This window comes from Diadema setosum, chromosome 10, assembly GCF_964275005.1.
Source record: "Diadema setosum chromosome 10, eeDiaSeto1, whole genome shotgun sequence".
In the NCBI taxonomy this organism is placed as follows: Eukaryota; Metazoa; Echinodermata; class Echinoidea; order Diadematoida; family Diadematidae; genus Diadema; species Diadema setosum.
Genome location: NC_092694.1, coordinates 33,053,233 through 33,125,321, shown reverse-complemented (window position 1 = coordinate 33,125,321; position 72,089 = coordinate 33,053,233).

Below are 72,089 nucleotides of genomic sequence, written 5' to 3'. Positions count from 1 at the left end.
CAAATAAAGCATTTTCATTGAGACGCAAGGTGAATTTGGTATTTTTTGACGTCTTGAACGTGTACTGCACGCATTACTTTTTTCATCATTTTTCAAGCTCAAATTACGCTATGATATTTTTCATTTACAATAATTTGAGTAACATGTGACGATAATTTACATATTTTCCTTGAATTTGATACCAAATTTGTGAACATAAGGTGTATTTTTGTTGCCGAAAGCCCAAGGACAAAATCCCCTTACGCAGCTCATTACGTATGCAAGCCTAGAGCGGGCTTGCATACGAGTTGAATAAATACGAGCGAATTATCGGGTGCTGCGGACTGACTGAATATAACATTGTATTCAATCTGTGTTATGGTTTGTCTTTAAGAAATGAGTTGTGTCAGAGCTCTGAGCTTCAAATATTCTCTATCAGAAGCAACCTCAAAATATCTCAGACTTGTGAAATAAAACCCAAGAAACAACGCTATAGAACACAAGTTAAAACAAAAACGGCAAAGAGCTAGCCTGTTGGGTTTTCATAAATCCCATTTCAACCAATATAGTGATTTGCGACACATTAAGATACACTGCATCTAAAACTAAACACACTATTACGTTGTACTAACAAAGATTACACATCGTACTTTATCCATGCATATGTGAGCAAATAATATGTGTGTTGTCTCGGGTTGTGTGTTTCTAAGTATGCGTGTACGCTGCTTGTTCGTGTGTTTCTTGTGTGTGTCTCTGTATGTGTGTTTGTGTGTTTGTGTATGTGTGTGCGTGCGTATAAGGATATCCATCTTTGGGAATCGCATATAATAAGATGAAGCATGTCTTGTATGTTATAAGATGTTCAAAAGATATTACTCCACTGCAGATGACACGTTGAAAATTGGATCATCGAGTATGTCCTCCGTTGTGAGATCATCATTTTTCGGACCGTTGTCATGCTGCTGCTTCTTGGTCAACTTCCTGGTCACGTGACGCTTCTCCTCCACTTTCCAGTCGTCATTTTCGATGATGCGATGGGTCACTCTGACCTTAATTTGCCATAGCAACAATAAAACATATGAATATATATATATAGATACAGATGAAGAGTTTGTTTGCAAAAACCGATAAGTCAATATTTGTCAAATGGAGATATTTGCGATTAAAGGTCAAGAAAAATAAAGAGAATAATAAGAAAATTTTTGCTTCTTTTGACCATAACTTCAAAAATATACCTTTATATGTAGTGACCAATATATCATATAAAAGGTATTATTTTGTACTTTATGACAGAGATCGTACTTCAAAATCTTAAAAAATGGACTTATCGGTTTTTGCAAACAAACCCTTCAGATATAGATATATGAAAAGGCTCGGTCACAAATGCCTTTACGAACTGCTACACCGCCATACGAATGAGTTTTAGACAATTTCGTAAGATCTTCTTAGGAAGGCCGTACGAAACCAGCGTTCGTAGACCGTTCGTAAGTTTGTAGCCTGGTCGATGGTCTTGTCCAAGATTTTAACTTTGTACGAAACCCTCTCTTCGCAAGGCGGATGTACGAACGTCTTGCGAACATCGTAAGAACTACGCAAGATTTTGCAGGGTCGAGAGATAATTCTAGAAGCCTTAAATTCTTGCGATGATTGTAAGAACGCCTTAACGTTCATACAGAGCTCTTACTTCTTTCGTGAGAATGCCTTACGAACGGAGATTCGTACGGCGTTCTTACGATCAACTCTTCGAGTTTGTAAGGCGTTCGTAAGGGACTCGTAAGGCGTAAGTATACAATATTTGTGCAACCGTTGAGTTTTAGGGGTATAAAGACAAACGTGCGAAGTTCAAATCCTCACTTTGTACTAGGTGTTCGACCAGAAAGCATTTCTGTTAAATATGGGACTAAAAGGGAAGGCAATCAAATGGAAGAGAGGAAAGGGGATGAAAAGAAAAGAGGGAGATGAGTAGGAAGGAGCGAGAGGGGAGAGTTGGAGCAACAACCTCCTCCTCCTCTACTTGCAGATGCAGCTGCAGTTGTAGTCTCCTTGGTACTACTGCCATCTTGAAGTATACAACTTTCAACTGTTGCAGAATTTTCGACAGGACACGGCAGTGTCTTTTTAACAACCCGACAAAATATTTAAAAAAATCGTAAATGTTCTTACGAATAACTTGAGAGTGCCTTGAGTTGCACGTACGACCATCTTATAAGGACAAAAGAAATCTTAAGATCGCCGTAAGTCTGACGAAAGAATAACTCAAGGCATTCTTACGAAAAACGTAAGAATTCTAGGGCCATAATTTCGTTTCTCTCAAAGGTCTTAAGTTGTTCTTGCGAATTAAACAGCGTTCGTACGAAATTCGTAAGAAGGCCGTATAAGAATCTGTGCCCCATCTACGAATCTCTACGAACTTCAGAATTCGTACGAACAGTGACATTCCTACGAACGCATCGTTCATACGAACCTTTGTGACAGTAGCTTAATGAAAACTAAAACCAAGTTCATGCTGTATTCACCAACAATGGGTTGTTGGTGAATACAGCATGAACTTGGTTTCAGTTGTTTTTTTAATGATATTGTCATGCCAACACGTGGACAGCTCACTCAATATTACCTACATGTATATGTATTATATATAAATATATGTATAAGAGTTTGTTTGCAAAAACCGATAAGTCCATTTTCGAAGATTTTGAAGTACGGTCTCTGTCATAATGTACAAAATAATACCTTTTAAATGATACATTGGTCACTACATATAAAGGTATGGTCAAAAGAAGCAAAAATGTTCTTATCATTCTCTTTATTCTTCTTGACCTTTAATCGCAAATATCTCCATTTGACAAATATGGACTTACCGGTTTTTGCAAACAAACTCTTCATAAATATATACATGTGTATATACAATATATATAATATATATGTATGTATACATATATATATATATATATATATATGTGTGTGTATATACAATATATATAATATATATGTATGTATATGTGACCGGCTGGACACGTCCAGTCAGTGTTGACCTACAATAGCTCGGACTCAATTAGACAAAATCAGTCACCTGGTTCTATTTAATAAGGACTGGGAAAAGAAGGAATGCTCAAAGATGATTTTACTGTGTTTCCGTTGTAAAAGAAGGGTGTCTTTATTACTTCACTTTGTTGCAGTATTCCAAACTAAACCAAAATCCAAACAACTCCAAAATTGTAACATTAGACTGAACACAAAGCAAACGAATTTAAAACAACGGAGAGCAACTTATAACAAATTCAAACAACTAATAACAAAACAACACTTAAAGCAACTTTAACAACAAAAGTTAAAAGCAAACTTAAACAACAAAAGGGCAACGCTGAAAACAAGTACAAAAAGGCAACGCAAACACTTAAAGCAACTCTAACAACTTTACAGCAACTCTAACAACTTTACAGCAACTCTAACAACTTTACAGCAACGCAACACTGTCCGACGCAGAATACAGCAAGTCCGTGTCCCTTTCCCACAGAAGCTCTGACATTACAGCATGTGCAGTGCGCTGGGGTCCATCCACTTGACAGAAGTCTTGGTGTCTTCTTTGTACAAAGGATGAGGGACTGGACTATAGCTACAGCCACAGGAGCAGGTTGATTAAAGTGACGTTGCCTGCTTGGACGCCTTCTCAAGAATGATCAAAGGAGGTGCCCCTTCTGAATAACTTCAGGACCCGCTTTACCCCTCACAGGGATATTCCACTTATGGGGGGGGGGGGGGTGTTCCCCATGACTATGTAAATTACCTCCTGACCTTACACCACCGTGTATGTACCTCTACTATACAACTAGAGTACTGTGATATATCATACATCTCTGCCCGTATATATATATGTGGATAGAGAATCAAATAGATAAACATACATATAAATACTACATAAAATAATGAGCGAGTGTAATCATCACAGGAAAGGGGGGGGGGGGGGTGAGTGCTGATATTACTGTGACCCTCACATTTGTATTGTATATATATATATATATATATATATATATATATATATATTAACCTCTAAAAAAGTTTGGAAATCTGAGTTTGATCAATCATTTTTCATTTTTGATAAGAAATTATTTATTTGTGCTTAGTACCACACACAGATTTTTTAATTGTCTTTAAAATGACAAAATACTTGTTATGATTATTGTATACACGGAGGTGCAGTGCTTACAAATATGAGGTTAAGTCAGAATTTAAAAGCCGCAAAAAATGGCCCAATTTTTGACGTCCCTAATGGAGTTTGCTCGTTATGAGTGAGTTCCCCTTGTTTCTTTGGTGTTCAGTTACTCTAACATCAGCATTTTATGGAGTGAAACGCATGCATGTTGGGTTGAATATGTATACGTTCGACCAGACAGATACACAAACATACACGCACACAAACACAAACGATCATGACTCAAACCATTTTATCTCAAAAAACCTCGCCACATTGACCACAACAAAGACATACAGAAGTAAAACGGCATGGTCTTGATTTCTTTTTTATTGGAGTTTCATCTCTATTTTGTTTTCATTTTGTCGTTATTTTGTCTTTACTTTATTTTTGATTTGTCTTTATAATTGTCAATTAACATGATCGGCGCTCAGTATCTGATGGACGACCCAAGTGCTTGCACCACCACCTCATGCTGTTGATTAGCTTCAAGATTCGCTACTGGGGAATGGCGTTTCACTCGTCAACCAGTATACTGACGGAGTCCTGCCAATGTTTCATTTGTGACCCTCTTTCCCACAGCTCGGCCAAGTTGATCCCAAAGATGTTCTATGGGGTTGAGGTCGAGGCTGCATGTTGGTCAGTCCATTCTAGTGATGCCCTCTCTCTTGAGAAAGTTGCGAACAAGTTTTGCTCTCCAAATTCATGAAATACTTCGGTCGAGATGTTTTCAGTTACGCAATATCCGCTGCATGCTATAAGGATTTGAACCAACACTTGCTGTCGGGCGAAAGCTCGGTAGTCTAGTGGAGATGACGCGCGTCCGGTGATCAGGAGGTCGTGGGTTCGAATCCTGCTCGAGTATGTACGCCCATGATTTTTTTTTTTTTAAAACATAGTTACTACTAAAACACTGATCAATTCAGTACGTATATACGTCGATGTAGGGCAATTTGTCAATCAGTTGCAATGAAAACATCTCGTCATAAGAATTTCATGAATTTGAACATCAAATTTCTCCACCGGAGCCCTTCCCTTTCAATCAAGTAATATAGTTTCGCTCTATGTGGCCTTGCATTGTCATTTTTTTGAAGCATCATTCCCATTATCTGAAGTGCTTACAGTCATTGAGTGTGAATTCAAATGTGTGCTTTTATAGGCACAGTAATATAACCTCCCGGAAATGCTTATGACGGTTTGCAATAGTAGGACACGTGACTTTCATACACATGACTTCTGATGAATGTCACACATATCACACATGGATGCCTATGTATGTGAACGTGCACTACAAAACAAACAAAAAGTCGCACCCCTTGATTTTACTTGAGGACTCAAAACAGGTAAAATGGGTCAACCAAGTCGATCTTGAGTTCTTCATACTTTCTGAAAGAGGTACCTTTCTTCTACATTATTCTTTAGTTAGGGATCATAACACGAATGGGAAAGTGTGTTTCCCGCAGTTTTTGTACAACCACTTTTTGAGGGATAGTAGAATGATCAGGTATGTATAAGAGGTCCCTTTTCATTTCTTGAAAGCCTATGTACACTCTTCACTTTCAAGTCTAATAACTTTTGGAATGATAAGTCTACTGCTTTGACAGTTGGAATTAATCATGAACAGAATATGTTAATAGAACATGCTCAATTTCAACTTAATCTGACAATACCTTCATTGTTATTACTCCGGTGGTTGACATCCTGTGTTTTGTTCCTTTCATCGCACACATATAGCGCGGCTTGGAGAGAGAATAAGCACTTGAATAGACCCTGTACTTCAGAGCCTCTTTTCTCAGTTCATAATTTCCAGAGTGTGTGCTTTCTTTCCAGTAGGTCCTATTTAGGTAGGTTTGGAATTTGAATTGAGTTATACATCATTTTAAAGCTTAGAGTGTGCTCTTTCAAAATCTGCCAATAACGAAAAATCCATGTCTGGCGACTTTTTGTTGGTTTTGTGATGCAGGGTCACATATATAGCTTTAACTACTTGAATAATCCCTTAAGACTTTCTCATAAGCTTACTTTCACTATCTAATAAGATTAGTACTCTCCTAAACAAAAATGTGTCCGATATATTTCTCACGAGTTTGTCATACAGCAAATAGAGTGTTTTTGTTTATTTGTTTCTTTATTCATGTACATATTTTCTGCTTTCTTGGTTATTTTCATATTATTGGTTTATTGCATTATGCCGGTTGCCAGCTCAGATATGCGATATGAAAGAGTGTCCATTCTATCGTACACAAATAATTACATTATTTGAATCACCATATTTGCACGATTTTGCCTGTTTTTTCTTTATTTTAGGTCTGTCGTATTAAGCTATATGCTTATTTGATGACAATCTTCTGCATTCACACTCCCAATGCATGCGCCCTAATTCAGTTAGATAATTTGATTCACTATATTATCCTGAGTGGTTCCCACGTGTTCTTTTCCTTCTTTTCTTTAATCTGTACACGTACATCTCAGTCATGTACGGATGTACACACTGTAGATTCTATTGTTTTGAAAATAAAAAGAAATGACTGTATTTCATTTGTATTATTCAATGCAGAAATTTCCCAATAAATTCATTTGAATGAAAAATTTGCATTGGAAATGAATTTTCACGATTTTGCATTCAAAGGTGGACTTCAATATTCACCCATTTTTTTTTTTTAACCCTGTCCTCGTTCGTAGACTGATGGGGACAGTCTACAGACAATATTTTTTTTTTTCTGTAGTAGTTGTTTCGTTGAACTTTTATCTTAAAGTATGCATTATTGTATCAACGAAAACTATTGTCACTTTTGAAAATTTTTATCGTCACTTTTCTTATTGTTTCCTGTCAACCCTTGTCAACATTACATGCAAGGAAAGCATACTACATGTATCTGGATGCATAATGTCATAAAACTTTTCAGAATTTAAAAGAAACTGAATGGACAAAAATGTGATTGCACATCTAAAAATGAATCAAATCCAGTCCTTTCAGATTTCATTTTTATATCAACGTGTAAAATATTTATAGGGTAATCGGAATTGCACTGGGATAAATAAACAGACGATGATAATGATAATAGTAACTGAATATCATACATTACCTTATTCATTCTGAAATATTGCTACCGCTAAAAGAAATTGTTAATTATGCGCCAGTTCTACAAGCTTCTTATCGAAAGTGACTTTTAATTCTCATCTGTCCATGTATTTGCCTTTTTACATTGCAATCTTTCCTATACAAAAATATCATAGTACACGACTAGACATATCAATCGGATATGTCTGGAGAAGTTTTAGTCTACAAAAGATAATTTTTTGAACTTTGACTGTTAAGGATAATGGGCAAGATCCTATCTGTCTTATCACACTATCTATACTACATAAAATATTGACGAGCAGATATCAGCCTACTTATAAAAAAAAAAATAAAAAAATCCCTACATCCCAGTAACTTCCAAGTTGGGTAAATCAAAACAATACTAATATTCTTTGAGGTGCATTTGAAAGGAAAGTTATTTGTTAGGTTTTTTTTTTCAAGATAACAACCATATTTATTAGCTTGTGTGTTCAAATTCAATATGTACTAAAAACATATTTAATCATTTAGTATGAAAGAATATTCAGACAAAGATATTCAATCAACATGCCGATAGCAATCGGATAATGTAAAGAGAAGCAACACATATCAATGTATTAACATAGATCTGCGTCCTTCATGCCCACTATTAGTTTCATTTAATTTTTTTTTTCTCTGTTCATTTCGAAACAGTATGCTGTTTACTATAAACAACTCATAATAGTACATTCTATGTAACGTTCAATTTTATTCTATTCAAATCTATTTCCGTTTTCGACAATAGCATAATATACATCTCACTTTCTTTAGTGACAGGAATCATGTAAACAAAACGATGTGAATTGAACAGAATAAACAAAAAAGATGAAAACTTAAGTCACGATGCATTGTCATGAGACTGAAGTAATCAAGTGAAGCATGAATGTGAACTGATGGTGCGAGAAACGGAGGAACCCACTGAAAAGACAATGCTTGTAGATTGCGGACCCTTCTCGAGAAAAACAAACAAACAAACAAACATAAAATTGAATTCTTGACACAAACGGCATCGAAACAACAGCAAAAACCTTTGAACAAAAAAATTGGGAAAACAAAAAATTTGGAAGCCAACAACAACAGATGCACAAACAAACACACAGACATGAAACGAGATTGGGACAGCAACAAGACAAGAATGGGGAAACGACTGACTTGGCATCATAGCGTAATATAACATAGTCAATAGAGACACGTCATATTTTATATTGATATACAGACTAGCAATAAAAATCTTGAAACTGACATTAAGCAGCAAGATATATTTTTGTTTGATTTATTTTTCTTCCAACACAATTTCATACATAAATCAAGATTCTTTTCAGTAATATCACATAAACTATAGTTTATGTGATAGTCTGCTTACTGATATATCAGTAAGCAGATTACAATATAAATGATTCAAAGAGGGAAAATAAAGGTGTAATTTGATTCCATTAACAAAATATATATCGTATTACCAAATTTCCAAGTAATTACCTGAGGAATTATGCCACTAGAAGCAAAAGCTTGAACGCGTGGCAGCCCAGGGACCCATCTACACAATACACATAAAGTTTGCGGAATGGAAAAATACTACAAAATATAATACAACGTAAATGCATTATGTTTTATATTCTAGTGCATAGAGACTAATAGAAATAAAGTGAATGATGATGATGACGACAGGTTAATGATGAGAAAAAAAATTATAATAAAGATGAAAGTGATGGTGGTGATGGTGAAGAAAATGGAAATGAAATGATAGACACAGAAACATTGCGTGTATTTGTTGTAGTTTCAATTCAATTTCCAGGAAAAAGAGATGTGATCAGACGTAACAAATCTACATTTAGATGCTTTGTTCATAGACTGTAATCAGACAGTAATATAGTTTTCAATCTAGCCTTAAAAGAATGTAACGTTTTTCATAATTTAACGTAATCTGGGAGTGTGTTCCAAAGGTTTGGTCCATTATGTCTTATAAATTTTTGTGCAATAAATAATTTGGGATATACTAAATGAAAATTCTGCGAATTCCGAGTGGGATACGAATTGACAGTATCATTCAGTTTAAAGAAATTGTGAAAAGTGCTTGGAAGTAAGTTGTTCAAATTATTAAACATGAAAAGTAAAGAGTGAAATGTATTCATATCAAATATATTTAGTGTTTTCAACTTATGAAAAAGGGGATTGGTGTGGGCTAAGTATTGTGAACCAGTACAGATGCCAATAGCTTTTTTTGTAACAAATAAATAGAGTTGAGTTGTCTTTGCACTTGTAGCCCATACTTGATTACAATACATAATATATGGTGAGATTGAGGAATTGTAAAGCATAAAAAGAGTATGTTTTGGAAGATAACTTTTCATTTTTGAAAGAATACCTATATTTCCAGAAATACAGTATGTAACATAACGTATGATCATTCCAAGTTAAGTTTTCATTAAAAAAAAACCCAAACAAACCTAAGAACTTGATAGAACTTTTACGTTCAAAAAGTACATTATCAATCCTTATATTATTTACCAAATCATTTATGTGAGTTTGCACATGTTTAAAGTAGATATAATTTGTTCTATCAACATTAAGTGATAATTCATTATTCTTAAACCATTTCGATACATTTGGTAACCCTGCATTAGATGTAGATACTAACGTATCTATATTGTCATGGGGAAAAAAGTATTGGTATCATCGGCATAAAATATTAATGATAACATAGATGACGAATTAACAATGTCATTGATGTATAACAAAAAAGGAAGGGGACAATATTGAGCCCTGGGGCACACCACATTTTATCTGTAAAAACAAAACGACGATATGTCATTATGTACAACATATTGCTGTCTACATGATAAATAATCCCTCAACCACGAGAGTGCAACACCTCGAACAATATAAAACTGTAATTTTTAAAGTAAAATATGTTTTAACGTATCAAATGCCTTAGATTAATCCATAAAAATATTTTTTTATTTGCCATTGCCTTTGTGATTTGATCATTGAACTGACCAAAGCCAGATCTGTAGAATAATTATTTCGAAAACCATACTGATGTTGATTTACAACTGTGTGATTATGCACAAATTTATAAAACCTATCATATATATTATATATATATATTATATTTTTTTCAAGAATTATAGAAATACTAGGGAGAATAGAAATTGGTCTATAATTACTAACTTGACAAAAATCATTTTTCTTAAACACAGGGTTTACCTTTGCATTTTTTTTTTAAATTGGGACATTTTCCAGAAAGTAAAGAAAGATTGAATATGTAAGTAAGTGGCTCAGCAATTTGATATATGATTTGTTTAAGGACTAATGTACTTATTCCATCACAGCCACTTGCCCTGCTAGAATTCAACTTTTTTGTTGTTGTAATATCTATAATTTCTATGGGATTTGTAGGGATTAAAAACAACGATGAAGAAATACGTTCCGGCAAAAAATTCAAAAAAAAAATCTTCATTGACATCATCAAATGTATTTGCCAGATTAGGACCAACGTACGAAAAAAAAAAGAATTAAATGTATCGGCTACATCTTCCTGATCAATAATACAATCATTTAATCTAAACTATTTTTGGGGGGGGGGGGCGGGGGTAATTGTTGCTCTTTCTTCCCAACCAAATCATTTAGAATTCTCCATGTGGCCTTCATATTTAATTTAACTTAATTCAACTTATCAGAATAGTATAATTGTCGGGAATTTCTTACAACAGTTGTTTATCTATTTCGGTATATCTTATATTTTCTCAAATTAAAATCAGTAGGATCATTTAAATAAATCTTATAAAGCCTGTTTCTAGTATGAACTGAACGTAATATCGATTTTGTTGTCCAAGACCTCTTCTCGTGTTTATTATATTTTTTTAAACTTTAAAAATGGACAATTTTCATCATAACGATACTGTAATTTTCTATTAAAATTGCCATACGACATATACCAAATCTGTTATTCAATGAAAGAATCAATATTTTGAGGCGTTTCCTTTCTGCACATTACAGGTTTGGATTGATTTTCAATAAGACTTATCATTCACATTACAAACATGGGAAGATGATCCTATATATCAAAATATGATAAACCGCGATTAACGATATCTTTATCAGAAATATAAGAAAAAATATTATCTATCAAAGTGGATGAAATACTATTAATTCTTGTTGGTTTGTTTATATGTGCATAACTGTTTGAATACATCAAATGAAGAAACTTTTCAAAATTTTTATCGTTATCATAATTACATAACAAATTCACATTAAAATCCCCCATTAAATATATCCGCTTATTTTCACAGGAAAACGTAGGAAACATTTTCCAAGTCTTCCAGAAATATCTCATTATGAGTATTCGGGGGTCTATAAATCAAACCGACAATTGTATTTTTGTTTTTTGGAACATTCTATTTCTACAATTAATACTTCACATTCTTCAAAAGAAATATCAGCTCTTACTTTATATTGCAGGTTTTTATGAATGCAGAATGCTACGCCTCCACCTCTTCCCCCTTCACGGTCTGCTCTAGCCATTATAAATTTCTTTTTTTTTAATCAAATAGATTTGCTGAAGTAGAGTGGAGCCAAGTTTCTGTGATACCAATAACTGAAAAAGGAAATTTGTCTACAGTATGAATAAAGGTTTCAACAAAAATAAAATTCTTATTCAAACTCCTAGAGTTAACATGAAACAAAATAAAATTTCTGAAAAAGTTTCTGAAAAAGTTTCTGAAATTCTCAACAATCTCCGTAGCTGTATAATAATTACTGTCAGAAGTGGAAGGGTTTAACTTAAAGCAGGATTGCTGGATTAAATCCGTCTACACAGTACGTAGCTGTATTTTAAAATCTTTCCAATTTGGATCGGATTCAATGTGATGTTATACACAAGAGGTTTCTATGTGTGAGGGATGAATGAAAAGAGGAGTGAGGATGATAATGAGGAAGACAATGATGATGATGATGATGATGAATGGGGATAAGAAAAGAAAAACACGAGGGAGAGGATGAAAATGAGAAAAGGGAGGGAAATAACAAGTTCGTCACTATACACATCTCTCACAAAATCTGATCCTGAAATATCCTTGTGAAACTCAACACGTTTTCCCAAAGTAATTATAAGCTGCATAGATCGGGAACAACAATAAATGTGGTATATAACATTGCGGACTACCATTAATGATAATGATAATTTCTCCACTATTTTTGGTTTTCACGTACAGGGCACGAAAACTTTGAAGGCGACAGAAACTTTTGGTTGCACCTAGCAGACATTAAGCAAAATTGGAGAAGATAGAAATTCACAGTAGCGACATCATTGTCTGTATGGGATAATGTAATTTACATGCGTTCGTGCATATCGGTGATAAGGCATCAAATATGATGAATCGTACCTGACTAGTTATAAGCAATAGTAAAAGTGCAAAAATAGTAATGTTACCCATATGAAACTATTCGTAAGCTTTGAAATTCGGACCTCGTGGAAGCTTTTATATCAAAGTTCTGATCTGCAAAGAAAAGCAAATTATGATTTGAAACGAAATGATTCCAATCTGCTCAGTTCTAATGTCAGCAATATTACAAGAATATCGTTAAGACAAATTGCAAATTCTTTTAGTATTTCATTATGTTTCTAAGCTTTGATAAACACACACACACACACGCACACACACACACACACACACGATGACAAGAATGAATTACTATGTTGCAGTGAATTTGTTGGTGTTAGTTTTCATGGTTCCCTTCATAGCTAGATACACATGAGAGTCCCTAATAGTCTCGAACGCTCAGTGATATGAAGGAAAAGAGGAAAATATTAATTTGGACTCGGTTGCCACCCATACCAGTCATAATGGGAGTAACGCCTTTGCCATCACTGCAGGGATCTGTGTTTATCTACTCCGCAATGCTATCAGCAGGGCGGTATAGCTCTTTTCTAATATGCTTGGAGGGATGCGGTGAATTGAAACCCCATGAATCGTCTGACAAGCAAAACAATAGCAAAACATAAACAAATAAAACAAAAATCAAGGAGAAATATAACAAAAAAACCAAGCATAAAAGCTTTCACATTTATTTTCTTTTCTTTATATAATTTTTTTCTTTTCTTTTCTCTCTCTCTTCTCTCCCCAAATGGGCTGAGGAGCAAAATCTCACCCCTATTAAAACCCCAAAACATAAGAAAAGTAAAGAGAGCCGGGGGGGGGGGGGATGGGATGTGGATTAGGACATTTAACTACCCCGTGCCGCCGCTACATCCGCCAGAGATCATTAATGTTTTTATTTTATCCACAAGCTCATGCACCTCTATTCCTACCTGAGCAATAATGATGTCTACAGAAGAAGTACAAGGAATATGAGTTAAGGACCACAGAGGGCGCTCATGCCTCACTCTAAACGACTACAGCTCACCGCAAACGATGAAGTAATGATAATGTTTTGCACGCCGAAATAAATGAATTGTGAATACCTATCCATAGTTGGTAGTTCGAATATACTGTTCGTTCTTTGTGCTTATCTGGATAGGATGAACCAGTCTAAAGTTATATTCTGCGCGTGGAAATAGATAAAGGTGAAAGTAAAAAAAAAAAAAAAAAAAGCAAGAAAAAATATAAAGAGACAGAGAGTTGTGATGAGTAAAATCATGTACAGCGCCTAAAAGCAATTTTCTTTGTTGTTGTGGTTTTTTGGCTGCGGTGAAAGAACAATGTGAACATTCGCGGGAACTTGATTAAGATACACAATTGGTTATAATGGATCCTAATCAAATGATTGGCTGAGAACAATCACGTGGCCAGACCTTTGATTTACCTTACATGCCCAGCAGACAAAAGTAGGCTACTAACGACCGCTCAGACACGCTCGTGACTGTGGTTTGTGAAGTCGTAATCACGCTCAATGACGTCACAATTACATGTATATATTGTGGCAAAGCGCACTCAATCACCTATTTACATTAAACAAGTTCGTATTCGGTACCAGTGTGTTTGGAACAATTCTTCGGACATACACGTGTATTGGTTTTTTTTTTTTCTTTCTAAAGATTGTTCTGATTAATTTCTAGTGCGATTCTCATGTCAGTAATTGGTGCTGGCTGATGATTGGTTAGATATTCAATTGCATTCGGGTTACTGACGGTGCTGCTACACTATAATAGAAAAAAAAAAACGTAAAATAATACAGAAAAAGAATTCATGATCTGAAAGTAGATGAGACGTGAAAAACTTCTTCAGAAGGACAATTTTCATAGGCATTTTCTGGATGTGACAGGGTAATGGAAAAAGTGTCTTCAGCATCGGGTATACTCCAGCATGAGGTGTCATAGGTATCGAACTCTTTTTCTGTGCACACCGGGTCAACAACAACAATGGATTTCATTTCTTCGTAATCGTGATCGGTGTCCTGGCAGGGTGAAGCCGCATGGACGATTTCCACTGGTTGTCTGCAGGGCGTGGACACGATCATGTGAGGCGTCAAGCTTTCTGGGCTCGTTAAGGTTCTCCCTTTCGCTGTTGGTTTTGGCTCTGCGTGGAGGGCCTGATATGTGTGGCTTGTCAGTTGGACGCTAACGCTCTCAGCACCCACTGCCTCGCCTCTACTGACCGAGTTACCCAAGCTTCCCCTGCTCCTCAACCATTCATATCTTATTACGATCAGCAGAAGCAGGACAACTAAAAATAACACAGCAACGATGAGTGCGATGACAAGTGGACTGAGAGATTTCTGGTTGACAATTTTACTGCCGGGTTTTCCTGATCCCAGAACAGATGTTGCCAGGTCTACGTTTCCTGACGTACTTGAAGTTGTGTTCAATTCTCTAAAAAAGTCGATTTCTGTCGTTAGATCTGTTACAGGGATAGTTAATCCTTTGGAGCAAAATTATAAAAAAAAGACCAAGAATGGCATTAATTATACATTCATGTAATTCCACGAAGAAATTAGTCATGATCACGCTATTTTCTAAACGGAAATGGAAGAAAGATTTTTCTGTTTTCAAGTGACTTGTCTGTTTTCTTAAAGAGGTGAAGAGGCTAAGTTATTAATAAGTCTCTTAATAAAAAGAGAAATATCGACATTAGCCATAACCCAGTGGCTCGGGGACACTAGAAATTAAGGTGTCGGGCCACCAAATTTATCTCTTGGTGGCCCGATATGGCAACTAAGATGCTCGTAAGCATTTTTTTTTTTTTTTGAGGGGGGTGGGGGAGAGAATGGGTGGATAAATATGGAAAATAATGTTGTGATCAAATGTGACCCTGTACCACAAAACAAACAAAAAGTCGCCGGACAAGAATTTTTAGTTATTCGACCAAATTCTGAAAGAGCAGATTTTAAGCTTTAAAAGGATGCATAACTCAAATCAAATGGACTTTCCTAACCTATCTAAATATTGAAAAGAAAGCACAAATTCAGGAAAAGTGTGAACTGAGAAAAAAAGGCTCTGAAGTACAGTGTCTATTCAATCTTTACCAAACCGTGCTGGCTGTGCGGTGAATGGGACAAAAAACAGGAATTAAACCACCGGAGTAACAACAATGAAGGGATTATTAGATTAAGCCGAAATTAAGCATGCCTCATTAACACATTCTGTCCATAATTAATTTCAACTTTCAAAGCAGTAGCACTATTCTTTCAAAAGTTATTAGAGTTGAAAGTGAAGAGAGTGTACAAGGTTTTTCAGAAATGAAAAAGGGACTCTAAAGACACACCTAATCACAATATTCTACCAAAAATGTTCGAGATAAACTGCTAACACACACACTTTCCCGCCCGTTTTATGATCCCAAATTTTAGCATAATATAAAAGAAGACTTGCTCTTTCAGAAAATATGAAAAAGTCAATATTGGCTGGGTTGACCCATTTCACTTATTTTCAGTTCCCACGCAAAATTAGTGTGTGCGACTTTTTGTTCGTTTTGTGATGCACGGTCACAAATATATATTTTCTTTCTCTTGCGTTTTGTAATTACACTTATAGCTAGTCCAGTGTGAAAAGACCTACGTAATTATTGTGATAGTGTTAGTTCCCGTCCCCCATAACACACACACACACACACACACACACACACACACACACACACACATACTCTGTCTCTGACCATGGCGCTACTGTAGCTCCACGCTCTGACATGAAACACACAGTGTATGAAGACATACTCGCGGGACAAGAGTTAATAGATACTCAGTACTACGATTTAGGTATTTATATCCTTCTTAATTAGTTATTTTGCTTCCAAATTGTGATTAAAAGTTTTTCAATTATTCCATCAAAATTGCATGGTTCTATACCACACATTTTACAGATAGTGCCTTAACCCTTACCTGGGCTATTTTGTGAGCTTAAAGTCCGGGCGGGGGGGGGGGGGGGGGGGGGGCATGATGCCCCTCCCCCCCCCCCCCCTATGATCTCAGCCGCGATTCGCGCGTTCGTTACAAAAATTGGCACACATGTCACTCATGATGTAATCTATAGGGCTGTGTTGTTAAATTTCAATAAATCGCTTTATTTTATTTTTTTAATGAATTAATTATGTTTTTAATTTGGCTGGAAATCATGAAATAAAGCCCCCAAACTTCAAAATTTTTTGCTTGAGGTCTCTTTGGTGAATTCTGATTTAATTTAGGTCGAAAAAGTTGGCATTAATTTTAATTTCGTATGTATTTTATTGTTTTTATAATTTCTTATGTATTTCTTCGTTTTGTATTACTTTTTGTTTTTCATTGTTTTTTCAATAGGAATCATTGGCAACACTATTTCAATCATAAGAAACATGAAATTAATTGTTTTTAATCACTAGAAGTAAAAATAATGATACAATTACGAATTTCAGATAGAAACCTGATTTGCATTGGTTTTGTACACAAAACCACGTTTTTTGAGCAATTTTCAGTCTGACATGCACTTACATAATGTTGCGTAACTTCGAAACCGGACGTCGCAAATTTGGTCTTAAAAGTTGCGCAAGGCTTCAAGGTAAATTGTCATGAATCGCCATGTGGATGGGTTCTCGCGTTGCGGAGATGTCGCGCGAAGTGTCGGGGGGGGGGGGGGGGCATTATGCCAGGTACCCAACTATACACCTGAGTCGAGAGGGCTGTGATGCGTAAAAACATCTTGTCCAAGGACATAAGCACTGGACGGGAATCGAACTTGGGTCCTCCGACCGGTAGCCGGGAGTCTTACCCACCACACCACGGCGTAATACTCGGTATCGAGATTGACAGACAAGAAAAGAATTTTTGTGTGAGTTCCTGTCTCGAATTTCTTTGACGGGAATAACATACAAAAACACAAACCTGCGCGTGTTGTAGAGTCCCAGCGTTGCCAGATGGTGATTTCGGTAACCAAAAAGGATGAAATTTGGTAATTTTTGAAACTGTTTGGTGACAAAATTTTAGTCAAACTTTGGTGATTTTTAGACAAATGAAAAATAATCACAATAAATGAAAACCAAAATGCATTTTGCCGAAGTTCTCCCCTTATACCAAGTACACTTATACATTGAATTTCCAGTAGAGAAACAATAACCTGTGCATCTTTTGTCACACACACTCAGTAGGGCCTACGCATTTTGTAACTATGGCGCGGCGTTAACTGCACCGAGACTCGCGCAATGCACTTTATGCAGAGTATTTTCAGGTTTATTGACATCAGTTGTCTTCAAACTGAAGCTTTAACTGCACTTTTCCAAATTTGGTGATTTTTTGATGACTTTTGGTGATCTTGTTCTGTTAGGACCTGCCTGCAACCAGCTTTTCACTCACCTGATTGATATCCCCAAGAGATCTCCTCCGTCGTGCTGTACGCATTTGCTGCAGATTGAACAAAGGACGATATTCAGTAATCAAATGAAACCAAAACCTGAATATAAATGTGGACTGATTGAAAGCAGCAATTTTATCACAGCACATCAATAAAATTTTGGGGAAAACTTGACAATCGATTCAAAAGTAATGAATTTGTACGTTTTGCTGCTGGAAAACAAAGACTACCAGAGTTCACGACGTCATTATGGACAACAAGGAAAGTATCAGGAAAATTCAACATAATTATTTTCACTTTTCATGCAAAAAGCCTTTGGCTTTGCCTTTCTTCAGAAAGTTGGAGGGCAACATTAACCTTAACAAAGTGAATACTATAATGTCAGTAACTGGCTGGATGGAATGTGTACTTTTCATGGAAAATGATGTCTTTCTATAATTCTCCTTATATTTTCTATATCATAATCGCTGCCCAAGCTGAACAGTACGCTAACACTAACAAACGCGCAATCTTCTTTTTCTCACAAGTCAAGAACATTGTACTGCTACTTTCGAAACTGAACATAATTTGTGCCTACAAGTACATGAGTCCTCCATTATAATTATTATGTGAAATTTCTGTAATAGCAAAGCAACTGCAAATCAATGCTATTGCACACTAGCAACAATCACCATAAGTTTGTGGTATACGCTTTTCAGAAGATAGACTTCTGTGAGGATGAGGATGGTGAAGTAGCTGGCATAATAAATTATATAGGTTCAATTCTTTTGGAGTGACGAAACAAGCCTTGAATGGGTATCAAAGGGAGAGTTCAGTTAGCTGAGATAAACTTTGGAATAACCCCTTGGTGGTTGCATGGATTACGAAAATTGTTCGAACGAAATATATCAACTTCACTTTGAAATTGCGAAATCATTTGAGAAAAGGAGACAAAATCTCACAAACTTATGTAAAAAAGAACAAAAAACAAACAAACAAACAAACAAATCCTGGTGAGTTGTACATCCCAATCTAGGAAAATGAATTCCAACAAAGTTACAAGTAATCGTTAATTTTTAAAATTTAATGTGTTTGGGAATGTAATTCGGGTGTTAATTTTGACATTTCTTCCTGCCAGAACACCATTTAACCAAAAAACTTAACTCCCCCTTTAAAACCAAGCACGTGTTTATATTGCATACCTTGCCCAGGTAAAGGGGCCTTCACAAATCATTTACGGGGCCGGTAAGGCGCCCGTACAGAGAACGTTTCAACAGTGGACAATCAGTGTCTTATTCGATAGCTGAGGGACACGCTATTATCTATTAGCAGGGCGGCCGATTATCACAACGTGCCGACACCCTGGCGATCCACAAATTTGTACGGGGCCCGGTGAATATGTGACCTACAACATGTAGGCTTTACTAATTTAATTCAGTCTCCCCTACTCAATAGCAATATAATAGGGATGTCAGATCCCCTGTTCTGTTGTACACTCAATATCCGGAATCATGTCATTTACGTAACAGTATGTATGTAAATCCACTATGACGTATACAGACCCGCATAAACTTTCACATTTTTTTCTAGCCAAAATGTCTCCTTTATTATAATTACAATGATGTGAATTTATTGACTGCATTCCAAATGCCAGCCATTCTGAATGTGTCACTGTAACGTGCACTATGATGCAGAGTGCCGAATTCTTGAAGCCACAATTTTGTGCATGTGTATTGCAGTAGTTATACGGTCTTAGTGGGGCCCTCCGGCATGACCTCGGGCGATGCATGTGAATCGGTGAATTCTTACCCCTTTATTTTGAATTGTTCCACTCATCTTCGTATGCTCGGATTCGGCCTGTCTGTGTGAGGCTATCTCGATCGGTTCCCCATGATTATCAAATGCGCCTAAGCGGCACTACAGCGTTCTGTGGGGCCATTCTTTGGCACTCTGTATAGTTACCTGACTCTACATTTAACTCTAAAGCTTAACTCCAATATAACTCTTTCAAAAATTGTCTATTATTTTTCCATATCATATCCACTGTAATGTTTCATCTTAAATAACGTGCTATTTTATATAATGCAGGTCTCTTCCTTCAAAATCAACTGGCAAATGTGCCATAAGTCTTTGAGTCCTCTATGGCTGCCCGTAGTTTCTTTACAAAAAACACCTACATGTATTTGTTCATACTTACTTTACGAAAACAAAACATATGTATAATCTATCGTACGGTTAACAATACCTCTCATACAGTATACGGTTTACCAATAATTTCTAGGTATTTCTGACATTATTACCAGTCTCTAAGTTGTATTATAATTTCTGTTAATACTGTCTCATTTTGTAAATCACAATATTAATTGCATTTCCTTAATTACACCCATAGCGTAGCAGGGAGCTTCTTCTTCTTCTGGTATCATTGTTAATGTTTTGCATTGTCTTTTCAGTACATGTACATGCCCAGACGCTGGCCATGGCCTTATGTACCATCCGTAACGACGTTGATTTTGTTTCATCTGTGTTCATGTTCGTTTCCTTGTTTTGTGTGTGTTTCATGTTTCTCTGTACGCATTTCGGTTTCCTTTCTTCTTCTAGATCTGCATACCCCCACGTAGCTGCTGAGTTAGCTCCAGGCGGGAAGCCAGCTATTAACTCCCGAATGTTTTATTTCAAAGTACCACAACAAATTTCGTTTTCAAATCCTTGAATAGTGATGAATTCTATGATGCAGTAAGGCACTCTGAATCTGATCATGCAAATATTATTTCCAGTTCGTATGAAGATTACATACCCAATAAATACAATACCTCAGCACAAGAATTTGAATGTAATTTTGACTCAAATGATCCAGTTCAGAGTCCATCATGTCTTTATTTGACTGAAAATCAGTATAAAAATCGTATTACGAATACAGTCGATGAAACATTTTTATTAGCGCACTTTAACATACGCAGTATCAACAGAAACTTTGACAAGTGCGCTTACTCTTAGGAAACCCAGATCAAAAACCTTGCTCCATCATAGGGCTAACAGAAACATGGTTGAAGTCCAGTATCCGTCATTTATTTTTTTTTTACCCGGATTTGAATTTGTATTTAGAAATAGAAACAAGAGAGTTGGTGGTGGAGCTGGTTTGTTCATCTCAAAAAAAAAAAAAAAAATAGATATATTATACATGAAGAGATTAGTGTTATGGGCGATGTACTCGAATCCCTTTTTATTGAATTGATAAATCCACACGGTAAAAATATTGTGATTGGCGTAATTTACAAACCCCCTCGGTTGAATTTGAATGATTTCTTGATATTTTTGCAGGATTTAGTACAAAATCCCACTATACTTAATAAAGATACATTTTTGATGGGCGATTTTAATATTTATCTCATGAAATGTAACTCCCAAAACAACCCACAAGAATTTATAGAAACATTTTTTTAACCATTAATTTCCAAGCCTACCCGTGTCGCCAGCCAATCGGCTACCCTCATAGACAACATTTTTTGTAACGTTCTTCCTCTTCCTGAGTCTGGTATCGTCCTCTCAGACATCACCGACCATTATCCTATATTTGCACAGGTTTCAATTAAATTGACTAAACAAAATAACTATTATAAGCGACGTAAGATTACTGCAGATAATCTTACAAGTCTTCAAAACAGCCTAAAAGAAATCGACTGGTCTTCTGTATACAACACTACCGATGTCAACTTGTCTTATGACTTCTTCATATCTACTAGGTGTTTCAAAAAACATTTCCCACTTTTGATCACTAATAGTCCAAAAACTACTGTATTCATCCGATAAAACTGTCATTGATATGAGTAATAGCTGAATAGTGTACAATTTTGTTGAATGCAATTTGGATGTGAAAGCATAAATCATTTTTATTGAATCTAAGACTGTTTTTGAAGTAAGGTGTCAGATTTTGGTCAAATTTCAACCCTCTGTACAAAAATGAACTTTGCACAAGAACCAATGATGTGTATGTGAGTGTGTGCTGACAATGGCCCTGAACAATTTTTTTTTTCATTTCATTTTTTTTTTATTATATTCTTCTCCTTTTTCCAACAGAACATAACACAGTATAAATTAGGAATCATATCACAATCGTGTACATACATCTTGCAAATGATATCAAATGATACAATAATAAAGTTACATGCATGTATACGCAAAAAAATACAAGGTTATGTTTCAGTTGGAAAAAAAAAACTGAGAGGTCCACTAAAAAGCAAGCTTGTAGATTGTGAACCCCTCAAGAAAAATCTAATGAAATACTTATTTGCATATGCTTAGCCAAGTATAATTTAAGACAAGACGGAACAAAATAGGAGACACACAGCAACATGACACGACTCGACAAAATAGATGGAAAACAGGAAGGAAGGAAGGAAAGAAGAAAGAGAATGCCTACACGCTGATCAAGGAAACAAAAGAGGGAAACGAAAGAAGAAATTGAGGGAATTGAAGAGGTGCTTCAAACAGCAGGTGGCTGCATACAGCCGTGCAGAGATTATGATGGCTATTTCATTATAATAAATTCAGAGATTAATTGATTGATGGTTGGATGATGAACCCTGTGGTTGTTGGGACTTGGTTAATAAAAGCGAAAAATCAGAGAGGGTTTAACAAAAAGGATTTCAACTTCCGCTTAAAAGAGTACAAAGAAGGAGAATTTTTCATTTCGCAACTTAATGAATTCCAGAATCTAGGGCCTGTGTATATAAATGTATTCTGAGCCAATAATGTTCTCAGAAGGGGTAAATGAAACTCAGAAGATTGCCTGGTGGGATAATTATGGAAAAACTGATTCCTTGTAAACATTGAATTGAATATACAGGGAAGTGCATTTGCGTTGAAATTAAACATAAACTGTCCAAGTTGAAAAAAATACAAATCTTTAATTTTTAAAATCTTGTATTTAGTGAATAATGGATCTGTATGGGAACGTGGCGGGACGCCACAAATAACACGAAGTGCCCTTTTTTGTAATAACAGTAGTCTATCTAATAAAGTTTGATGAGCACTACCCCATGCTAAAAGACCGTAATTAAGATAAGGTAAAATTAAAGAGAAATACAACGTCAGCAAAGAAGACAAAGGAATATGAAACTTAAGTCTATTAATGATACCAATATTACGTGGAATTATTGTACTAATGTTAATAATATGTGGCCTCCATGATAATTTATCGTCTACTGTAATCCCAAGGAATTTTATATGAGATACGCGTTCTAATAGGCTCTCATCAAAAATAATCTCTTTACGTAATGCTTCTATAGAATTGCTAAATAACATATATTTAGTTTTCAAAAGATTAAGAGATAATTTATTAGCTCTTATCCACTGGGTCACTTTTTTCAATTCGGAATTAACAATGTGCACGAGTTTATCTGGATTTTGATGTGAAAAGAAAATATTTGAATCATCAGCAAAAAGTATAAATGACAACACGTCGGATGATCTGCAAAAATCATTAATATAAATGATAAAAAGTAAAGGTCCTAATAAGCTACCCTGTGGGACGCCACACTTAATGAATTCGAGACTTGAAACGTTCCCATTCAGAGATACGTATTGTTTGCGGTTTTGCAGGTAGCTCCTGAACCACTCCAAGGCCTTCCCCCTTATTCCATAATGAGACAACTTGTGAAGTAAAATTTCATGATTTATTGTATCGAAGGCCTTGGAGAAGTCCAGGAATATACCAATAAGATGAGAATGATTATCAATAGTATGCGCTGCGTGATCGATAAACTTCAAAAGGGCATGAATGGTACTGTGTTTCTGACGAAACCCAAATTGAGAATTTGTAAAAACATTATGAAAATTTAAAAAATTAATCGTTCTTTTAAATATCAATTTTTCCAAAATTTTAGATAAAGATGAAAGCAAAGAAATGGGCCTGTAATTACTCATATCAGAACCATCTCCTTTTTTGAATAAAGGGAAAACCTTAGCTATTTTCATAAAATCAGGAAAAACACCACATAATATAGATCTATTAAAAATATGTGAAAGTGGATCAGCGATTGAAAATATAATTCCCTTTAAAATGAAATTACTTATGTCATCATAACCAGCACTTCGCCTGTCGTTCATTGCAGTAACAATATCAATAATTTCATATTTCGTAATTGGAACAAAAAAAATAGAACTTGAGTTAGATTGACCTAAAAATGTTGAAAAATGCGTATATGACTGCGGTACCCTTTTTGCCAAATTCTCCCCAATCATTGAAAAATAAGAATTAAATATATTAGCTATTTCACTTGAATCTTCATATATTTTGTTATCATATCTTATTTTTGTAATATTTGATTTCTTTTTTGATATATTCATGACCTGGTTTAAAATCTTCCATGTATTCTTCATATCATGTCTATATTTTTCTAACTGAAACATATAATATTTCCTCTTTTCCAACCGTATAATCTTGGTTAAAGTATTTCTATAGGAAGTGTATTTTTCTTTTGACTTCTCAGTTTTTTTTTCATTTTAAATTTGTAATATAATCTATTTTTCCTGTTAATTGAACGAAGAAGAGATTTTGATATCCATGGAAATCTGGGGGATGTTTTATAATCAACTAACTTATCTTTTGATTTAGGTATATATTCATCTAAATGATTATTAATTATCCCTGAAAAATTATTAAATGATATATTAACATCATCACTATCATAAACACTAGACCAATCAGCCCTATCTAAGCTAGCACCAAGGCTAGCCAAATTTTCTGGTGTAGCTCTTCGTCTGGTTGGAGAAAAACCAAACTTATTAACCGAATACTCCAGATCAAAACATGCTATAATAGGGAAATGATCGGACATATCGGATAAAATTATAGAAGAGTTTAACATTTGCAAAACATTAGTGAAAATATTATCAAGAAGGGTGGCGGAATGATTTGTAACGCGTGTGGGTTTCGAAATCAATGGCAAAAATGAGGCTGACAAAAATATTTCAAAAAATTCTTGTGACGTATTATCATCATTTTTAATCAAATCAATATTAAAATCACCCATTATAAAAATATTTTTATTAACCAAAAGGGGATTTTTTTATAAATTTATAATACAACCCAAAAAATCTTTAGGATTAGAACTTGGGGGTCTATAAACAATGCCAACAATAATGTTTTTACTTTGCGGAATGGAAATTTCCACAAACAAGGACTCTATACTATCATTCATTATTTCTAATTCATCACAAACAGTAAACTCAAATTTCTGTGATAAATAAAAAGCAACCCCACCGCCCGTCCTATTCACTCTGTTATTAACGATTAACTCATATCCATTTAATGCATATGGTAAATTAATATCAGAAGATAACCATGTTTCAGTTAAACCTATTACAGAAATTTGTTTCTTCATTTGGTTACCTAATAATATCTGTAAATCATCAAAATGCTTATTTATACTCCTAATGTTCAAATGTAACAAAGAAAATGTACTTTCTGAAAAACTTTTGACAAGATCTGTGAATTGATCAACTGTAACATACTTTGAAGAAATATGAGAGGAATCATATTCAAAATCGAAATCATCATATAAATCTTTCGAAGACAAATTAACATTATCGGCAATGAAGTTATCAAAAACAACAGATGAACGTGAATTTATCCCACTTAATTCTGTAGGGGAGCGTCTAAACAAATCATAGAGTTCATCATCATTAAGAGAATCAAACGCTGCATTGAGTTGACTAGCCATAAGGAGGAGCACAAAATCTAGAATGAAAGCATATCAACTGCCGGGGTTGAAGTATGAGATATTTTGACATACATGTAGGTGAAGCATAAACAATTCCGGTTTCGCGGATCGTACAGCGAGTAGGCAAATACACGTAAACATAGAATTCTGAAAAGGAAGATAGGTGTGAGAGGACAAACACAAGGAAGAAGACAGAGAAAGAAGGACAGAAAGACAACATACATACATATATAAGTATCAAATCGTGTCGTAACATGAGAATTGAACATTGCTAGTCTCAAATCAGATAAATTTTCAAAATAGGGGACAAGAAGGACAATACACCGTTAACGTTCTTTGAGTATTGAAAACAGCAGCAAACACAGAAAAAAGGTAGTCATGCATATATGTGCAAAAAAAAAAAATCAAATGTACCAATAAAAACTATATTCCTTGATTATTGTGTGATAATCAGAATCATTTATGTAGTAGGTATAAAACTTAACTGGATAAATTAAGGGGACATACATGTGATATATGACTGTTCATATGATATGAATCAGAGGGTTCTTCATCCCCATGTATAATAGGCTGCATACAGAGACACAGGGTAAGTGACAACGACTCCATTAATGTGAATAGCATACAAATAGAACCTACACACACGCAAGTTCAAACAAAAGAAAAGTAGCCGTGAACATTCTTGCAGTCGATAAACGAATCACTATAAAGAAAGAAAAAAGCAACAAAGCGAGAAATTTTAGGGGAATGTTGACAGACTTGGAACATAACCGGAGAATGGTGTCCGACAACCGTAGATCTCTATTACATAACATTTTAACAGAACTGCAATCTGTACTACTTAACATTTTAACAGAACTGCATAACTATGAGATGCGTGTGTGTGGCAGGTTGACATTGTGATGCAAACTAATAAGGATAATAGTAATGAAAAACATCCGATCGTGTGATAATTTGTGGGTCCATAATATAACAATCGACCTGCAAATACCGGGTTGTTTATAAGCAGAGGCTTGCACGAAACAAGAATTTGCAAAATCGAACTCATTCACGAGATAGAATCAGCATGCCCGCACTCTCAAACAAAATTCCAACAAACAAAGGAGCCGCATGATAACACATTTCAGAGGGACCTCGTCGTTGCAGTGTCACGAGGAGCAACCACGGCAGACAAAAACTATGGGGTAGGGTTCATAATCACTGGTTAAAGAGCCAACTGCTTTGCCAAGGTAAGTCGATATAATCGTCAATAACAGGGACCAAAATAATGTTCGTATGAGTAAAATTACTACTTTTTGAAAAAGAAATGAAGAATGGAAAAAGTGCAAATTTACGAGGGCGTACTGTAATTATCATGTGACACAAGTATTATTATTGAGGACAAACATTTCTTTGGCCTATTTACCCAGCTTTACTGAACACCAGGAAACCTTTGAGAATACAGAATACAGAGAAAATCGGCAGCGAGTCACTTTGTACAATGGTTGAATAAAACGTGAATCATGCCTACCATAACTACAAATATTGATGCGCTTGTGTATGAAAAAGAGAAACATTATATATTCGAAGTGCGGGGGAAAATGATTAATGGCTAATGTTTTAGGATGAACGGAACAAACATTATAGTCAGTGATCTTGGAGGAACCGGTTACTGCACAAATGAAAGTGGACATGACATTGGAGACAAAAAAATAAAAACAAAAACCGAGAACCTGAACCTGATGTCCACGTGGATGACGTAATCATAAACGTGCATTATGTGACTTGCTTTACAAATTACACATGCAGTTTTACGAGTCAACAAAAATTATTCTGTGTAATGGTGTGACATAAAATGATTATTCCTGATTATCACTTTAACTCAAATAGGACACCGCTACACATACAACTCATACATCAAACAGGTATGGATACACCATATTGTGCATTTAAATTTCCAGCCGTTGTTATATCTTTAAATGAGAAAAGGAACAATTTATTTAAAAACAGCTCTTCTAAAGAAATTCATTTATAGGTCATAAATCTTCATATATGTATTTTTTCATCAAGAGAAAAATAAATGAAGTCACCGTGAACACTTTGTAAAAAATGTATCGTATGTTATTTGAGTGATGGTCAACAACAACAATTATAAATTTTATGACCTGTTTTATTCGTTTATTTTAAACAACAGTTGGGTTTTAGCCATGATGGAATATATACCAAGGATCAAAACAGTAGGGCTATAGTGACTCATAACGAGCACCTGCCGTCATGCAGCTGTAGATAAAAAAAAAGTATAGTGACAAACACAGCTGTTGTAACCAGAATTAAGTGAGAAATAGCTTTTTTGCAATGATCTCAATGGATACATGAGCACAAACTTAGCAAAAGTATGCAGTAAAATACTAATGGGGCCGAACAGATTGAGAGACTGTATAGGCGGCCCTGGATGGCCGAATACATTGTAGGAGGCGATTGTGGTTGTTTGCATTTCGGCTGTAATGACTCAAAGAAAAAAGAAAACCCGCAAATCACCTAAGAATTACAAGCGTATATTATAATACATAGCGCTTGCTGAAACCCTCAAAAGTCATATACTTTATTTAAAGTGCATTACAAATTTACGTCATAGAAAAACTATGACAACAATCATGTATATGAATGTTCCTTTAATATGACTGAAAATTTTACCTACACCTGTCATTAATCAGATATCCATCCAGTAACAATGGACATGCCTGAACCACCTGTTGACTAGGCGTCAGTCTCGCGCTCCCAGGCACATGAATGCTTAATCAATAATTCATGTGGATTTCCCGGACACGGCTAGTCTGAATTCATGCACGGTAAAGGGTAAAATGCATGCACATAGAAAAAGTAAGCACATGCTTCCATGTGCTTGCAAACAACACATTTCATTCCAACTGGCAATCATTCTCAAATTTTGCTTCACATATCACTAAATCTGGGATATAAATAAGCATAAATTATCTAAAGTTCTTCATTTTAATACAACTGTCTACTAATAGTCTGACAAATTTGTCGCTTTTCCGATAGAAAGAGATCATTTTTGGTAAAGAGTTCAGCAGCAGTTTTTACTTTTCATTGGGGCGATTTGTTTCACAGTAGATTTTTTTAAGGCTTCATCACAAGTGTATACTCTCATTGATTTTCTTTGCTTCCTGTCACCATGTTTACGACAGAACAGAAGGTATTCGTTGTAATTTTGTTTTTCAGAAGTAGGGAGAGCACTGTCGCCACTCAACGACAGTATCTGCAGGCGTTTGACTTTACACAGATGCTGCCAAAGGCTGAATAAAGACTAGTTGTGATAGTGGAATTTCTCATGAATAAATAATGAAGCATTCAAACCCTGGCCATTGTTCAGGACCATTGTCAGGGTGTTAACCACATACTCCCATACACACCCATCGACCCCTGTGCAAAGTGAAAGTTTTGTACAGAGGGTTGAAAATAGAGCAAAATCTGGAACCTTACTGTGAAATTAATCATGGATTTCATGAAACTGATTTATGCTTTCATATCTAACCTACCTCCAACGAAATTGTACACTATTCAGCTATCACTCACATCAATGACAGTGTTATCTGATATATAGTTTATGAATTATTAAGAATCAAAAGTGGGAAATGTTTTTTGAAACACCTAGTACTATTACCTCCAAAATCGATAACCATATTCCCCTGTGTAACATAAAAAAATAGACATAAGCAGATTTCAAGACTCCCGTGGATAACCCAGTCTATATTACGATCTATAGATAAGAAAAAAAAAACTTGTTTTATAAATACAGATGTAACCACATTGAAAAAAATAAAAAAAATATGTTTCATACAAAAACACACTCACCAAATTATCATTGCGCAGAAGATAATCAGATATAAAAATGACATATGGAAACATATGACACATGGAAAACACAAAAAAAAAAAAATGCTATGAATACACCTAACAATTCATCTGATATTTCTAAAGTTCGATGGGGCAATGCCTCCAGCAACACTCCAGCTGGCATGGCTGAAATTTTCAATGATTTCGTCTCTTCAATAGGAAAAAAAAAAATCTTTCTCAAAATATTCTTCTTTCTTGTAAATTTTTTAGCGATTTTTTTAGATACACCTAACTCCAAAACTATATTTTTTTGACCCTACATATAAAGACGAAATAACAAAGATCGTTGCCAATTTGAAAGGAGGAAATAGTCCTGGCCACGACGGAATTGACAACCACTTGATAAAAAACATAATTCCCCAAATAGTGGATCCCTTCGTACACATTATCAACTCATCGCTTACAACTGGCCATGTGCCAAATTGCATGAAAATTGCGAAAGTAATTCCTATTTATAAGAAAGGGAAGAAGGATGATGTCAATAACTGTAGACCCACATCTTAAACTATCTCCTATTTCTAAGATTCTCAAAAGAATAGTTTACATCAGGGCAATACGTTTTATTAAAACCTGCGACATATTTTCAAAATCACAGCACAACACACGCACCACTCGCCCTCATCGACAAAGTCACACACGCACTCGACACATTTTCACACACAATAGGTATCTTCTTGGACTTCTCCAAGGCCTTTGACACGATTAACCATGGAATACTTCTCGCCAAATTATCCCATTATGGCATACGTGGAAAGGCCTTCGAGTGGTTCATGAGTTGCCTATCAAATAGATCCCAATTTGTACATGTCAACGGCTTTGACTCTCAAAATAAAACAATTACATGTGGTGTTCCACAAGGGAGTTTACTAGGCCCATTGTTATTCATTATTTATATCAATGATTTTCATAGATCCTCGGAGAAACTATTATTCATTTTATTCGCGGATGACTCTAACCTTTGCTTTTCCCACCATGACCCAAATATCTTAACAAGAACAGTAAACGAAGAATTGAAAAAGGTCATACAATGGATATACGCAAATAATTGTCATTAAACATTCAGAAAACAAAATTTATGCTTTTTAGCAACTCTTTAAATGGCCTCCCAGGCAATATAATATTTGATACTACTCCCCTAGAAGAAGTTTCTTCCTTTTAAATTTCTTGGTGTTTGCGTTGATAACAAGCTTTCATGGAGGAAACATATTGATAACATATGTAAAACTATTTCACGTAACATTGGTGTAATGAACAGATTAAAATATTATCTTCCTTCATCTGCATTATTAACTCTTTATTCTAGTTTGATACTACCTTATTTAAACTACGGGATCCTTGCTTGGGGTAATACATATCAGACATTACCTGATAAACTTTTTTTTTTATTGCAAAAGAAATCGCTTAGAATTGTTTTTTACCTACATACCCGGGAATATACAGATGCTTTGTTTTTTTACCATTAAATACTGAAAATAAAAGATTTGTATGTGTTTCAACTTGGCCAATTCATGTTTAATTATAACAGCAACTTCCTACCCAAAATATTTCACGACTCATTTCATCGAAACAGTCATGTACATAAATATCCCACGCGACGATCAGATGAATTCCATCTTCCAGTAATGAGAACCGCACATGCCCAAACTACATTTCTTTATATCGGACCCAGACTTTGGAATAATCTAGATAATAGCTTAAAAGATTCCCCCAAATTCGTCACATTTAAATACAAATTCAGAAAATACCTACTCTCTATTTATAATTGAAGAGCTTGCCACCAAAAGGCGCTAAATCCATTCTGGCTACTTTCGAGTAAATTGATGTTTTTTAATTACACATATTACAGCTTGTTTATTCATTAGCTCTATGCTCCTAGTGGAAGAGCCATCACATTAGGTAATAAAAATGCACATTAAAAAAATCCTGCACACACCATTTATTTTTTATGAATTTTTATATTTCAGATTTTTTCGGATTTAGCGCCTTTTGGAAGAAATCATGGATTTAGCGCCTTTTGGAAGAAATACTTTTGAGTTGTTCAATAACATTGGTATTAGGGAATGTCATTAATGTGCAATCCAGGTAAATACTAGAGAACTGCCTAAATTTACATCACAGTAGCCACACATACCCACACACACACACACCCACGCACACACACACCCACCCAAACACACACCCACATACACATACACACACAAATGCACCAAAACACACACACATCAAAATGTGAAATCTTTCCCAGCCTGCTGCTTTTAATTTTACTCATAATAGCAGCATACTGTACACCTATTCATTACACATTCCACACATGCAAAATACAACTGCAGCAGCAACAACAACAAATAAAATACTTTGATCTCCTAATGACACTTTGCACTGAATATCATGAAGTCTATACAGAAGGTACAGTGACTCAAGGAAAGTGAGGACTTGCAGAGATTGTGAAATCATGTTGACTGATAGTATTTACTTCAGGTGAAAATAAAATACAGGTTGTCATGCAGAAATCTGACTGCAACAGACATGAAAACAAATCACTATGATAAGCCCTCACATTGTATGCTTTACCTATTAATACTAAGAAAGCATCGCAAGGCTTTGCTGGAGGCTTTTTGATTTGGACTAACCAAACATCTGTTAAAAAAAAAAAAATGTCAATTTGCTATAACTGTGGTACTTATTAAGAAGGCAACAGATGCACATGAAAGCACATCTGTGAACAAAACTCTTTGTTTATACGTAAGTCAACAGCAATAAGGCCTACATCTAGGCATCTGTACTGTGAATCACATTGTCTTTTTTTGTCTTCTTACCATGTTCATTTCTAAAAAGTAAAAATTGAGTCATTTACAGCCAAAACAGGAGGTTTACCGCATGAAATGCATACCATCAAGTCCATGGCAGAATATCTCAACTAGTTAAAGTGCCTGCCCTAGGAATCATAATGTCTTGCCATAAGCTCGAGTCAGAGTTCCCTTCATCAGTGGTGGCCACTGTTGCTTTATCCTAATTGCCTGAGATGTCCACTGTATTCAATATCAAGGAAGTCATTCAAAGCACGGGCCACTAAGTCAGACCCTCACCCAATTCCTGTCCACCGCCTCAATGCACGCAATATCACCTTGATGTTGTTTTCCAGGGATGTTTTCTCCTCCCCTCAGCTTACGTTCAATGATGTCAAAAACACACAGCCACTCGAAGTATGTTGCACCTACCGGCATACTCAAGAAAGCTTGATTCAGCATTCAATGACATTAAGACCACTGTGATGGTTCCGTTGTCTGGTTCAGTACGCATGAGCTCAGAAATGAACGATAAGCTCTGTGATTTCTCGCAATCCTCTGATTCACTTAAGAAATCTTGGCCTTTCATGTACTGCTATGAATGCATCCTGTCACCCTCCTGGTATAAGGCATGGTAAATGTCATCGATGTGCGCTTCTTCTTCTTGCGTATGAGGCAGCGGCAGCTAAATAACGTCCCTCAGTTGTTGTAGCCAAGTTACAGTCTCAGGAGTAGGGTGTGTCAGGTCCATGTTGTCAGGAGGGCGGAGATCAGGGTACTCACTCAAGATGTGTTGAGCAGTCTGTTCTGGTGCACCGCACTGGCAGGCTGCTGACGGGCGTAGCCCCCAACGATGCATGGCTGCGTTGAAACGCCCAACTCAGGTTCGAATCCGCTTTAATGACACCCACTCCCTCCTTGGGAGGTTTGCTCCTGGGGGGACAGATGTATTGGGCGTGACAACGAGTTGGGCAGGTCGTTGGGTGTCTTGCCAGCTCAGTGACACTTGCTGCTAGCAGATATGCTGTAGGTTGTATGACTTCCAAGGATGATTTGCCATTAACCTGAATTGGGAGAAGAATAAGAGAATTCAATCAAAAGTAATTAATACCGATGGCTTAGAATATCTGTCCACGAGTAGCAAACACAACCTCAAACTTCCAATTTTGATACATTTCTCAATAGCTTCTAGACAGTCATAGTGATTTGGAGCAACACTTACTCTACTAAAAGACCAAAAAGAAAGGGACTAGTTTGATTTACAGATTTTTTAACATAATTTTTTAATGTTTAATACAACCATAAAAAAAAAACCACTAATGCAATTATATCAGGATTATAAGATCCATCAGTGAATATTAGACAGGCTCTATCTAATTCTATCATTACGAGGGCAATGCACCCGTGCTGCATAGACCAACTCGAACAGTTAGAAAAGTAGGTAACCAGGTCATTACCATTGCAACACAGCATAAGCAGTACTGTATAGACTGACTTGAATAGTTACACGCTGTAGATCTACAGAAAACTTAACTGAGAAAATGAGTTAAGGTAACTTCATTTATTAATTACGGTTCCTTCAACAGATAATTAGTGACATACTTGTGAAATGGACCCCACCACTGTCTCTCTATCATCAGTACTAAATAATACGGCAGCTTACCTGTTACATCCCCACCATGTAGTGTTCAAAATGGTGCTTTCTTGCACAATACAGGGCTAATACTGAGGTATGTGGCCCCACCAAACGACACTTTAATATGCATGATTGATACAGCAACAGGACCAGTTTCCACTGCATACAATGTAGCAATACACTTCATTTGGCATACTCGTGAAGTAGGCCCCACCACTGCGTGTCGGTACTAATACTACAGCGGCTCGCCTGTTTATACTCGTGAATTCAGCCCCACCGTGTGGCGTTCATCGGTACATAAGCACGGCGTTGGGGCTTTCTTCCACAGTATAATACTTGTGAATGCGGCCCCACCAAACGGTGTTTACGAGCAATTGATACAGAGGCGGGGCCGATTTCCACAGCATAGTCCTCCCTTTCTCCCGTTTTTTTTTTTCTTTGGTCTTCATGTTTTATTCTTGGAAAGACTCCCTAATGTCCCTCGACTAATTCAACAGCCAATTCAACTATAAGTACAACCCTAACCTAACCTTAAACCCTAACCCTAACCTAACCTTGCTTAATTGCTAAATGCACGAGTGCAAGCACACTGCTGTGGGGCCGATTTCACGATTTTGCCCTTCATTCTATCCTTGGAAAGACTTCCTCATGACCCTTGATTATTCTTACCATAGGTATACAACCCTACGCTAAACTAACGGCATACTTGTTAAATGGGCCCCACCACTGCATGTCAGTATTGGTTCACAGCGGCTCGCCTGTTTATACACACGCAGCCCTGTTGCTGTAAGTTCACCCTATGTTAGTAACGTTAGTAGTAATTTACCTTGCTTGGCATTGCATCGCCGAAAAGTACCCTGTTTATACACACACAGCCCTGTTGCTGTAAATCCACCCTATACATTAGTAGTAGGCCTACTGGTAATTTATCTTGCTTGGTATTGCATCGCCGAAAAGTACCGGTAAATTTACCCTGTTTATACACATGTAGCCCTGTTGCTAATTGCTGTAAGTCCACCCTAAAATATCTGGTACTAGTAGCTACTAGTATATAGGCCTAGTAGTAAATTTACCTTGCTTGCATGGACATGGTATTGCATCGTCGAGCAGAACCCGTAGATCAAAAGGTTTAATTTACTAAAACATATTATATAGTACTAACATTTAATAGAGTTCTAACGTTAGAGCTCTACACTACAGCCTTGTACAGGTAAACATTTAGCTGCATGGTAGCCCCGGAGACCCCGCCGTAAGGCGGGGTCCTGGCGGCTACCCCTCGGTTTCGTGAAAGTGAGAATCACGAACAACTCCCTATTGCCACATATACGGCGACTTCACAAATAAACCATAGCTAAATTTCTATCATAAACACAGTGACAATAAAAAATGAAATATACATTACCCCATTGGCTTAGTCCTTCTCACCAATTTATCTGGGAACTGCAAAATTTTCCACATTTTCTAGGAGTAGGCAGACTGCCCTAGTGGAGAGACTTGCTGCTAGTTTGAACGTGTTTATCCATCAGTACGCATCTACGCATGCGTAAACAATGACGTCAACGTTACGGACGCAAAAGGATATGAATAATGCATCATCGCACGGTGAATATGCATCATGTAGCGAGTAATACAGCTGTCAATGCACTGCACTGAATGCATTGTGTGCGCATGTGCAAGTGATTGTGAGTTTTAGTGAGCATCGGTGAGCTGAAGATATTTGCCTTATAAGACAGCATTTTCTGCATCATAAGCAATGAAATGCATCAAACAGTCGCCGATAAGAATCATTTAGGTTTAGTCCACCCATGTAAGTATTGCCAGTAGTTTTTGTTGAAAAATTAAGGAAATACAGCGCCGGAACGGCACCCGTTTGGTACAACATTAAAATATCGAGGCCAAAACGGCGCAGCCCCAACACTGTACGTTGTACGTTGGGGCTGCTGGTCGCAGTTAGCTGCATGGTAGCCAACAGCAACACGTAAAATACCGGTACATAGTTTCTAGGTCTAATTTACATTGATGCACGACGAGCCCTGTTTGTGGTGCCAGTGCATGGTGGGGCCCATTTCACCATTTTCCCCAGCAGATTATTGATCCCATATTGAATGATTAATTATAAAATTTGTAATAAAACCCAAATTTGACATTCTACGTTGCTCATAAATCAACTCAACATGTTCAAAGTAGAGTACGATGCCCATCTCAGTCCCAACACCAAGATGCACATATGGGACTGACTTAATCTGGGCGTCGTGCAGATAAGTAAACTCACCTTTCACAGCTGTATTTCCACTGCTTAGCCTTGCATTTCTTCAACGCTGCTTCATTTTTCCACTTTTCGTACCACTTTTTAGATCACCGGCAGTCTTGGGTCTTTCATCCTTTTTGAAACTGTCATGTACTTTCGACTGATAGCCACGGTTCTGTACTGCACTACAGACAACAGTCATTTGTGGTAGTGATCCATGACCGTGAAGAATTGCCAATTGAACTATGTAGTGCAGTATCGCTGCATGTAATAGTACGTGTTGCATGTTCTCATTGGTCAGAGCACCCCTAGATGGCGTGCTCTGACCAATCAGAGACCGGAATAGAGAAATTGGATATAGCGCCTTTTGGTTGAAAGCAAAAATGGATTTGGCGCCTTTTGGTTGAAAGCGTGAATTTCATGTTTGATTTTTTCATATTTCCTCAAACAATTTTGATTAAATTTTTCGTGCTTTATATGCACATGACAAAGATCTGTTCGAATCGTGCGAAAGATGGAGTTCGATAAAAATTGGATTTAGCGCCTTTTGGAAGCAAGCTCTTCAATTCTAGATAGTTTAAATTGCTTTAATTCATGCTTGAGCTTTCACCTGTCCTAGTGTCGCAGCACTTGGCGTGTTCTGTATGCAGACCTCTCTTATTTCTTCTCTCCTCTTCCTTTCCTGTCTTTTGTTCTTCGTAGACCTGTATTGTTATCGTCTTCTCTGTTCTCGGTACTGTCTCGCGTCTTATATGTGTGTGGGTAATTGAATGTGTGTACGAGTGTGTTGTCGTTGTCATATTTTCCCGGTAAACGTGGTTCAATGAACAGTGTCTAGGCATTAGCATTGATACTTTATTTTTATTTCTTATTTTTCCCGACCTGCGTATCTTAAAATGACTATAATGTATATCTCTACAGATGACTTAGATAATCTATATTAGATACAATAGTTACAAAGAATCTTGAATAATATATTGTTTACTCATTAATTATCTAGTGATCCACGTCCCGCAAGCTTTGCTTTTTAGTGGATCACTAATTTCCATAATCGAATTTATTTTCCGCATGACCATGAAGTATATATGCATTGTTCCTCCTAATTGTTATTGTATTATTATTGTTGTTATATAACTTATCTTGTATACTACATGAAACTTCTGCAAATGTTTGAACAATATCACTTTATGACATGTATACTTTGTACTATGATTGACTTTCGTTGATTCAAAGTAAACTATGATTGAATTGAAATTGAATTGAATTGAGTAACAGAACTGATTTTCTCATTGTATGCCCGCTTAGGTATGTATAAAATCTAAGGTCAAGTACCTCATCCTGTACAGACCATGGGCCAAGACCCCGAAAATAGATTGTTGGTACCACCTGAGGTGGCAAGTTCTAATTGTGCATTTTGAAATGGCATATATCTAAGTATTATATTTTGCTATGAATCCTATGATAGCATTTCCAGAGTAGTACCTTTAATAGTCATTGATTTCAGCCATTAACCCGACCAATACCAAATAGTTTTTGACGCTCTGTGACCAAACACAGGCAGAGTATGACCTTTGATAATAAATTCCAGATCTTTTAACCAATTCCTCTGAAATTTGGCACATATATTCAGCATATGATGCCCCCAAAAATGACACCATCAAAATTTCACCAAAACGCCGGATGGGGGTGCATTCAGTTAAAATACACTAAAACAAAGAAAATTTTCAAAATGATATTCTTCTACTTTGTTCTAAATCATTAATTTGGCATGCGAGATAAAACAGAATCAAATTGTGCTGTTATTGAAAATCTATAGAGAAAAAAGAACATATTTTGAGCCTTATTTTGAAAAAAATTGGTGCATTTAAAGGGCCAAATCTTGAAAGTAATAAACACGAAATTAAAGAGGGCGCTATAACCGTATTAATAATTAATGAATATTTCCTTAAAATAACCTTTGTTGTGGTTCTGGCTGTACTTATGTATTGCTTTGAAGCAGATTAGCAGGCGCTATCAAAATTGTAATAGTGACGCTGCTATGAAATAGTATTGTTTAGTACAAATATTATCTCGGAAAATGTAAAAACAAAATGCACAGAAAAACAAAACTTATTTTATCATATTTCATGTGAAGAAATTATTTCGAGCCATGCTAGAGACTTTTCCCAACCATACATCTTTGGGAAAGCACTAAAAATTACACAACTTGATTTTGTATGCTGGTTGCAGTGATAACCAGAAAGGGTCAACACAAATAAATCATATTTTGTTCGAAATTTGGAGATCATCGGATATGAACCTCAGCACTGGATGTATAGTATAAAAAAGGGAGATGTTCGTCTCAACTCCCTAGGGAGCCCTTGACTTTTGGGCTTCTCAAGATCAACATACATGTACTATCAACGTACTTTAATTTATAGTAATAGTAATAATAATAATAATAATAATAATAGTAATAATGATAATAATTATAATAATAATGATAATAATAATAGTAATAATGATAATAATAATAATAATAATAATAATTGACAGTGCTTATATAGCGCATAACACAAAGTGATAATATCCCTATGCGCTCAAAAAAGAAGAAGAAAAGATTATACAAAATCATTCCAATTACAGTGATGGTACCGAGCTTCATGTATGCTTACACTGTAAACAAATGCGTTTTCAAGGCAGACTTGAATCTATTTATATCAGTGATTTGTCTTATTTTCGGAGGTAAATCATTCCATAAGGTATAAATAGGGGCATTAAAAATAAATGTTTGTTCTCCGTAAAATTTGGTTCTTCTGGTTGGAATAACAAATAAATCTTTACTTTTTGATCGAAGGCTCCTCTCTGGTGTGTAAATTTGAAGTAGCTCCCTTAAGTGACATAATCCCACCCTAATAGCGGCATTCACATATAGATATAAATCTTAGTACACAAATACAAACGACATGATAGCCCATATATTTCGAGTAAACTCCCACTTTATTTACTTAACACCAAGTCTATTTATTCATTTAAAAAAGCAGTAAAGACATTGATGATCTCACAGTACCAGCGATACGTTATGTAGAAACCCTTAACAAGTCATTCTTTTTTCATTGTTGTATCTATCATGTTTATTTCTGAGTCTTTGCGGATGCACCTGCAGTATACTGAGCTCCTTTGATCTTAGTGGGATTCATTTCTTCTCTGTTGTTCATTGTTCATTTCATATTGGGCAAATCATGGTTCTCTATAACGTCATGCCCTGAAAGGGCACATACAATTTTATGCTTCGTAGATGATTGTTTTTGTTTATTTTTCCTTCCCTCTCTCCCATTCAATGTAACTTTTACATGACAAAAACACACTTACATATACATCACTGTAACTTTAAGTATAAGCTATCGTGCTGTATGCAAACTAGAAATGTCCATTGCCGCGCCATGCGACTGTATCCCCCGGCACTATTATAGTAGCAACTTTTGCTTCATTTTCACGTTTGAGCGAGGGACAAAGATCCCCTCCCCTTCTTCAAACATAAAGGTGAATATCGTGAAGACTAGGCGCAGCTTCACAAGCCTCTTTTTAAGCAGATCTATCTTTCTAAGTCACTATGTTCATTTACAATATTATTTATTATAATTCATTATAGTGTACCACGATACGGTACATTGTATTTGCATTATATTTCGTTGTTGGATGGTAATAAAGAAACATTGGCGTGGCATTCACGTTTTCACCGGAAAATGATGAATAATTAAAAAAAAAGAAAGATTAAAATACGGCAAAATGCACGAGGAATTTTTTTGTTTGTGTTTAGGTAAAGGGATGTACACTGTATCATAACCTTTGGATATTCCCTTCGCAGTCTTGAATTAAGACTAAGCACACCTTGTTTACAACAGAACATCTGTGGACATCATAACCTTTGGATATTCCCTTCGCTGACTTGAACAAAAACTAAGCGCACCGCGTTTACAACAGAACACCTGTGGACATACAGAAGACATGGCTCTTTGTATAGCGATTAGTCTCGATTCAGAAGTATAGGGATATAAAAGCGAGACCAAATTGGTTAAAAATGCATTTATTATGACTAAGCTACTCATTTGGAAATGCTATCATAGCTTGATAAGTATATCTATGCCCGACAAACAAAATGACACCAAAAAGATTTCGCCACCTCAGGTGGTACCAATATCTGGCCTGGCCCATGAACTAGTAAAAGAAACCATTGCAGCTAATAAATCATTCACCCAGGAATTTTGAAGCAACAACTAAAGCAGTAAAGAAGCACAGACTGATTTGAAGGCAACTTACTCCATATATTCCCCGTCTCTTCTGAGGACACAAAATCTATAATTATTTGATATTGTCTAGACCGTACCATTGTCATTATACATTGTCTTATATTGTTATTATTGCCAGAATGACAACGGTTCATCCGCTTGCAGCATGTGGCTTATCCGACTCAAACACCTGCACTAGAGAGGAATTTGCTATATCCCTGAATATTTGTACAATGTATTTTTTTTTCGTTTTTTCTCTATGTTTCGGTCATTTGCTGTGACGTGCTCCTTATCTTATTCTTTACGCTCGATTTTAACTGGGACCTACGCTCGACAAGCTTGCTTCTAAGTATAGGTTCCATCATAATTCTTCAGCATTTATTCTCAGGTTCCAACTTTCACTGATCAACCACTATGTTCTATTAAATTGTTTGCAATGTTCTATTGGTACGCCTCTTAGCTGGAATTTCATTATCTTATTTTGTATTTGTAACATTATTTGTAATATTATGCCTCCTAGCTGGATATCATGTATTATTCAATTTTGTTCTATCTGATGTCTTTTTTCATCGAGAAATATGAAAATATATTGAAATTTAAATTGAAATTGAGATCGGAAGTTGAAAACTGCATCCACTCAGCAAAAAAAAAAAAAAATAATAATAATAATAAGGACGTAAACACTATTTCCAGTGCATATTTTCATAGAAGGTTTTGATAAAAGTCTCTGTGTCATATACGATTTTAAAGATTATTCAACTGCATGGCTACAGACTTGGTAGGTCAATACAAAATAAAATTTTACGGATGAGTGTCTTCGAAGACACAAAAGTAAAAATTGCGGAATTTGACATTTAGTCATTCATTTGCAAATGTCCTTCAAGATAGCAATAATAACAAAACAACAATTTAACACAATGAGAAACGTGAATTAATAGCAAAAATAAGTTTTCGTTTCCTTGTATCTCTTTGTAGCCTGAAACCAAACCAAAGTGGAAAACTAAAGGGGAAAACCGCAATTGTTGTGAAATGGACAGGAATTTTTTTATTTCATTCTTTTGATTTTGGAATTTAAGAGTTCATGAGACAAATTCAAGAACCAGTTATCATTTCGATGTGCATAATTCGAAATAACATTTCAAAATTTATACCATTTTTGTTAACATTGCCTGTTTTCTAATGTCATATGAATTTGAATTGGACAGAAGAATCTCCATTTTCTCCATTATTGTTTGCCTTTCTTTATCTTAAGGGGCTACAAATACATTGTAGAGATCAATGTGTAATTTTCCACTTCAATTTGTGGTTCATATTGTGTTGCATTTGTCTTTTGTTCTGATTGTTGTATGGAATAGCACATACGCACGAAAGAGAACTTGTCCATTTTTGCAATTTTTACTTTTGTGGCTTTGAAGAAAAAAAAATGAATGTATCCACTCATGCCTAAAGCTTTCCCTTTTATTGGCCTACCAGGTTGATAGCCAATCGAATTGCCCTTAAAGGGATCGTATAGTTTTGGTTGAGACCAAATTTCAGGTTTCTAACGTTTTTTTGGGAGATAATGAAAAACCTCTTATGAAATATGAAAGAGCATGTAATTCCATGAGGAATTCAACATTTATTTGATGAAAATTGGTTTCGAAATGGCTGAGATATCCAAAACAGAGCTCTTCTAATAAAATGTGGGACCCACACTTTTTTTACGATCGTTTTGTTTTACTTTGCTTTTGGATTTTTCAGTCATACCAAACCCGATTTTCATCAAATAAACTTTGAATTCCTCTTAAAATGGTATGTTCTGTACTATCCTAAGCGTTTTCCTTGTATCTCGCAAAAAGTTAAAAGCCCAATTCTTATCTTCACCAAATAAATACTGTACCCTCCCTTTAACATGGTATACAAACCATCAATATGCAGCCTAATAACTTTTGAGAAATTGTGCTTGAAAAGGTGTTTACTTTTTTTTTCTTTTGTTTTGCTTCATTATATATATATATATATATATATATATACGAAGAAATGAGCAAATAAACTGGTAATGCATTTTGGCCAATAAAGAATGAGTTTATTCGATTCGAATTTTCAGCGGCCTCCGCCTTCTTCAGGAGTCTTGATAATGTTTTGATACCGTCATTGGCATGCTTCCGTCTAGGTGCTGTGCATTTAATTTAATGCTTGGTATGCATTTGATTTCAGTGTGGTTTAATATTTTCCTTTTTTTGATAGCTTGCAAGATTTTCTCGCAAATGAAAAAAAAAAAAACAACAACAAAATTGACATAGCCAATGTGCAACAGTAGGAATTGAACTTCTTTGTTTATATTTACGCCACTTTCTCCGTGATGATATCAATTAACTGCAATATTGTTTACCTTATTGAAGTTTGAACATTGTTTGATTCAAATTTAATGACACGACGAGGAGACACATGCGGTCCACTCTGCACGATTGTGAAAGTACGTATCACATTTAACATTTCTTGAATTTTACGAAGAGAATGACTAGGAAAAAAAGAGCAACAATAAGTATTACCCCGGTACACCTGTGTCGAATATAATCCACCGCACGTCTGAGTCCTATTTCCCGGGCACGGCACGCCACAAAAACGGTCACAATCGAACGAGTAATTGCCACATCTTTGATTACAAGTTCGCCTCCCACAACTGCAGTGTGAGCCTCTTTGTAGTCCAGCTTCCAGCGTTTCATTATAAGTTCCAACTCGCTTGTAACACAATCCGATGCACAGGTCAATAGTCATATTATCCACATCTACAAAATTAGATTCGCAGAGCCAGCATGTGTTGTTGAAACAGCCAAGATATTGGGCACCTGTGGGCAGATTTGACAGATTCCAATGAGAACTAAATGAGTGTTGCACGCTGCAATGATATGATAATGATTTTGATAATGTATCTAGTCGTCATGACATCAATTACGATGTCCGCATCATGCTGCTTCGATACTTTTGATTTATTTGATGTATAGGTGGGGTAAATGCATACAGATACATCCCTCATCCTTCATGGAATTGAAAGCATAGCAGAGATGTGTGATTTGCATGTCATATGAATCAATAACCATTTAAAAGTAATAACTTCGGTACCCTTCAATACAGTAACATATAATCATAAATACATAGAATATTCATCCAAACGTGATAAAGTTCCCATCGCATCCATCTGTATTTAAGTAAAGTTCTTTGAGGCAAATAACATTTGTCATGCAATACATCTTTTTAACAACAGACAGTATTTTTTTTGGGAAAAAATCGCATGAATTATCTTTCGGTGATTGGAAAAGAAGTTTAAGGAAGGAAGGTCAGCGTAGACAAAACATCCGCAGTCCTCATATGCCTATATGTATTGCAATTATGAATAATTTATTGCTGTTAAACCAATCGTGATATCGGAATTGATGATGTTTAATCCGGTTGATAATAACAGCTTTATCAACCTCTACCGAAGGTCATTTTTTTAGGCAAACACTTTCTTTTCGACCAGTTGACCTGTAATCCGCTGAGTTCATCTCTCAAACATACTAACCTTATAACTTGTGGTAGGTAGTGTCGTGTTCATATATACGATTTAGCTGAATATTGGGCCTCACAATAAAGAGGTGTACTGCATTTCCAAGAACTCGACGAACAAAGATAGAAATTATAACTTTAGCCTTACCATTCACATTCCTCATGAAGTGGCTACGTTCTTGAACTCTATATCCTCCTTTGCACAAACTTGTAAAGATTGCGAATAACACTACCAAGTACCAAGCACGCAGCAGGATTTTCGCTGGCAATAAAGGTGGGTAACTTAAGCCCGAATCCATGTTTCATATTTTCGCAGAAACTCATGAATATGGCGAATAATACTCTAAACTGATAAGCACACATCAGCACTTCCACCGGCAATAGGTCAGGATAGTCAGGCGATAACTTCCAATCGAAACATACGAATCAATATGAACACAATCCTAGTTCTGACAGGGTCCTCTGACATCAGAAACTATTAGAAGCTATTCACCAACAAAAGTGATGTCGGCTCGAATAGAATTAGCGAGGAATAAATCACATGACTGTATTGTTCTGAGTGAGCTATATGCGAGTGGGTCCTTTTCATGGAGGATAATAATATAATGTAATAGAAAGTAATGATAATGAATAAAATAGTAGCAGTTTCGACAAGAGGGTTGATTAGGATCTGCATGGCGTTAACTCTTGAGTATTGTTTCCAGTTATTTGAATAAACCCATGAATGACGGAAATTCGTTTTTGCAAGGAGACTGTAGTTACAGAGGCTTATTGGCTATTACGTTTTGATTCTTGTGACTCGGTGATTACGGATCGAGCATACGATCTTATTCAAGGAGAGTAACAAAAAAAAAAGACATGTGTAACTACACTCCGCATAAACAAATTCACTTCATTCTTTTAACTCGCGTTGCTGAAAGCTTTTAAATTATGAAAAAAAAAAATGGCTAAGAGAGATAAAAAAGGAGTTAAAATTAGAGGTGAGGTATAAAGTATTTGTTCAAACATCATCTTGCCACTGCAATGAATTGGCTTTTAATAGCTCAGTGATATCATACCGCGGGCAGCTGCCGGGTACACGGTAGGGTCGAGGGTTCAAGCCTGGACTACTTACTTCTTTATCGCTGTCTCGGTGTTCGATATAATTACCGCACACAAATCAACAGCAACGTTCGATATTATTCACGTAGAACACTCACACTCACATAGGCACACAAACAAACACACAGACGCACCCCCACAAATCAACAGAAAAAACAAACAAACAAACAAACAAACAAACAAACAGACAAACAGAAAAACCAACAGCTATACCTTAGTGAACGTTCGTGATAAATCCAGTGTTTGTGTTCTGTGATCTTCCTTTATATGTTTCATAAGCTTGTATCATGACAGCAACATTGATTACTTTTACTGATAACATTGTTTTTTTATTTTCTTTTTTGTTCATGAATTTTGTGAAGAAGATAACTATTGTATCAACTTAAATCTTGAGAAAAATAATGTCAGAATATCATGACACTAAGAGTTATAGCTATATAGTGTTATAGGTACATGTGCATTGTACTATCATTTCTGGGCACTTTATTGTTCCGCGGAGGAATATGTAAATAAAGAGTTCGACAAGATGACCGAGATCGACCAAACATCTTGTTTGAGAGTCTGGGTATTTTTGGAGGTTATGATGGTTCGTTAAGCCAAGTTAACCCCCCAACTCCCCCCCCCCCCCATAACAAATTAGGGGCACGTCACGAGAGTTCGTCAGGGTTTCTGCGGACTTAGGTGATCTGGGGCCCGTTGCATAAAACTCCAACCGGATTTTTCTCCAGTTGAAATCACAAAATTCCGGTTGGAAGCTCCCAACCAGAGTTTTTATGGAACGGATTTTACATTCTTAGATTAGCAACCTTAAAAAATTCAGGTTGGGCAAATCCCAACCTGAATTTTTTAAGGTTGCGAAGAAGGTTTTATGCAACAGGACCCTGGTCGGGCTTGATATGATCCCAGGAGTGTTTTTTTCGTTCTCGCTTGGCCGATGATTTTCGGTGAGTAGCGTGTGTAGCACTCTACGCTATGTCGTGGACATGGGCGATCGCGATACAGTTTACGTCGCGTCGCGCAACTACGTACTAAAGTGGTTTGCATCGTGATTGTTACAGTGTACTGGATGATGCAGGTGTTACGATTTGAGAAAGCATGGTGCGTTTACGGCGTAGTGTGTGTGTGCGCACGCAGATGGACGCGGAGTGATATGTTATACATTTTGATGTAAATTCTTTGTGTGTCTGCGTGGAGGGAAGTGAACGTTCGTGTTTCTTTCGGGATCGAAAGGGTTAATTTGGCACGTGCGTAGTGTAGAGGATGGTTTAGTCTGGTTATACGCTGCGTGTGTGTAGTGTCTACGTGGAAACGTTGGTCAAACGTTGGTCTTTGGTCCCGTACGTGGTGGTTCGTGTGTGGTTCAGCATACGGGTTATTTTACGGCGGTTCGTATGTGATTAAGCATACGGGTTATTCCACGGCGGTTTGTACAGCTGTATGTGGTTTAGCATACGGGTGATTTCACGGTGGTTCGTGTGTGGTTTAGCACACGGGTTATTCCACGGTGGTTTGTATGTGGTTTAGCATACAGGTGATTTCACGGTTGTTCGTGTGTGGGTTAGCACACGGGTTATTTCACGGTGGTTTAAAGTGTGTGGTTTAGCACACGGGTTAAGCCATTGTTGTTCGTGTGTGGTTTAGCACACGGGTTATTCCAAGTCGGTTCGTATGTGGTGTAGCATACGGGTTATTCCCAGTCGGTTCGTGTGTGGTATAGCATACGGATTATTGCCTATAGTGCGACTGGTTTTCTTCAGTTGAAAAGGTGTTTTTTTCAGCTGGCTGGCTGGTGAGAAGTCAGGTTTTCTTGTTGCACTATTAACTGTACATTATTGGTGCATAATGGAGAAAGATCAAGATTTTTCCATTGAGAAGTTTGTGGATTCACCCACAGTTGAGGAGTTGCTAACCTGAAAAAGGTTGATCTGTCGCTTGTTGCAGAAATTACAAGGTTCCTGCTGTGAAGAGCACAATGAAAAAGTCAGAGATTACACAGCAGACAATTAAATTTCTTGTAGATGAAGAAGTATTTCCCCTCCAGGCATTGCGTAGCATATCAGGTAAGTCCCCCTGGTGATGTGCAAGGGAGTGTAGAAGTACGTCTGAAAGAGCTTGAACTTGAGAAAGCTAGGATTGAGTTAGAGAGAGATAGGGTTTCTCTAGAAAGGGCTCGTCAAGTCGGTGAGAGAGAGAGTATGGTGTAAACATTAGTGGTGGGCATTTTGATGTCACCAAAAATGTCAGAATGGTCCCTGAGTTCTATGAAGGAGATGTAGATAGATATTTCCTGCACTTCGAACAAGTCGTCGGTGTTTTCACGAAGTGGCACGACCGGCCAAAATCGAGTAAATTTTCGATTTTAAGATTTTTGCATGTTATGATAGTAAATACCGAGATCTACAATCTGACAAATTTTTGGACCTCAAACTCAAATAATTACGTAATAATAACGACCGTGTCACTTCGTGAAAACTTCGACTGGTCGGTCTACGATTTTCACGAAGTGGCACGATCGCGGGTTGATGGTGCGTATACGCCGGACGTCATCATAAATCATTTATCCGCCAAACGTCCTCGTACGCGCGCGTCTAAAATGGCTGCGCCCAGAGCAACGGAAACTAGACGGATGAAATCGGTAAAGTTACATTTCGCTCTGTATTGACACTTTAATTGTTCGAATTTTTCACATTCTTGAATGTAGATTTATGAATGAGGAATTAGAATATCAAAACAGCGTAAATATGTATTCTTGCAGATCACATTGACTTCGTTTGGCGCTGTCCTAGGTTCGTTATCTACGTGTGCAGTCCCACATCTATTATTCGGTGTAAGTGGAGAATAGGCAGGGAAAGTGATTCGAACTAAAGTCAAATGAACACGTCTCACATTTGCATCGAATCTTAAGCGCACTAACTGGTGATATATTGTGAAATTTTATTGTTTCCTGTATTACGAGCTCAAATATGTAATGCAACGACATACTTCTTCCCAGGTGGCAGGTAGACTGATTTAACTCTCTTATCTTACTTGATTATGTCTGATACTCTGAATCTTCCAGGAATTTAGATCCATTAGGGAGTCTATATCTAGGCCTACAACTTCAAGATCTAATTAAGATAGTTGACAGTGTTACAGTGTTAATAGTGTTCTTGAATACCGTTGGCGTTACCTGTCCAGGTTACTCTCCAAGTGATGTTATTTCACTGACTACCTTTGAATTCTCAATTTAAAAAAAAAAATGATTTTAGAGTTTAATACTTCTGCTCAAAGTCTGACGTTAAATCAGGGAGGTCCTCTTCCCACCTCCCTGTCTAAATTCAGGCGTTACCAACAACAATGAAGAGTTTGATAATGTTGTCGAGAATACCGTAACAGCAAATTTGATTTGGATAGACAACAAGTAAAATGCAACGTTTATGCTCAGCTCCTGAATTCGTAATTTGTTCTATCATGCTATATAATTATGAGCCTAAAAGCCTCAATGTGGTCGTAATTGGCCTATACGTGGCAAGTACTTTTGCATTAGTTTGCAATTTTTCGTTTTGTTTGTTTTGATTTTCTACAATCTATGGTTCTTTGAAACACAGAGGGTTTTTGGGGGGATGGAGGCTGGGGATTCGGAGCTGGGCAAATTGTAAAATTAAACCAAAGAGATGTTCATTGTTCATAAACTTCAGATTCTGGTAAGCCGTAGAATATAGACCTGAAAGGGATGGGGGGGGGGGGGTGCAAATCTGTGCATCAATTTTATGATCTTACAGAACTGGTAGTGATGGAGTTTCATGTGACTGACATCTTTCATTCATCTTCCATTACAAACAGATATTGAGGCCTTTGTGTGGACAACCCAACAACCTGCAGACTGGAATGAAATGAGTGCTGTCCTCCGATGATGGGCTACTTTACAGGATTGTACTCCATACCGCATTCCTGCAGATTTCTCCTATCATCTCAAGCTTGAACAAGAACCGTAAGTTACATTGCTATCTGTCAAGGATTTAGAGTAAATTAGACAGACCAGTGTGTAATAGACAGTGCAGGCACACTACTAGTAATAGTAATATTACTAATATGATTTGGCACATACTAAAATAATTGTTTTGATTACCTTTGAATTCTCAATGAAAAAAAAAAGATTTTGGAGTTACTTCTGCTAAAAGTCTAACGTTAAATGAGGGAGGTCCTCTTCTTTCCTCCCTGTCTAAATTGAGGCGTTACCAACAACAATGAAGAGTTTGATAATGTTGTCAAGAATACCGTACCAGCAAATTTGATTTGGAATAATGGATAGACAACAAGCAAGCAAAAAAAAAAAAAAAAAATCCTGTGCAACGTTTATTCTCAGCACCTGAATTCATAAATTGTTCTATCATGCTATATTATGACTCTAAAAGCCTCAATGTAGACGTAATTGTCCTATACATGGCAAGTACTTTTGCCTTAGTTTGCAATTTTTCGTTTTGTTTGTTTTGATTTTCTACAATCTATGGTTCTTTGAAACACAGAGGGTTTTTTGGGGGGATGGAGGCTAGGGATTCGGAGCTGGGCAAATTGTACGTAAAATTAAACCAGAGAGATGTTCATAGACTTCAGATTCTTGTAAGCTGTAGAATATAGACCTGAAAGGGATGGGGGGGGGGGGGGGGGGGCAGTGTGATGTTTTGCAAATCTGTGCATCAATTTTATGATCTTACAGAACTGGTAGTGATGGAGTTTCATGTGACTGACATCTTTCATTCATCTTCCATTACAAACAGCTATTGAGGCATTTGTGTGGACAACCCAACAACTTGCAGACTGGAATGAAATGAGTGCTGTCCTTCGATGATGGGCTACTTTACAGTATTGTACTCCATACCGCATTCCTGCAGATTTCTCCTATCATCTCAAGCTTGAACAAGAACCGTAAGTTACATTGCTATCTGTCAAGGACTTAGATTAAATTAGACAGACCAGTGTGTAATAGACAGTGCAGGCACACTACTAGTAATAATAATAAATTATTCCTAATATGATTTGCCACATACTGAAATAATTGTTTTTTCTTACTCTTTCTTTAATTACAACTGTATTTGTAGTTTTATGAATGTGAAGCACTGACATAATATGGAATCCAATATTTTGACATCTAATTATCTGTAGTCATATTGCATTTTGGTATAAAGGCAATGCTGTCCCTCAGTCTGATTTTGATGTGGTAGCAGTATGCATTTCTTCAGTGTCATTAATCTTTCAGGACTGTTGTAACTGTAGTTTTTTATTGTTAGTTTGATTATTGTTGTGTTTTTATTTTTTTATTGGGAGGGGGGGGGGGGCAAGGGAGATGAGGAAGAACAGTTATACACTCTGTACTGAAATGAGATACCATCAATTTTGCAAAAGTCAATGGCACATACTGTATGACAAATTCTTGGCAGAGACGATGAAAATGAACTGTCTCAATATACATTTATAGTTTTACTCATGTCAATGTGTTGTTTTTTTCTTTGTACACTCAGAAGTCAAATGTCTGAGACATTACTTACATGGAATTGACTATGTCACTGATTTTTCACTTGTGATGTCCTGCTTTCTTTATTCTTTACTTTAGTTCTGCTCCTGATTCTAGTCAACAATATGTCCATTCACCATTTCGTCTGGCTTAGCATCCTCTTCTTACTGCACTCAAAGGTTACATTGTGCACCATGCTAAAGGTGAGCAAGATCAATAAACAGCAATCCGTGCAACACCTTTTCATGTAATATTTGGTTTTATTTTGTCATAGACAATTACTAAAAAAATCCAGTGTCAATGGACAATTAGATGTAATCCTAGTACAGTCTTGTTATGCACATTATCACATTGATTTAAACTTTATGATTAAAAAAAATGCATTAGCACTTTTGAGTAAAACATTACCCAAGTGTTGATATGAAAGGAACATTATCATATAATTATTTTCTTAGGGAAATCGGTGTAGTTTTAGAAATGTGGAAAATTAATTAAGAAGTATGTTATGACTGTTGTATCAAATGTCATCATTCCCCTCTGCAATAGAGAAGTAACATTGTCTGTGAAAAACGATTGTTCCTCTTTGCATAGGGAGAGAAGCAGATAACAACTGTCTACTGGAGAAAGCCAAGAGAAACCCGAAACAGCTACAAATGACTAGGGTGGCTGAGCTAAACATCTGCACTAAAATCCAAGCCATGGGATCATTATGGAAGGAGATCATAGCAATATTTCACCCAAATCACAGAGTTGCTCTACACAGCAGCATCAAACTTTTCACAAGAGTGTGTGCTTTATGAATGGGCAGGCAGGTTCTAGCAGAACATTATTTCGATGTTTTTTTTTGATTTTCTATTTAATGACTTTGTGTTTGTATGTGTGCAGAAATGGGGGGGGGGTAGTGGTGTCATAAAGTAGGACATCATTTTTAATAATGATAATGATAATAATAATAATAATAATAATGATAATCATCATCATCATCATAATCATAATCATAACAATAGAAATAGTAATAATTATAATAATCAACAGTGCTTATATAGCATATGGAAACATTCTGTATTATGCCTTCTGTGCTCAAGGATAGAAATGATTGAACAAAAACATACAATTGCAATTACAATGATACCTTTTTTCACGTTTAGACTGTAATGACAGGTGTTTGCAAAGCAGACTTAGATTTGTCAACATTTGCAATTCATTTTGAATTCTGGGTAAGATTATTCCATATATGGTAGAGACATTACAAGCAAATGAATGCCATTGCTTTTTTATTCAGAATAACAAATAAGTCACTACCTTTTGAATGAAGGTTTCTCTCTGGTGTGTTTCCTATTTAAAGTAGTTCTTTCAAATAGTGTGGATTCAAAAGTTAATATCAACATTTTGATCTGTATATGAATTTTGACTGGAAGCTAGTGCAAGCTTCTTAGCACTGGTGAAAGTTTTTGTAAATGTTTTTTTTTTTTTTTTTATAATTTGGACACTACTCTTGCAGCAGAGTTTGGAATAGCTTGTAATCTCTGTATCTGTTTGACTGACAATCCACAAAGTAATTAATGACAAGATCAACATGTCACATTAAGAAACCATGAATTGAATGTACTGCTGTGCGTTTATCAGTAAAGTCTCAAATTTTCCAAATATTTTATGTGAAAGAATCAAGGAGACATTAAGGGACATTTATCCTACATACTGTATCTCTCACTGTCACCTTATTCACTGACATTACTCTTGATAACAATCAATCCATGGGTCTCTCTATACTGCTTTGTCACAATTATGCCATCCTCAATTTCCACTGTATTATGCTTCCCCTCTCTGACTTTAAACAGTGCTTTTCACAACAAAACCATACCAATGTCAAATACCATATAGATGTCTCTTCTTTTACTTTGTTTATTAACCAGCTCTCCCATCAAACTATTCATTTTGCCTCCCTTAGCCCAGCCACCATTATGCCAAACCCATAAACAATTTTCAGTATTTTTGAATTATGCCTACCCCAGCACCTGTGACACCCACAGCAGACGTAAACTAAAGTCAGGACCAAGTCAAGTCAAGTTGTGCAAGTTAGAAAGGTATTAGTAGACTGCAAGAGGGATATAAACAATTGGATGCTTACATTTCCTCTGCTTGCTCTCCCTCTGCAACTCAAAAATGACTAATAAACTTTGACAGAACATGTTTTCTTGGATGATAGATGTACTGCAATACATAGCCATATTATTGCAGTCTGTGTCCACATCAGAAATTTTTGCCTCGACATCATTATCTATGTCTTTTTATATTGTATATTTTTGTGGATTTTACTTTTGAAACAATAATGAGTAAATGCAGATCTGATAGCCACTTCTTACTGAGCTTAGATAAGGAACTTTGTATATGGTATCCTCTAGCAGTGAGAGAAAAGAAAGGGAAACATGAGGATTTTCATATCTTGCAAAATAACATGGTATGGTAATGAATAAAATTTCAGGCACATACTGTGCATGATATGAGTGCTTACAAACTTTTACAAAATTAGGGAAGATCAAGACTGTTTGCAGAAGATTTATAATACACTTTGTGAACTGTCACAGCAATTTAAACATCAATTAGTTCAGTGACTGTCTACGAGATTGTATTGCCTTTAATATGAAGAAGGTTATCCATACCAAATTAGCTAGTGTCTTTGTAATTATGTACTTGTATTCATATTATCAAATTCTAGATTGATTATAAAGTCAATGTTTGGTAAACAGCATATGACTAGGTTGAAGTTAGGTGATGGGATATGGAAGGAGGTGGAACATTTTGGTCATTATTTTGTAAGATTTGGGGGCTTTAAAGGCAAAAGTCAGTCTAGTCTCATACGTCTGAATAACATTTTTGAATCTAAAAAAAAAAAGAAATATTTTAGTACCCTGAATGCCATAAAATATAGATATCATCAAGGTGGATGATACATACAGAGCTTGGTATAAATGTTAGAACATAACAAAAACCTTCATTACGTCTGAAAAATAAATGAAAAGTAATGTACTGTACCTTAACTTCATTCAAGTTGGAATCTGCATTATATGAGTAGTATGATCCACGTATAGTTTATTGAAAAGCCATATTTAAAACTCGTGTACTTACGTGATAATAAATCTATGAATGAGAAAAGATACCCAAATAAAGCTCATTTAGTTTTTATGTAATTTAAAAAGTTTTGTAAGGTGTCACGTGTAGGAAATAAATAGAGAGATTGTGTTTTGTTTGTGTGTATGTGTGTGTTTGCGTGTGTGTGAGGGAGAGAGAGAGAAAGAAAGCGAAAGAAAGGGTGGAAAAGAGAGTGATATTACCAGCACAGAATTATTTTCTTTACAAGAATGACACATTCACAAAGCAATAGAGCAAACTGATTACACTTCATATTCGAAAACAACATGCTTCGTGGTTATAGCACGAGATACAGTAATGCTCCGAGGAAGAGAGTGAATCTTGAAAATTATGATCCGAAATAATGTGCAGAAAGACCGATGCAATGATCAATGTGTAATATAATGAAGGACAACTCAATAATAATGCCTTTCTGCGAATGGATGAGAGATTTAGAAGGGGGAAAGAAAAAAAAAAAGTATCAAACAAAATCTTGATACCCAATTCATATCACTAACTATACAAAGGAGCATCGCTAATGCGCGCTCTCGATTATGTGCGCGCGCGGCTATGAGAAATGATGAAGATAACCTAACGCGCAGCGCGTGCGCGCCGATGGTGTCAGTTCGTGAAAAATGAAATCCGCACCATGCGCGAAGAATCGAAGCGGCACGGCCGACCGTGCCGGTTCGTGAAAATATTGGAAGCGTTGTTTACGTGTTTTTGTGTTTTCACGAACCGGCACGACGGACTTTGCCCGATATTTCAACGAAACTTTTGTTTTTCACGATGAACCAAGAACATGAAATAGACAAACAACTCCTAATCTGTCGTGCAGTGTGATATTTAGGTAACTGGGCGTGAAATATAGGCGCAATCATGGATTTTGCAAAGGCAAAAACTTCAAACGCGATTATCTCGAAACTTACTTTCGCGGCTCCGGGGCCGGCTGTGCCGGTTCGTGAAAACACCAGCGAAGTGGCAGATAGCATGGAGTGGCCAAAAGAAAAATGGCCTCATCTTTTGCAGACTAAGTTAAAGGGAAAGGCATGTGATGCTTATGCTTCACTGTCGCGCGAAGAAGCTCAGCATTATGCAACGGTGAAAAAGGCAATCAAACGCCTTGGTTCCTGAAGCGTACGGACAAAAATTCAGGAATAGTAGAAAACTAGAGTCACAGTCATTCAGAGAATTTGCAAAAGTGAAGGAAATTGCCTTCACTCGTTGGCTGCAATCAGTAGGCGTGGCTACTGTTGAAGATTTGCGGGAACTTGTGCTACTAGAGGAGTTTAAGAGTTCACTACCTCAAGAGGTGCGTTCGTATATTGAGGAACGAAAAGTGAAGACTTTGTTGGTAGCTAGCACAATGGCTGATGAGTATACTTTGTCCCATAGTCATGGAAACAGGTATGTAGGAAGCAAATATGCAGCTCCTAATCGTCTAAGTGTTGGCAAGACAAATTCTAGCAGTAAGACAGAGGTGAAAGCTGGTCTAGTGGTAGAAAATGAGACTGACAAGAAAGGTAGGAACACTGAGAAGCCTATTTTGTGTTTTCATCGTAGGCAACCAGGGCATGTGAAGTCTAATTGTCCCATTCTGAACAAGAAAAAAAAAACCAGAAAAAAGACAAAGAAAAGAAGTCTCATCCAAATGGATTGGTGAGTCGTTCAGTAGAATTGACAGGTGATTGGTGTGAACAAGTCCAGAGTGTGATTAAGTCAGCTGATAAAGGCAAGATTAAGTCTCAGTATGAACCATTCATTTCTGTAGGCTATGTATCATTGGTAGGATATGATGAAGCCAGAAAGGTTACCATTCTGCGAGATACTGGTGCATCTCAGTCATTGATTCTTGACAGTGTTCTGCCTTTTGGGCAAACGTCGTCCACAGGCACAAGTGTACTGTTACAAGGAGTAGAAAGGAGGTTACGTTGAAGCCCCTCTTCACACAGTCGATTTGCAGTCAGGCCTAGTTTCAGGAAGGGTGAGCCTTGGTGTTAGGAAGTCACTTCCTATGGATGGTGTAGCTTTGATATTAGGCAATGATCTTGCAGGAGACAAAGTGACTATTCCAGTGGTCAGTGCAGTCCCTTTGGATAAAGAAGGAAATGAGACAGCTGCATTGGTTCAGGAATTCCCTGAAGTTTTCCCAGCTTGTGTAGTCACACGTCCCATGGCTAGAAAACAAGAGGAGTCTGAAATGAAGGCTAGTCCAGAGGATAACAGTCTAGAAGGGATTTTCTTCTGTCGGTTGGATGACCTAGAAGTAAGCAAAACTGCAGCATCAAAATCACATCAGATAGTGGATGAGTCTCAGCCTGTAGATGAAACTGAGATTGGGTTGAACAAGAGCTCTTTGGTAGATGCGCAGAATGATCCACAGTGTGTTAAGAGAAGTGCAGGTGAGAGTGTGAATCCAGTCATGTGTGTGGTAGGAGAAGAGTTGAATCACACAACAGATGATCAATGTGCTGAACTAGAAAGGAAGTGTTCAAGTGTGAAGCATAAGAACTCGGATGCACTTTGTGATCTTGACGGGAAATTGGGTCATTTGTCCCATGGTGAGAGAGATGTGAAACAGATCATTGCAAATTTTCCTGAGTTGTTTTCACATGTTCCTGGTCGCACAAGTGTGGTGCAACATGATGCGGATGTTGGGGAGTCCGGTCCCATCAAGCAGCACCCTTATCGTGCTAACCCAGAGAAGATGCAACATTTGCAGAGTGAGGTGGAGTACATGTTAGAACATAACATTGTAGAACCAAGCACTAGTGCATGGAGTTCACCATGTGTATTAGTTCCCAAGCCGGATGGCCCATATCGCTTTTGCACGGATTATAGGAAGGTGAATTCATGTACCAAATCGGACTGCTTCCCTATTCCAAGAGTCGATGACTGCATCGATCGTATTGGAAAAGCGAGCTATGTAAGCAAGTTTGACCTATTGAAAGGGTATTGGCAGATACCTTTAACACAGAGAGCAAAGGAGATTTTTGCGTTTGTAACTCCACAGGGCCTTTTCCAGTATACCGTGATGCCGTTTGGCATGAAAAACGCTCCGGCTACATTCCAACGCATGATGAATGAGTTGATTTGTGGATTGGATGGCTGTGAGGTATACATCAGTGATGTGGTGGTGTACAGCGATTCTTTGGATGACCATGTGAGAACGGTGAGGGAGTTTTTCAAGCGGTTGTCAACGGCCAGTCTCACAGTTAACCTGGTGAAAAGTGAGTTTGGGCATAGTGAAGTGCAGTTTCTTGGTCACGTCGTTGGTCATGGTCAAGTTCGTCCCGCAGCGGCTAAGGTCCAAGCAGTCCAAGATGTCCCTGTTCCCAAGACGAGGAAGGAGCTGATGAGATTCATCGGCATGGCCGGATACTACCTTCGCTTCTGCCATAACTTCTCGGATGTTGTGGCACCCTTGACTGATCTCCTGCGGAAGAATGTGAAGTTCCAGTGGTCAGCCGCATGCCGGTCTGCGTTTGACCAAGTGAAGACAATCCTGTCGAGTGGTCCTGTATTGGCAGCGCCGGACTTCAAGAAAGGCTTCAGCCTAGCTGTCGATGCCAGCGATGTCGGAGCAGGTGCCGTGTTGATGCAAGCTGATGACGATGGAGTGGACAGACCGGTCTGCTACTTCTCAAAGAAATTCAACGCGCACCAGCGGAAGTGTTCTACCGCTGAGAAGGAGACCCTAGCGTTAATTCTTTCGCTCAGCCATTTTGATGTCTACGTGGACAGCACAACTCAACCTGTTGTTGTGTGGACTGATCACAACCCACTGACATTCGTCAACAGAATGAGAAACAAGAATCAGAGACTGATGCGGTGGAGTTTAATCCCACAGGAGTATAACCTTGACATTAAGCACATTCGCGGAAAGGGAAACATTGTCGCGGACACACTTTCTCGTGCTTAATTGAGACATCTCAATATTTTGTCTTGTTGCCAGATGCAACAGTTGTGCTAATGTATTTTATGTTTGTAACATTTTAAACAGGGGTAATTTTGTTTTGCGAGTGTGCCTGACAGTGTGTTTACAAACAGGTGTAATTTTGTTTTGCAAGTACACAGGACACTGTGTGTACATCATGTATATGTATGTATCTTGCATACACTATAATTGTGATGCCAACTGCATGAATGGCACTTTGAGTGTGTAAATATCAACATGGAAGTATCTTCAGACAGTGTTCATAAGGAAACACAGCAAGCTATATTTGTGCTTTGAGTCACTCTCCAAAAGAAGACATTGTGAAGGCTGTTTTAAATTACACTAGCCATCAACATTGTCAAGAATGTGAGTTGTTGGTAAAATAACTTCAAACAGGTAGTGTTGCTGTTTGTATAGAGAATGTGGTGTATTGAGTAATGTAGGTACAGTTAGAATGTGAGCTGTTGGTAAAATAACTTCAAACAGGTAGTGTTGCTGTTTGTATAGAGAATGTGGTGTATTGAGTGATGTAGGTACAGTTCAGATTTTTGAAGTTTCATACTAGTACATGTACAGGTATTGGTTAAATTTGTTGTGGCATATACCCTAAGTTATTGGTAATTGCCTTTTGGATTTAATTAGCATATATACTGTATTAGGTACGGAAATTATATAGTTATACATAAACATAATTTTTGCTCATTATTATAGCTCAATCATTGCCTTGGCAAAGGTGTCCACTATTTCATAGTTTATCCAATATGCCAACAGGCGTGTATTTAAGCTGACTGTGTTATACCGCGATGTATACATGTATACACTCACTTATTAAGCTTTGGTGTACACACAGGTTATCATCAAGGTTTTCTCATTCAGGTTCATTTGATGTATTTTCAGGCAAGTCATACTCTTGGTGTTTTGTATGTTGACAGGAAAGTTTTCAGAAACATAAAGTAGGTATATGATATTTGTTGATGTTCGACATTTCAATAGATGGTGACACAACGTCTACAGGTACATGTATATGCAAGTCATATCATGGAATATGATGTTTTGGTTGTAGGTTGTAATATGATTACAACAGTTGGATTGTATGCAGTTGCTTGTGGAAGTGACGTGTCTATGATATTTGTACACAGGTTAATTATTTGATATGAAAGTGTAAAATTGACTTACATACATGTATGTTCTAGTGAGGAAACCATCTGATTTTGGTATAATGTGTATTGTTTGTATGCATGACATGATTGCATAAAGGTTAAGGTGTTGAGAAAGTTGACATTGCAGTATTCAGCGTTGTACAACTACATGCAATTCCAGTACGCTGTAACTCACAAGCAGCAGTCATTCACGAGACTGTTAGATTGGTACACGTTGAATGGTACTAAAGTCGTACATGTTTTATCACAGGTTGTGATGATGATATAGCCATAGCATACTTTGTTTATGTGTTCTTAATAATAACGCAACCATGGTAAACTCATGGATTTATAAGAGTGAATTGGAAGAGGAATGTACAATACTGATCCAAAATATTGTGCCAAGGTGAGAGTCCATTTGTGTTAAAAACGTTAAATGCACTCTTTTTTGGGGGGAAGTGTTATAGGTACATGTGCATTGTACTATCATTTCTGGGCACTTTATTGTTCCGCGGAGGAATATGTAAATAAAGGGTTCGACAAGATGACCGAGATCGACCAAACACCTTGTTTGAGAGTCTGGGTATTTTTGGTGGTTATGATGGTTCGTTAAGCCAAGTTCACCTCCGTAACAATAGTTACATGATATACCTTATATACAATTTTTGTTCACAATCTTAAACGAGTTTCCATCCATTCAATGTACCTGTCTATTCCTAGTATGATGGAAAATAGATATTGTGTGTGTAGGGTGAGATGTATTTGAGTATATGTATATAAGAACGACCCAAGTCCAATTTTTGGCCAAATTCAGTTTGACATGGGAAATTGTTGCTTATGCATGGACTCATCTTATGTGTAAATGATAAATCCTAATTACCCCCGGAAGTGCCTGAAATGAATGAGTTAAATCTTATATTAATGTAAGAATGAAGGACTTGGGTCATTCTTACATTCATATAATAGCGCCCTCTCTCATCCTTCTCCCATCTCTATAGCAGAATATCATGTATATGAATCAAAGAACGACCCAAGTCCACCACACAAAATGGCCTCTCCACAATTAATGTAAATGTTAATTGTCATACTAATATATGTTCTTATTTGTATATACAATGTTTCCTTCCCATCACAGTTAAATAGCATATTATTAGACAAATAAAAAAGATATGAAGGTTTTTTTTTTGTTTACTCGAAATGATCTTCCATGGACTTGGGTCGTTCTTATATTCATATACTCATTTGATTAATCATTCTTATTATTGAACGGGATATATGGAATTTCTGTTCACTCTAAACTGTTAAAGTCAGTCAAAGTACTACATTCAACCACGCATACCACACGTTACATTGATGGCTGAGTATCGTTTATTTAGAAGATGTACTTTTCAAGTTTATTTTGAGGAATGTTCTTCACATTTTCTTTATATGGATTGATATATGGTATAGTGGATGGTGGACTATGGCACAGTGCATAAAACATCAAACATTTAGATATTCAGTACATTGTTTTGCCTCGTAAAATAGAAACACCGGGGGATGGCACGAGTAGAATACTGGGGATCAAGTGATATCTGTCTAGCACAGTATTATTTTAACTACCACCCTGTATAATGTTTGGTAATTTCGCGTGGCGAGGTGAAAATGACTGACAAGAAAACTTGTCTCTCTTGGACCATAATATATTGGAAAGATTTGTACACGTATAACGTATCACGGATGGTGGGTCCAGACCGGGCAATTACTCCCTGTGCAATTACCCCTAGCCAGACCCTTCCCCTGACCGAAATCCTAAGTCTGGTCCTGATCCTAATCCTAACCCTAACCCAAACTCGCCTACCCCTAACCCCAGACTTTAACCTTAACACTAACCAGTATTATGAAAACATGCATAGAAACATGATAATGAATGCATATTCAGTGTGTTATTTGCAAACTGACAAAGTCTCGACAGGGAAGGCATGTCATGCTGTCAGTTGCCTACTTGTATGAGACTGGCAATTCAGAGCAAGGCAAAGGCTGGGCACAACGAGCCTACTAAAGATGTTAAACCACACTTGGTGTATTCATAGAATATTCATCGAAGGCCAAGTAGGCGTTTGAAAGGGATATGAATCTTAGTATTCTGATTTCAATGGATGTGAAACAGTCTACCCAGAATTTTATTCGGTTTCATTTTAGTAGGGCTTGCGAACTTTCGGAAAGGTGTAACCCTCGATATTTTGTATGGCTGCCGCACAAAAGGCTATAATGTTTTACACGTGAAAGCCCTTCTGCCTTCTTACCGTTTTGTTTTATGATTGGTTTGTTGTTGTTGTTGGTTTGTTTTTTGTTTTTTGTTTTTTGTTTTTGTTTGTTTGTTTGTTTGTTTGTTTGTTTTTTTTTGGGGGGGGGGAGGGGGTACGGGGGAGATTGCATACGTAAGGGATAAGTCACGAGTGCGATGATAACTTAGCACTAGGTGTAGGCTGCGGATGCTATATTTTGCAAGGCGAAGTGCGTTGGGGGAAAAAAAAGAAATGTGAAATCGGGTTTCATTGCACGAATTAAGTTCACTCACTAATATTACTAGTATTTCATGCCAGACGCTTCACGGCGCAGGTGGAACGATTTTTCGATGATGCCAACAATGGAAAAAAATGCTAACGAGCTTTCAGTCAAACATTCCTGTTGTAGGGTGCAAGAGATGGCCATATAAACAAATGGTTTTGCAAGATTTTGAAATTGGAAATATTCATAACTTCTAGATTGCTTGTGCGGTTTTCCTCAAACTTTCACAGATTCAATCTACTATTTGATGTTTTCATCCATCTTAGGCTTGTATTACATTTGAAGTTTGTTTAAAATGCGAACAAAGCGAATGAGCCAATAGATTATCACGTGCTAAGTGTATGTGCGTGTCCATTTTTTTTCTGAGGACCTAACCCGGTAATCCTGTGCTTTTATGTAGATCCTCCTCACATTATCTTAGTTATCAAATACAACCATGAAAAAGAGGCAACTCTATACCCATCGATCAAATTGTGTTTTGTAAATTTTATCACCACGTAAAGTTCTTTCTCTGCATACGGATTTAGCAAAATTTTTCTATTTTTTTGTGATATGGAATCGAGATGTATATTATGATTTCAATTTGTGGCAAATTTGATGAATGAGATGAGATTAAATGATATGATATAGCATTGGTTGAATTGAGGAGCACCTTCTATTTTTCATTTGTTGAAATGATGAAAATCGGTTGTAAAATGGCTCACATATCCAAAAAGATACTAAAGCGAAGCGATGCCAATAAAAGGTTGGTTCCACCTCTCATATGAATTACTTTGTTTTGGATATCTCAGCCATTTAAAAATCGATCTTTTTTCTTTTTTTTTTTACACTAAATAAACTTGGAATTCCTCCTAGTATTGTATGCTCTTTCATATCAATTCAGGTAAGGTTACGCATTATCTCAGAAAAAAAAGATCACCAAGACACGTTGAAAACCTAAAGCCCAACATCAACCGAAACTGTACCATCCCTTTAAAGTCATCGCTGGATGGGAAAACTACTACAGTAACTGATGTCGTGTATCATCAACAATATAAAGAACTATAATTACGCAGGACACTCAATCATACGTTGTGAGAGCTACAAAAGCACAGCGCAAGAGCTTTTTAGTGCCCCATTATTGGGGCACCGCACATTAGGAGAACAAAAAAACCCCTATGTTATTGTGGTTCGGACTTAACCATTTTTTATTTATTTGTTTATCTATTTTCTAGTTCGCATCCTCAGCAAATCATCTGCTAGCTTCACTGAAAACAGACTTTTTGGGGTTAATGTTATAGGTTAAATAAAACATCTACCAATTCCCAGCACTAAGCGAACAATGGGAACCTGCAAATGGGTAATGTACGTGGTTGGTGACGTCAAGGGACGAAGTTTGAAAGCGCCAGACGCATTTGCACGCTGAATAGCGACGTCTTTAGTGATTTGTGTTATATTATTTTTGCATGAGCTAAAGTAGGGTGAGAGGTAGCACACTTGTGTCACATCCAAGATTTTCATGGATGCAGCTAACCGTATAATGGGAAACAAATTTGCTCGCAATACATTATATTAAATCAAAGATTCCGCCAGTGATCAAGGGGTCAGTGGTCCAGAGGAAAGCCGATTTTCTAACAGTCTCGATGATTACCAAATTTGTTGACTGAATTACCCTTAGGATTAGGGTTATGGTAAGTGTTAGTGTATACATAACCAAACGAATGAACTTCAAGTTTCCGTCTAAAACTTGTTACTTTAATTATGTTAGGCCCTATCAGGATGGATATGTTTTCAGATTTTGAGCTCCTAATATATACGCAGCTGCAGTTTTTGGTCCCGGCCTCTTTTTTTCCAATGTCTATAGGCAATGTGCTGTGACGATATTTAAATACGGCCGGAGGGAACATTTCGTGCGCTTTAGCGTTCAAAATTTCATTAAATCATAATTTGCGTGTTTGCATAATTTGCACATGTCAAACTTTCCTCTGCTCAGTCTTTCTTCTAGACACATTTCTATTTTTACGAATAGCTATTGTCACAAATGTACACACAAGTAGTTATGTACATGAAGAGTTTGTTTGCAAAAACCGTTAAGTCCATATTTGTCAAATGGAGATATTTGCCATTAAAGGTCAGGAAAAATAAAGAGAATAATAAGAAAATTTGTGCTTCTTTTGACCATAACTTCAAAATATACCTTTATATGTAGTGACCAATATATCATTTAAAAGGTATTATTTTGTACTTTATGACAGAGATGGTACTTCAAAATCTTCAAAAATGGACTTATCGGTTTTTGCAAACAAACTCTTCACATGTATCAAGGCTGTATGCATGGTTGTTTTAATGTGTATGTACACGGGGTGACCAGATTAATGGAGAACATTCTATATGATATAGATATAGTACATACAGGCTGACCATCAGATCAGTGGAGAATTTTCTATGTGGTATACAATGCAGCTACAGTACATGTATGCATGTGACAGGAAATACATTATAGCTCACTCAATCCAGAATGAGTTAACCCATTCCAGAAAATTCTAGGAAGTGCTTACATACTTGGCTGAGTGAGGCACTGTCCTTGTAGCCCAATGTGATTGGTAGTTAATTTTGGCAATGATGTTATGCACATAGGCAGTGAGTCATCCAGGATTCCTGGAACTTGGACTTGCTAGAATAGTCAAGTGTGTAGCCCCAGGTTGGAGAAAACTACAGAATGTACTAGAAAGGGGTGAATGGATAGTATATAAGCCGGAGAAATTCTGAGGTAGGCAGAGTACCCAACACCTCTGCTCTGAGAGTTACGTCACTTCTGGCTCTGAAGCGACTTGTTATAGTCAGTCCTATGTTACCTGCTGACCTGCTATACAAATTGTGTTTGTGGAGATAAGGCCTGGGAGACATTTTGCCTGCAGAGAATTAATTTGCCTACATTGGAGATAGACTCCATATTTTAGTGTCAACAGACCTTATTACGGCAAAGCTGTGACGGGCTGGATTCCTTGCTGGACAATATAAAGTGAATCATCATTCAACGCCTCGACTGGACGTGGTCGTCATAACGTTTGGATTCTGCACGTTTCGCCGTGGACGTATATCGTGGACTTTACCCCGGATTTATAACGTGGATTATTGCAACCAGCGCCTCTGGATTTATATACGTCGGAGGAATCATTCATCGGTGCGTCGCGGATCATTCATCTGTGCATCGAACATCGTATCTGGACACTACCAGGGAACTGTAGGGACTTTGTTCTTTAAGATTTGGATGCATGTAAGTGATTCCATGACCGATTTGTAATTGTTTCTATTGATCATTATTGTACTGAAGTGACAACCGATTACGAGTCTGTACCCACAATATCACTGTTAATAAACCGCCTGAACATTAGTTGATTGTTTCTTTTGTGCGATCATTCTCAGAGTGATTTATGTCGTAACACTTTAACACGTGTCTTTGAATTTGGTCTGGAAGGAAAACTACTAGTAGTAGAGATTGTTATCATTATTATTGTTATTATTATTAATAATATCATTATCATTATTATTATCATTATTTTCATTATTATTATTATTATTATTATTATTGTTATTATTTCAGAAATTCAGACGTATCAGTCCTTATCAAGATGAGTGTGCTGGCAAATATTTGGTTAGTGTATTGGGGTTAAGGTAAGGGATAGGGTTAGGGTTAGTATTTAAGAGACCCGCTCATCAATATTCTGCATATTATTTTTCAAGGCTTTAAAATGGTTAAAAATGTACCAGGTTTGGCAAAAGTTAGACATCAGACATACACTTGTTTAAAGATATGATACAATAAGTAACATCAGGCTTACTTTAACAAATGAGTGTGAGACGTTCAAAATCTAGTTCATTTTTAGAATACCGGTGCTGTTAGTTATAATACATTTTATATTTTTTTGAAAGTATATTTGTTGTACTGTGTACGTGGGACTTTTTTCTAAACAAAACAGATGTCGATGAGATCGAGGAAATAATTGAAATGTTTGAGGAAATAAAAATAAATGATGGAGTAATCTAATTTCGCACTAAAATTATAGAATAGGAATGCTGTGATGTTACAGCTGTGATGAACTGGCGATATGAGGGCACATGGGCTTTGAGGTAAACGACAGAAAATCAGAAACAAACACAAAAAAAAAAAAGACAGGTGGTTGGTTATTGATAGGGAAGTATTTCCTTTCCTTTATTTTCTAACACGTTAAAGTGATTCTCCAAGTTGTCATAACATCAGTTGTTATACAATATATTGTATTCATAATCTCTTTGAGTATATCGGAATGATGTGTTACATTCATGCTTAACGCATCAAGTTTATATCAATGATTCATGGATATGTGCGTAAAAACTTTGTAATGACTACATCTGAATTGTATTCTTTGCTTAGTAATGACTACATTCCGGAAATAGAAGGCAATATTGTATAGGTCATGCTGTTAGTTGCCTATACTTGTGAAAAGATATCCAGGAATTTACACTTCAGAGCCAAGGCAAGGAGCAGAACGAGCCTTCTACAAATGGGAAACCACTCTAAGTGTATTCATGAAGTGCTTACTGTTAGCCATTAACGTTTGAAAGGTTACGAAACTAGCTTTCTATTCCAATTGTAACCGATATGAAGTGCTTTTGTCTAGATTTTGTTCATTATTTTCATTGTTTAGGAACTTTCGAAAGACTCTGACCCTCGATGTGAGCTTGGCTGTCCAACAAAAATGTCATGTTTTGCACGTACCAGCTGCTTTTGAAAGTCTCTTAAAGGGATGATAATATAGTTTGGTTGAGATGAGAATTCAGGTTTTAACTGTTACTGTAGAGGTTTTCGAGATAATCACAAAGCACTTAGACGAAGCGCATACAATTCTACGAGTAATGAAAATTTTACTTGTTATGAAAATCGGTTATAAAATGGTTGAGATATCCAAAAACAAATACAAAACGGTCGTAATAAAGTTATTTAGGACGTCTTTGTTCTTGAATATCTCAGCCACGTCAAAACCAATATTTCAAGACTCATTCACCCTTGACCAAAATCTGAGAAAATTTTCAGAATTATGTGAAGAGTTCGCAAAAACCGATAAGTCCATATTTGCCAAAATGGAGATATTTGCGATTTAAGGTCAAGAAAAATAAAGAGAATAATAAGAAAATTTTTGCATCTTTGGACCATAACTCAAAAAATGTACCTTTATATGTAGTCACCAATATATTATTTAAAAGGTGTTATTTTGTACTTTATGACAGAGACCGTACTTCAAAATCTTAAAAAATGGACTTATCGGTTTCTGCGAACAGACTCTCCATGTCTTTAACAACCAATGTCAAATACATAAAAAATAGCAAGTTTTATATTTAGTCGTCACATTGCCATATTTCGCTGTTCTTCCATAGATTCATTATCAGTCAAGTGAGATCGTTTTGTGACCGAAGACATTTCTTTCCATGCAAAAGGTATTAAGGCTTGACTTTCGAGTTCAACCTGCAGGCTTGTATGTTAGTTTGTTTGTTTGTTTATAGTTTCGAACTCTTCGATGATTTTCTTAGATAAAAACATAATTACATCAATAAATCGATAGCGTATGGTTAATATCTGACAGGAATGTTTCTTTCACATCTTCATTAAAAAAAGAATAGATACAGACATTCATACATATTCCCTTTGTTTAGCATCTCTGAAACCATAAGCCAGAATATCGCAAAATTTAGACAGTTACAGAAAACATGATCGACCAATACTGATACTATGAATAACAACAATAACTAACATAAGGCCCTCTTGGTCATACAAGCTTATGTTGATATCTAAAATACATTATTAATCATTTGCAGATGAAAAAAAAATAGCTTTCGTTCTTCAGAATAGTTCTAAAAAGTGAGATACGGATAGAAACAACCAATGTAAACATTGTAATCAGTATGATGAATGTTAAATATTGTTAAATATAAAAAAAATGTGAACAATAGTTTATATATCATTGTTTCTAGCAAAAAATCATCTACAGTTTGGGTTTTTGAGGGAAGTCATTATATCTCCTTAAATTTTAGGCTTTATTGCGAAAAGTTTGTAATTACGGTAGGATTCTTTTTTTTTTTTTGATAAAACTGACCTACATAAATGCATCAAATGTAATCACTCGAATATTTTTTTTTCTAAAGCACTGCTACCTATGCTAAACAATACCTTCAACACCTTTACCACCTCGCAATGTCTTATTTTTTGTCCATGTGAAAACCCTCTTGGTAACATACAGCAACTAATCTATATAACACCGACATATACCTTCACGCACGCTATTCCCTCTGTTTCAATTTTAGGAATGGTTGGTTCAATTGTGCACAATGTTTGCATCCACTTAGATCTTGACGTGGAAAATTTATATTGACTATTAATATTGAAGTGGTCGAGTTGACATTATTCTAATTTTGATTAATCAAATGAGGTTCAAAACTGATATATCAAAAGCTAAAGATCAAGGTGAAGATAGCAATTAAAACACGTAGTTTGATATTGCTCGTATTAACACCCGATATGCACACTGCCTATCTAGGACGAAAGTACGCCTAGAGTATAACATGAACGATTCAAAAAAAACATGACATTGGGTTTTTGAAATGATACCCATACTCATACGCATCTTGTACACACAGGCGATGTCAGGTTTTGTGTCTTCGATTTTTTTTTTATATTTAAAACGTTATGCACATTGAACAAGTTTACTACACGAGCATACATTATCTCAAGATACCTGCTCGTATTTCATTTCGCTCTACCATTTACACATACGGAAGTCACACCTGACGTATAGGCTAAAGAAGGTCCAAATCTCTTCGTTCATGTTTTTTTCTAAGTGTACTCTTTTTACTTGTGATTTTCCACCAACTCTTTTGAAGATGCGATTGTCAGCGGCCCACTTCGGATCCTGCTCATCACCTAATTCGTCAAGTTCAAGTCTAGTATAGTGTTATACAAAGGCTGGCAATAATACGTGCTGACGTCGGGAATGTCCAGTATAATTCCTTGCTGTATACTTTCTCGTTTTATACGGAATGTAGGTATATACGGCAGGGTTGTTTTGGTGATGCTGTTGTTATGGTTATTATTATTCTTCTTCTTGTCTCTGAGCGATTCAAATTCGCCAACTTGAAAATATTACAAGCCGTAGAGAATGTTACTGACCATTCGATCTTTGAAGGCTGATTCGTTTGCCGTGTCCTCCTCGAGTGTATCTTTGCAGTCAATGGAATCGTTGCCTGGTTCCCTTTTCTGACATTGCGCGTCACCACTATGACATTCCGGCTCGAGGGTAAAGTATGATATTTCTGATGGTGCCATTTCCCCGAGCTGTTGCCTGTCCGATGCAAGTTCACAAGATCCATGAAAGTGAAATAACCGGTCCGCTGGCATTTGAGTATAGACATACACCGAAGTCCCCCTCCTCAGGGTGCTTGGACTGTCGAGTCGCTTTCGGTCTGAAATGGTATCGTGATGACCACCATCCCTTCCAGGGTCCGTCCTCATGGACTCCAACATGTGGAATTCTGGTTGAGACTTATTAGTTGGGTTCATGGCCATGGGACCAGGGTTTTCTGTTGATTGCCTTGGCTTTAACTGCACGTTACCATCACCGCAGGGCTCATTCTTAGTGCGTGTAGGTCTGACTGCTTCTTGAACGGACCGGGTTCGGCGCTTTCTGCAACTGTAACAATAGCGATGAATTCAGGAAAAGGAAAGTTTTGAAAAACAAACAATGGACAGATTATCAAATATGGCTTTAATTCCGGCTTGCCAGAATTACGGTGGGTAGGCTCTATATTGCCTGAAATATTTAAGCTGTTTCACTTTGCTTGCGATATTGTTCATCTCTATGTATTCAAAGCTTGTTACTGTTATAATACGAGTACCTGGTACATGACAAAAGCAAATCAACCTTGCAAAGCAGTGAAGGTTAGTCATATACGTCACTATTAACTGACAATTATGGAAAATTAAGAAAAGAAAAAAAAAACAACCCTGCAATACACACGTTTATGTATCCATGCAATCACAAAACCATACCAACATCATAGTCATACATATCTGAAAGTACAAAGTTCCATTTCCAACAGTATGAGATCAGAGAAGGCCACACTTGTAATTTTAAACCATTTAAAATATTTACAATGATACACGCAAGCGCACAGAGGCGGGTTACGGACTATCTGACGACAGTGTGTCATGAATCAGTATTATATTATACTATTTGCATAACGACGTAGTATATCCACAAAGAATTCAGAAAAAACCCATTCAATTATTTCTAAAAGTTAGAGGAAAGTTAAAGTTAGAGCAAGACAAAACTTTACCGTCTCCATAGCATAATGCCGATTGTGGTTAGTGCCACTGCAGTTAGGGACGCGCATATTATGTACATCGTCAAGTTGGTTCTAGCTGGGCCTGAGTGGCCTGGAAGAAGAACGATGACACTTTCAGTCAATGATATCCTTGTTCATTTGCATTTTTATTCTTTCACTTGACTGTTCTTGCGTTTGAAAGAACTACATCAAAACAACCCTTACAAAACTTTGGCATTGCTGCACTTTAAAAGTTTTGTAAGGGTTGGTTGTACAGCACAAAGTGAATAAACAAAAGCCGGTGCCAAAAATTTGTATAGAATAAAATAGAGGCTCTCCTAATAAATGGATATAACAACAAAGGCTTAAAAGGAATTGATGGAGGGAGGATGTGAATATGTAAAATTATTGTATCTTTAATCCAAATCGCTTTTACTGTTGATTAACATTATGGACCTATTACTATAACCAATCAATAAAGTATGTTATTGAAGTTTGAAGTTTTATTAGCAACAACATTTTGAACATGTACATATAAGAATCATAACATTATTGTATCTACATACATTTATGAACAATATACTTATCTCTTACTCCTTCACAATAACATAACTAAATGATGATATTTGAGAGTTAAATGATTATGGTACATGTCAACATGTACCATAATTCTACAAAGTTGCTGTTGTTAACAAGGAAACCAAAAGTTAGCACAAGTGCTAGTCGAGATTGGTCACCTTGATCTTCTCACTAAAAGCTAAGTACAAAGAAAAATTATTACAAGGTTAGTTGAAATGACTGTGAATATTTATACATCATTCATTTTCTAACATAGAAAACTATACTTGATACAGTATAATAACTATTAGAGAAGGAAATCTGCAAGGCATTTACGAGATCTTTTGCTTTGTTCACGCATTTCTCGTGGCAATGTGTTCCAAAGTTTTGGTTCTAAGTAAAGAAATCGAAAATGTCCCTGTGTGGTTCTAAATTTTGGTAAGTAAACATTTTTTTTTCACTTGTTCTTGTCCTGTAAGTATGATGCACAATTTTGCAATAGTCATACAGAGGGTGCGGAATAGTTCCATTGTAGAGATCGGACATAAATGTAAGAACTGAGAACTTATGTACCCTAACAACATCTAGAAGTTTGAATCGTTGGAACAATGTTTCTGAATGTGTTCGTAACGACGAAAATGTTATAACTCTCAGAGCCATTTTATGAGAAATGTGTATATAATTTAAGTTAGATTTATAAGTACTGCCCCATACCTCAATACTATGGTGTGGCTGTATAAAAGATTTATACAAAAGCACAAGAATGCGCTGCGGAACATACTGTCTTAATTTATACAATACACCTTAACTTTCCTTCGAACACATTTATTGACTTATTGAATGTGAGGTTTCCAACTAAGATGACAATCAATCTGAGTTCCGATGAAGGATGCAACACTCACCTCATCAATGTCTGTGTTAGATGGTTTTATTGCACCCCTCACGGCAAATAACTGGCGTTTTCCTCTTATCACGATATAATTTGTTTTCTTTAAATTGATTCTAATTCTATTAGCATCATGTTTGAACATTATGCAGGTTTTCATTTACTTCATTCACATCAATTTCTTTTTGGCGAGCAGCATAAGTATGAAAAATATTTGAATTATCAGCAAACAATCTGAATTGAAAGAAAGAGGAAGCGCGTGGCAAGTCATTTATGATTATCACTATTCACAAGTATTCACAAGTTCTTTCTTTCATTTTCCTCTGGGAAATAATGGCATTCAACGTAAAAGCAAAATACAAACGGCACCGTTCAATCAGCAGAATATAATGTTGTATCACAGTGGATCATAGAGTCTAACGAAATATGATACGCGATAACCAAAGCATTGTCGCAATTCGAAATATTTTGCCTCTGACGGGAGAGCAAAATTCTAAAGAAATTCACTTTGCGAGAATTAAAACTATGTACAGAATACCAATGCAGGAGCAAAAACTTTCTCTAAACTCTTTCCCAAAATCTTTCCCAAATCTTTCCCCCAAATAATGTATGACTTTCCTCAATTCGTTGCAACAAAATTCTTGTGCTTGCTATTCATATAGCTTATCTTGTTGTTCCTGGTCAGTCCGTTCTAAAATGATAAAACGTCGAAAACAACAAGTGTAACAGTCAATTCTTCCAACAATCTCACTATGCAATGTACTTACTGAGATGAAAAAAGTCCGTTAATTTGAATGATAGAACAATATGATTCGTAGAGAATATCCGATTTGTGTACAAATATTAGACTTTTACCGTCAGTCGTTTAAAAACCATTATTTTTTTT